Source organism: Diadema setosum, chromosome 17 (assembly GCF_964275005.1).
Source record: "Diadema setosum chromosome 17, eeDiaSeto1, whole genome shotgun sequence".
Taxonomy (NCBI): Eukaryota; Metazoa; Echinodermata; class Echinoidea; order Diadematoida; family Diadematidae; genus Diadema; species Diadema setosum.
In genome coordinates, this window is record NC_092701.1 from 18513948 (window position 1) to 18574895 (window position 60948).

Here is a 60948-nt window from a genome sequence, read left to right on the forward strand (position 1 = left end):
TAACAGAGTTAGCAAACTTCCCTGTCTCGTAAACATTAGTTCATCCATTTCTACGCACTCACAATTTCATGCTATAGACTTATACGCTATGTCTTTTAAAACCTAAAAAATCAAACTCTTGCATCTGCGTAATGTCATAATGTTTATGAAATGACAATAAGCAGCCGCTTACTAGCATGCATGATAAACAACATCCTTTTTTTTTTTATTGTTCTATATTGTTCTGGACATGGTTATAATACACAAGTGCATAATGTAATCGATAATTCTGCTTCAGATTTGTTCGCAATCTACCTTGCATAATGATTCGCTCAGTGTCCGTCTTTCAAAGATCACTTTAAAAATCAAAGTCCTCAAAAACGTTCCTTTTGACATATCTAGAGGGTATATTGACATCTACATTGATATCGCCTTTATCAATCTGGCCACATTGATGTTTGCCCATCGTTATGATAGTGTTTAATGTGAGTGTGAGTCACGCGTTGTTAAGTATATTTTTTATTTGTCATCTCTTTAACACACAAAATGATGTTGTACAAAAAAAAAAAATAATAATAGAGTAGAAACTTTGAACTTTTGTTTGATCTATTGCGCATTAAATCCAGGGTTTTAATAACAAGGTAAGGGCCGAACCGCTGCGCTGGTGTTGGTTCAGTATAACAGCAGCAACAGTGTACAGATTTCTTGGTGTACCGACACGGTGCCCCCTACGACGTGAAGTTGGGAACCGTGTCACAGAAGAACGGCAAAATTTCCGTACTTTAGTGACGACTGTCTTTTTCACTGAAATTTCTTCTTGTGATACTCTATTTTGCTTTTTAGAAGGATATTGCTAGCGCCATTGTGACCGCAATTGGAGTGATTACAGGATTATTATTATTATATAATTATTATAATTACAGGAGTTAACTTGCTGGAATGGTTTGATTTTGTCTGTAATGGTTACGGGTGCATTTTATACTTCTATACAACTAAAAACACATCTCCGTGAGACAATAAAACATACTTCTGTAATGCAATTTCGATCGATATCATTTGTAGAAACCTGCTGCAAATTAAGGCTACATCTTTCATTCCAGTATTTATACGGATTATCGTCACAAGATTTCTCTTGTTCAAGTCAATTTTCAATTCAAATCAATTTTAATTTCCAATATCGCATTTCTGTTGTTGATACAAGTTTAAGGAAAACAAAACGTACAACATATTACAACAATATAAAATTGTTGGCTATCAATAATTCATCCCCCCCCCCCCCCGCATAATCTTGAGTTTATCATCGCTATCAATTTGATCCCACTTTTTCTAATGTTACCTTTCGCTTTGATAAAAGCTGTGCAGGTAATCAATACAGTTTCCGACAGTCAATGCTTGGCCCTACTTGTTAAAGTCCCTCTTGTTTTACAGTCTGCTCTGGCAATTATTCGCCAACGAATTCTATCTCATAAAACATGCAGTGCAGAGTAGCTGTGCGTAAAAATATAAGGCTACAGCTCTTGAGGTCACAGATTCGAATCTGCTGTTAGTATATATGCAGCAGTGCTCTGTACTTCACCCTCATGACCAAGTCTTTCGAAAGGGACTCAAAGCCGCTAATCAAGTGGTTGCATGCTTGCTTGTAAGCCTTTCATCAGTTAGCTTATACTTACTACAGTATATCAGGCTGTGTACGAAACGCCGATAAGCGTTCCTGCTGATTTTTCCCCCTTCACGAAAAAAAAAGAAACTATGTAAAGACCCAATTATGTAGATAGAATATATTTTTACGAAGGAACCGATGTGCTTTCGGCATAATCATGATACTATATCCATACAAAGTATTGTTTTCCATTTCCGAGGTTTGCATGGCACAACGTAATTGAAAGGAGTGTACAAGAGGGGAATAAGGAATCATTACGCTAGGTGTATGGTGACAATTATTCAGTAGGAGAGTGTTGACACAGATTGGATAAAGTCAGATCAATTTGATTCTGTCAAACGAATTTTAAATGCTGTGCCACGTTCTATCCTGAACTTCGCTTGAGATGAACACGGCAAACGCTATAGCAAATCTTTCAACGTTGGCTTTTCACTTCTGTAGCGATGAAGTTGAATATGTAGTGCATGGTTCAGATATTGAGTAGACGTACACGTATTTTCTATATGGTATTATCGCATTCCATTTGGCGAATAGCGAAGAACAGATAGAAGGCGATTATTTGCCCGAAGATGTTGGTCCTTTATCGCAACATGTAACTGCAGACAGGTATAGCATTGAAAGAAAAAAAAAAAACTACGGTCACATTAAGACAAAGAAGTGAACATAGTGTTAGGGGAAGGGAGGAGAAAGAAAAAAAAAATGAACCGACGGAGGAAAAAGAAATAGAGAAAGAGAGGGAGAGAGAGAGATAGATAGATAGAGAGAGAGAGAGAGAGGAAAGATAACACCTGAATAGATCCACAACATCACATCACGCCATATGAATTAGAACCAATCACTTTACATGTATTTGTCTGAGCGAAGGTCGACCAATGGTTTGCGGCGGAGTAGTTATTTCCTTTTAACACCGCCTAACAATTCTGGACTTTTCTCATTCTTAATGAGCAAAGAAGCGGAGACTCCACCCACTGATCCGTCCTATCGGCTTTCTGATTGGATAGCAGTTACATTGTATGCAAATATCTTTGTTGCTACCTCAACATGTTCCACAGTAATCTAACTATTCGCAGTAAACTGACTACTCTAAAAGTTGTGAATAAGACAAAGAAATATGAACACAAAACGATGAATTCATCCTTACATCGTTTGTTTGCCTTCCAATAACGCCAATGCTATTATCTCGTTGAATTACAAAGTGCATAAAATGAAATAAGACTAGAAAATGAGCTTGTATTTTCCCCAAGGTCAAAGATCCTATTTTGCAAGTTATTGTCTCATGCATATGCAATAGTTTCTTGGAATGATCGATCAGCATTCGACCAATGACAAGCGAGCGGCGGCGAACTTTTCGACATGCGCGTGTAGTGTGACGAGCTTTTGCACTTCTCTCCCAAGCAACCCCATATCTCTTCAGTCGGTAGCAAAACGTATAAAAGGACCAGCCCAGAAGGAGGACGGGCTATCCAGCAGACGGGCTACCAGCAGGTCTGACTGAAAAAAAAAGGATCCAGAAAAGCTCTTCTCCATTTATTTTCTCCAGGACTCGTAAGAGTTTGGAACTTCAGCATCATGAGGGTCGCCCTTCTTCTCTGCCTTGTGGCTGCTGCCCATGCAGGTAAGCGTCGATCATACATGTCATAAGACTTAAGATCACCGCACACTATCCGACTTTCGGTCGAACGACTGACAGATTTTGGATCCAAATAAATCACAATTGCCTCAGAATAAACGCACTTGTTTATTTCAGATCCAAACTCGCCTATTCGTGCGATCGAAAGTCGGATAGTGTGCGATGGCTTTTACTCTCTGTGTCTCTTCACGAAGGAGGAAGAGAAAAGGACGTTAGTAGCGAGCGTTTACTGATAGTTTGTTCATCTCCATCGCAACTTCTTGTAGATCGAGTACGAGACTGCTCTTCTTTGGACATGTTGACTATCATCCTATATACTGACTTCGTTCATCCGTTCATTTGCGGATCTAAAATATTGTGTTCAATACAATGCAGAATTTCTCATGATGTAGATTGTGATGCCATTTTCACGAGATGATGTTTCTTTATCAAAATAGGCAGCAATGTCAGAGAAGCAGTTTTGCCATCGAAAAGGACTTCAGACTTTACGCCTATATACATTCTTATGCATTGTATATTTGGATTTCAATTCCAGAGATAATGTGTTTTGCCTTATCATACAAAATAGAATCAAGGTCCGTGAAAGAATACGTATTGGTCTAATCATGGCTGACTCTTACTTTTGAAAGACTTAACCATATTCAGTCGACACTGTGAAATTCCAGTAAACTTTGTACAGCATGAATATAGTTCACATAGTTTGTGTTTTGATAAACTTTACGATTGTATTATCACTATGATGATCACATCAGAGTTGAAGTCAAAAAGTCTTCTTTTTTGTCTGTGAGATTTTGTGCAATGAGGGGTGGCGAATATGATTTTTCTTTGAGGTACGTTCTTGAATACGAGTTTTTCTTTGTGGTACGTCGTTCTCCTCGTCCAGTGCCACCCCTGTACGCCAGGGATGGGCTCTGCCCAACAGAGGCTGAGGTCCAGGACCCCGAGAGGCTCCTCAGGTGTACCGGCTACGACTGGGGATGCCCAGGCGTCAAGAAGTGCTGCCAGGTCGGCGAGCTGAAGGTGTGCGTTGACCCCGTCCCAGTTCAGCACGGTATGAGATCATGACTTTGATTTGACTTGATTTGATTTGATTTGATTTGATTGATTTGATTTGATTTGACCTAGTTGACTTCCTGCTTGCTTGATTTATTTCATTTTAATTTCACCATTATAATAATGCAGACGTGGCCTATCATGTCCTTACAACATGTAGGGTAAAAAAAAAATGTACAGGTGTGGCGGAAAGGAACATGCAAAGTTGACTAGATTAACCCATCGGCTCCGAAATACGATATTTCCAATATATTTGATGCGTGGCACATTCGATCCCGGTAGGCTGTCGGTTAAAGGAGAATGTGCCACAACCTTGCACCCATGTACGGTTTGGGCCTCTGTTAACCGAACCATTCTCAATCTCAAACCGACCCTTCGCATGATAGTCCATCCATTCGTCAGTACTTCGTGTCTGCATTCAGACCATTGTAACTTTTTGTAAACATGAACGAATTGATCATTCACAATTCATACACTTGAAAACGCATGTACCTCCCACCATGTAAATAATTCAACTCTGCGTTTGTGAGTGGGTGCGAATGATTTAAAATGACTAGTTCTTTTCTAGTTTTCTTTTCTAGTTTTTTTTCGCTGTTTATATAGCCATGATGGTATTTTCATATGTTGATAAAACTCGTGCCAATTCTCACTAGAGTGACCTCACGCTGCTTAAATTCCTTATAGTTCTTGAAACAAGTCTATACGAAAATAACCATTTTAATTTTTTTCTTTTTATACACTCTCTCTTATCCCTTAGCTGTCCAACGGCCACTGCACCTGGTCAAGAATCTGACCGAGGAGGAGTTCATCACTATGCGCCTGCGCGAGACCCGTGACTTCCTGCAGAAGCTGGAACGCTACTCCACCCCTCCCCTCGAGAAGATCACCGTGGTCGAGCCCGACACCATCAGGTGGTGCGTCTCCAGCCCTTGCCAGATGAAGAAGTGCCAGCGCATGGTCAACGAGTTCACCTACAAGTCTCAGCTGACCCCCAAGAAGGTCTGGAGCTGCGTCAAGGCCGAGTCTCAGGAGCAGTGCATGTTCTGGTAGGTGTTGGCAGAGGGCGCTCTAACGAAGAGGGGTGGGGGACTAACGGTATCTGAAGTGATGGGAACTAAGCTTATACGGCATCAGCCCTATCAATGGATTTAAGTTTTATATTATGGGCTTTACACCAGTAATAGACATAGAAAGACACTTATGTCTTTTTTCGTCTCAGTTCCTGAATTATCGAGGTGTTCAAGAAGAAATTTGCAATTAATAATCAGACTGAAAGTGTATCGCTGTCAAAAGTTTCTGTGCAATCACCCTTGAACTAATAACGATAAATGCATGGTATTAGCAATGCCCCTTACCACTCTGAGTGGTCAAAAGGCGGGCGAGATTACGTAGAAAATGCTGCAGATGATACGACTCGCAACACAATCGTGATAGATTTTTGCGGGCATTGCGATTGATATGATATTTGTTTTGATATTATCTATGTCACATATTGCCTACAATTTTTGTAACCACCCCTCTCCAGGATCGAGCGTGGCTGGGCTGACATCATGACCACCCGCGGGGAAGAGGTCTACGTGGCCAACACCACCTTCAAGCTTGAGCCTATCGCTTACGAGAAGACCATCAAGCCACAGGAGCAAGAGGTGAGAGGTCACCACTTAACACTATTAGTACTCTCTTCCTTACCTCTAATCAGACCCCGCATCGACACTTTGTCCATTATCTTTGGGGAAATGATGGTAGTCATAAAAGAAATTAAACTTTAATGTCAGGATTTGTGAATGTAATTGACTCTTGAAATACTTTTTGAGCATTCATAAGAAACCTGAAATCACTTATTAGGCACGAGAAATCAAACGCACCACACAGTCTTTTTTTAGAAGATAAGAGTGTTCTTGTACGCTTTTGTCTGTTATTTTGGTTGTCAATACAATGATTATCTCCCGTCCCTCTTAAAGAGGAGACCCACCCCAAAACACAAATGAACTTAAAAAGAAAGAGAAAAATATTTCCTACAGATCGATGCAAAATTGACAAAAATCCGACAAGAAATAAGGAAGATAAGACATTTTGAAATTTCACATTCCCCCCCCCCCAAAAAAAAAAGTTCTTGACCAGCCTAAAGTTAGCCCCAGGCTGATCACCTTCTCCTTTGACCATCTGGCATTCTTCCCCTGCCCTTCATATTATCACAGGTCCTGCCCCTCAAGCACTACCAGAACGTGACCTTCGCCCTGAAGATGAGCCACCAGATCGCCCCCATGACCTGGAGCGAGATCCGCGACAAGACCACCTGCCATGCTGGAGCCGACTTCCCAGCCAGCTTCAAGGCCCCCGTCTGCCGCCTCATCGCCGAGGAGGTCATCAACAAGACCGGTGACTACGCCGAGAGCGTTGCCGACTTCGTCGAGGAGAGCTGCGCTCCAGGTACCTTTGCAGATGCCAATGGGGGGGGGGGGGTAGGGGGAGGGTGTCTAAATTTGACCAATCTGGGGGAGGGTATCTAAATTTAACCAATCTAACTACAGCGTATGTTCGATCAACTATCTAACTAACTTTAAATCTAAATAGTGACTATAACTAGTTGACTAGCTAGTTTGTAGAATGGTTTATCATAAAGTTGTTAAAGATGTCATTTCTCAATGAATGAATGGCGTTAAATTTGACCTAATCTAACTGTCGTTGATTAACTATCGAACTAACTTCGATGGCGCTAAATTTAACCAATCTAACTGTCGTTGATTAACTATCGAACTAACTTCGATGAAGCTAACCAAATCTAACTATTGACCATAACTAGTTGATGACTAGCTAGTTTGCAGAGTGGTTTATCATAAAGTTGTTAAAGATACAATTCCCCAATGAATGAATGACGTTTTCAAGACAAGACATACAACTGACATAAGTGGATTGAAAATGTAAATCTTGCTCTTGTGGGAGTCAACATACTTATATTCTTACCTTCTCTCGCTCCATCTTCCCGAAGGCATTCTCAACAAGACCTACAATAAGAACATGACCTACCCCAAGAACCTGGTTTCCCTCTGCGAGAAGGATCAGCTCAAGTACTCTGGCGTGGAGGGCTCCCTCAAGTGTCTGAGGTCCGGCAAGGGACAGGTCACCTTCGTCGACCACAAGATCGTCAAGAAGCTCATGATGGACGAGAACGGTAAGCGCGCAAGGGACTCCCTATGCAAAACGCGGATGTAAACACCACATGTTATGATTATAATGCTTAGAGAACTATTAAAACCTCAACTACAAATAAATTCTTCTTGTTCACGCAATACAAATTGATTAATTTTGCGTACATTCTAACAATTAACTTTACTTTCGCAGTGTGCACTGTTTAAGACAAAGCGTTATGGTGACAGTGATTGATTTCAAAAGTTCAATCTAGCTGTAGCCAAAAAAGTACAAATTATTAATCATCGACATACAGATTAATCTGGATTTTCTCATGCTGACATTGAATTCCTGATGATGATTGCGTGTGAGTAGGCCTACAAGCTTGTACATCTATGAAACAGATATGGAATAGATATTATAGACGAACATAAAGCTAGAGAGAAACTCCTTTGAACGTTCTTCAAAAACAGAGAGGGACAACTACATGGTCGTCTGCCAGGGCGAGAGCAAGCCACTTGACGAGTCAATCTTCGAGGATACCACTTGCCACGTCGGACACGTTGCCAACCCAACCGTCTTCATTGCCAGGAACAACACGGAAGTGAAGAAGGTTGAAATCAAGGACCTCCTCAGGAAGATCCTCTCTGTAAGTATGCTTTCTTAATCGGTAAAAACAAAAGATACCTCTCAAATAGCTTTGTATTGAAATACTCATAAGAGCTACAGAAGCTGTGAAATATAAGTGCTGTTTAGAAAATTTAATTTTTTTTTATCCGTAAATATCCTTTTATCCGTAAATATCGATATGAGATCATATCAGTGGCACATACACTCAGACTTTTCCTCCTACATCCAGTGATATTTATGAGGAATATCGAACAAATTGAACAGGCCAAATGTTAATGTTTAGGCTCGATAGATTTATTTTGTGATTATCACTGGTTTTCCCCAGTCACCTTAACTTCTGTAACGGCGTTGTGGTTTTTCTTATTTCCTTGCAGCTGTACAGCACCACGAACCCTGAGATCGAGCTCAACATCTTCGACTCCTCCGTCTACGAGTGCGAGCCATGCTCCTGGACCGGCAAGAGGACCAACAAGGACCTGATCTTCCTCGAGGAATCCACCACCCTGAAGATCATCGATCCTTCCAAGGTCTATGCCGAGAAGTTCTTCCAGTCCTTCAACACTTGCGTCCAGCTGCAGCCCAAGCCCCGCGCCAAGATCTGCGTCACCACTGTGGAGAAGTACAACTCTTGCCTGGCTTTCAAGGATATCGCTGAGAAGTTCATGAAGGTAAGCCGCCTCCTCAAGGCCTTTCTCTCACTTCTGTGTGGTTTCAAATTAACAATGTTTCTTCTATGTGTGTGTGTGTGTGTGTGTGTGTGTGTGTTTGTGTGTGTGTGTTTGTGTGTAAACACGTATTGTATACAGCAGACCTCGCCCTCACCGATATTGCTCAACTTTTCCATCCACGTACGGTCTTGGACAGAATAATGCATACATTAATTTGCATACATACATATTCATTAGGCTGTTAGGCGTCAAGAATATCTCAAGTCTTACGTCATGTGATGAGTGAAGAGTACACGTCGTGACCATGGCTTCCTTCTTCCCTTCCATTCTAGGTGAAGGATGTCGCCTGGGGCTGTGTCCTGGCCAACTCCTCCCTGGAGTGCATGCAGGCTGTCCACAACAACACCGCCGACCTCTACCAGGCCGACCCAGTTGAGACCTTCATCGCCGGCAAGGAGATGCTCCTTGAGCCCCTCATGTCAGTCCACAAAAATGTGAGTTTGTCGACCACAAATCACATTCGCGGAAGTTTGTTAACCTTTTCTGTGCTAGGATCTTTTTTTTTTCTTTCACGTGCCTACAACGCTATGGGATTATCTGTGCAAGTCGGTACTCGAAGCACACAAAGGATTAAGGAACCAGCAATTTCTAAGAATGAGAACTTTGGCGAGTTCGTTTTTTTTTTTTCTTTACAAATCAACCCACGCTTCTGCCATCATAAGGTACAAGGGAAATGATACATGCATGAAATGACACATACATACATAGCAGATGAAGAGTATGACACATCGTCAATATACGAAAAAGAATAGAATTTAGCATTAGTCAAAGACAACGTATGGAGGTTTGTGGTATACAAGTTAGCCCATTACCGAGATGTTCGTGTGAAATATAGCTATCAACAAAGCGAAGATTCTACACCAATAACATACAGAGTATATCTATCGACTTCTTACGGTTCATGACCAGTAAGGACTGCCATCCAATCCCGGATTCAATCTGAATTTTGTCGCTCAATCATCATTGAAGCGATGATGAGTTTCTGTTAATTCTTCTATCAACATCGTATAATTCTGCCCAGAGACTGTTTAGCTCGTTAAATAAAGACTACTGGTTGAGATCATCGGTTTCTTTTCTTTTTGCCGCATTACAGTTCAGCATCTCCCCCAACCATACCTTCACCCGCACCCTGGCCGTCATCAAGGCCTCCTCCCTCAGCCAGTTTGAGGAGATCATGAGGACACCCGAGGATCAGCCCAAGTACATCAAGGATCTCTGGAAGCTCAAGACCTGCCATGCTGGACTCAAGAACGTAAGATTCAAGAGTTGTTGTTGTTGTTTTTTATTCATTCGACCGATTCAGTCACACTCTGTGCTCACGCAGTTGTCACAAGCATCATGGTGATCGCGTAGAGGTTACGAGTATAGCAGTGTAATTACCATAAAAATGATAAGTGCCGTGCAGTTACCACAAGATGGCGATAATAAGATCTCAATAAAGACTGTGGTTGTATCACTCTCAAGATGAAAAGATACTTCAAGTCATAGATTAAAGATTCGGAGTGAGTATATAGTAAAATCAATAAGGAGTATTCTACTCCTATCCTATTGATGTGCACATCACACCTAAACAGAAATTAGCTAAAATTGAGTCTTTATGATCAATACGTCACTGCTTTATTTGGATTCGCTATTTTGGTAGCTGCAATTCAATATTTGAAGTCCTGGTTTTGAAGTCATAATTGGTATGAAATAGTCTCTACATGCTAACATTGTTACTTCAGATAAGTACCTGTTAGTAAGCCCCGCCCAACTAACCCATCTCCCTTATCATGCCACGCCCCCTTTGTCTCTAGGTCTCTTCCTTCCACAACCCTATTGGCTGGCTCCTGTCCAATGGCACCATCCCTCGCATTGGATCCGTCTTCGAGTCCATCAACCGCTACTTCAAGTCATCTTGCCTCCCAGGTCAGTGGCGCAAATTCTTTAGTGCTTTTTTAAAAACCCTATTGCGTGTGGTTGCTGATGGGAATTTCAACATGCATATCATAATCTAATTCACGACGAGGTACACCTTGCAAAGCAGTAGACTAGAGAAACATCAGCAATATGTGAATATGCCCAATTAGTACACAGAATATTAATGAACTGCAAACACTATTAAAAGCTTCACTGCGGGCTAGCTTCTAAGTCTCAATGGACTGTACATGGTTTGGTGCAGGGAAAAAACAAAAGCAATTGCCAACTTAATGAGCTAGCAGCTGGACGAGCATCCAACATCGTCCGCAATTGACGGGTAGAACGTGATAATGTAGTAGCTACATGCGAATGATTCAGAAGTATACTAGTAACGGTATCGTTTCTATAAATGCTCTCCCTCTCTTTCCCTTCTGTAGACGTGTCTGACCAGGATATCTGGATGAAGGACCTGCTCCTCGGACACGAGCACAACTGGGGATACCCCACCCTCAACATGTACAACTTCACCGGACAGGACTGGCTCCTGTGGAACACACCCGCCACCTGGAACTACCTCACCTACAACAGGAAGGCCGCTAGGAGGTGAGTGCAGTAGACCTATGCATGGGCAAGAATTAGGGAGGGACAGGGAGAGGAGGGGGATGAGAAGGAGCAGTGGTGAAATACGTTTGAACGACTGTAATGATGATGAGGATGAGGTAAAGTTCAGGAGTAGCAGGTGGAGGGAGAGACTGGAAAAAAAGAAGAAGAATAGCTAGCTAGCTAGACCTAAATAGGGAGGGCTAGTGGAGACTGGAACATGGAGGAATCGTCTAACACATGTGACTGAGAACTTTGCTGTAAGGCAAAGCTATACCATAAGTGAAAAGTAATCCTATTCTCGTTGTGTTATCAAATATGTTCAATACAGAAAAGACGTGCACAATGTACAACGATAAGGTAAACATGTAGCTATTTCATTAACTCGGACGTCCGAGTATTGGACTGATGCTCTGTCATATAGATCTCCAACATACATGGGTCTTACAATGTATTATTCTGATGAAGCTATACGTCTGTAATCTTTCCCCATAGCCTTAACCTTGCCAAGCTTGTTGAGCTGCAGAAGCTGAACCTGACCAACCCACTCCTCGAGACCGTGCCCGAAGACATCAGCAGCCTCCACATGATCGACGACATCATGGGCGTTGAGGGTCTTACCGACGTCCTCCACGAAATGAAGACCGTCTCCGGCAAGAGGGAAACCAAGATGTCCATCTTCCGTGATCGGTGAGGGCTCACTTTGGGGTCTGTTTCTTGGGTGAAATGCAGAGTGCTCATCTCTGGGAACACGAACAACATCTTCTTTACAAATGGGCAGCTGATTGTGCAAATATCAATTAAAGTCTTTCAGAAAGTTCACTTGATTCAGTCACTGTCTCTACAAATAGACAATACAGACTTATTAACGTCCATTCAGAGCAATTGTAATTGACAGGAAATAACTTAACTTTACTCTACTTTACTTTAACATAAAGGCTTCTTTGTTATTGTCCGATACACATCTAGCAAATCGCACGTTATACAGTACCACTGTAAGTTTCCAGAAAGTTTCCAGATTGCTTTTTTGAAAGATCTTATGTGGAAAAAAAAAATCCCTTAGAATAAAAAAAGAAACCGACTGACGAGATTAACATATTTGACAATGAAATAAAAGAATAATAAAAACGACCAGGAATTCTAAGACAAGAAAAAGAATAGAGACAACAGCAGTACTGTGACAATGAAGGCAGAGCCCTACGGTATTCAAAAAGTTGATCTCATCATTTTCTTTGTTTCTTCGGGGGACACAGCATGAGCACCTCTTACCCCAACATCCAGGGCCTGATGGACCAGACTCTGAACAGCAAGGTCGAGCGCCTTGATGCCATCCGCGAGGCCAGCCGATACAGGAGCGAGATGCGCGAGGGAACCGACCTCGAGTTCCTCAACCTGATCAAGGAGTGAGTGACATTAAGTCTCCCATTGCTTCTGACCGAAACATGGCATGGAATTGTCAGATTCGTTTTCATGATGTGGTGCCGCGAAGGTTAAGCACTGGGTGATTAGAGATATCATTATATCTGAGCTCATGAACAAATGGACACAATGCATAACATTCTATGATAAAAGATTGACAGAAACGCCGGAAACAAAAAGATGTATAAATGCAAGCATTATACGGAAAACTAGAGGACGGTCCATCTCTCTAGCTGGCTTTCAGTACTAGTATATTAATATTACTCTTTTAATCAACTCTACGTCATCTGGATTGTACCACTGACTCTTTTGTCCACTGGGCTTTCCTTTTTTGGCTGTAGATTTATCTTTGTGTCTGGTTGTCTTGGAGCCCTTGTTCCTACTTGGGTGCACGTTTCTATATATTGACTGCCTTTGTCCTTTACAATAGTGATTAACAGTCCGTCTGTATGTCTTTCTGGATGACTATGTACGACTGACTGCCTGTATCCCGGTAGTGATTATCTTTCCGTCTCTCTGTCTTGTCTGAATGTTGTAGACAAATGAGGGTTCCCCTCCTCACCACCATGTTCAGCCGCCTCCTGGAGATCCGCAACGAGAAGATCGCCACCCTCGAGGAGCTCGTCGCCCACGTTAAGATGATCCCCAGCATGAGCGATTTCCAGGACAAGGAGATCACCACCATCCTCAGCCACCCCGCCATCATGGTAAGCCAAGCCGAACCATCTTCGTTTGTCGAGGGTTCGAGAGGAGAGGGGGCTACAGAATAATAAAGAATGTGTCTACAGCTCATCTAAGGCGTAATAAGTGATTCAAGATCAAACACGTCACGGCTGGACCAAAAGATTAATAACAAGATATAAAAAAGCATGTAGACAAGCAATCACAACTGTTGTACCCGCCTCTGTTGATATGAGGCGGGGCATCTTTACTTTCGAAACACAGATACAGGTCCTTCTATTCTCTGTCGCTGTTATCATCGAGAAAAGCAAGAAAAAATACATCCAAGTTTTCACCTAATCATTCAAGGCTTTAACAGCGGGTCGGCCAAATCAATGTGTGCTGCTTTTCTAAGGCGAAAGGCGTCTACGTGTACCCCAACAATACCATGCTAGTGTTCTTTTTGTTGATTCTCTTTGGCCTTAAGCTTTCTATTCGTCGCTATTCATCTTTCTCTAACCTACATTCCTTCTCATTTTCTGTCTGTTGTAGAGCTACGTCCAGATCTACTTCCCTCGCCTCTCACGCACCTTCGTTGAGATGTTCGACAACGCCGAGCTCCGCGAGCGTGAGTTCAACCGCTACACCAACCCACTCTGGCTGTCCCCTGACTACAGGAAGTTCATCGAGGTCATCCAGGTAGTGCGAAATGTCTCTTCCTGTCACAACTGTTTAGCTGCGCTGAGCTGTGAGATATTATTCGGATGTATAATGTTTATGATCGACAACAACGCAAAAACTATCTGACTAGTAGGAGGTAATGAGGGTAATTGTTAGGTTCTTTTTCTATTTTACATGTAAAAATGTGAAAAGCGTATACGACAAGAGTTTGAGATGTACTTACATTCGAAGCGTTGCAATATCTGTATTCTTGTATCTATTGCCTACTTGGAATACAAGTATACGACTGTGAATTCTATATGAAGACTGAAACGCCTTGAGATATCAGTCTGTAACGACGTATTTACGCCGAATTTTTTGGCCAACAGAAGCAGCAGAATGACATCAACAAGACCTGCCACTCCAACCTGCCCCTCGAGTTCTCTGGCTACGAGGGAAGCATGCGCTGCCTCAAGAGCGGCGTTGCCGACATCGCCTTCTTCGACGAGCAGGCCCTCCGAAACGAGACCCTCCTCGCCCGCGTTGGCTTCACCCTCAACGACCTCCGCCTGCTCTGCCCTAACGGACAGGTGGTCGAGATCGACCCCGAGATGGAAATCACCAAGGTCTGCAACTTCGGCGAGGTCATGAACCCCGCACTCCTCACCTCCTACAACGTCTCAGGTAAGACGCGCCTCGATCTTGGAGTCCTGGTGGATACTGCCAACCTACTTCTTTCCCCCAAATTGATTTTGCTGACATAGCACATTAATTGAAATAATCCGACAGTCAGTAGCGTTTGTTACCCTTGAGCAGCCTTCATATTATGATTCATCTTCCAGTCTTAAACAAAAATTTTCTGCCCCTCTGCGACATAACTTGCTATTTTAGTGTCGCATTCATCTTGGCCTTACAGTTATCCGATGGCACAGTTCAGGGGCGGATCCAGGAATTCCGTAAAGAGGGGGCGTGTTTACAAAAATAAAGGGGGGCGCACGCACCCCTCCCCCATTTTTTTTCTTTTTATTTCTTTTGTTTCAACAAAAAATAAAGGGGGGGCGTGCGCCGGTTGCTGTCCTCCCTGGATCCGCCCCTGCAGTTTGTGCAGTTTTCCTCTCATATGGAAGAGATACTTCATCAACGAAGTGCTGTGACCACATTTGGATATCTCACTCTCTGACTGTCTAATTTCTTTCCGAAAAGAAGAAAATATTGATTTCCAAAATGCGATCTAAACATTTTGTCCGAACCGACCTCTTGACCTTACAATTTAGGAAGAAATTCTAACGTTACCTTGCACTGTCCTCTTAACATCTTCCTCTCTTCAAGTCTCTTCAATAACATTCCCTAGTTTCACCACGAATGTTGCGAACTTTAATCTGGGATCACAATTATCGACTTGTTTCATATCGTGCTGTGTTCTCCTGATAAAGACGCTGGGTTAGCAGGAGTTTGTGGCCGATAAGCCATTATCCTTTTCAAGCTATAAGAACACAGTGAACAAAACACGAAAGATTTTTTTGGTTCTTTGTTTACACCCAAACAGGAAGCCACCGCTGGAACATCACCAAGGCCCTCATGCACGCCCACCAGAGCCCAGCTGTTTTCAAGATGTTCGGCAAGAAGTCCCTCTTCGGCGTCGAGTTCGACAAGCTTCTCCCCATCGACCTGCTGAACCAGACCCACCAGACCTACCTCGGCCCCATGGTCCTCCGCTCCTTCGAGGCCATCATCAAGCCTTCCTCATGTAAGATTCCTTTCTTTAATCTATCTCGTTTAATAATCTCACAAAAGACTCTTGAAAACCAATCTCGGTTACTCTCCTGTATATTATATTAGTACTCTGTGAACGAACCCTTTGACAGATTTTCAACGCTTACTCAATAATTGTATAGTTCGAGTCTCGAGTCTGAAAATACATGAAGTTAAAAGGAAATTTTCTTTTTCAAAGTCTTTCATAACCACCTGAGAGCAAATTCAAATAGTTTTCATGCAGAGAATCTCGTCAATACAGCGTTTTCCTATGCAATCTGCTAAGTATACATCTCGAAACAGACAGTAACATATTTCAATCATCTTGATGAATTATATCTACGAGGGTATATTACTGAGAGCACAAGGAGGAAAAAAAAGATGAATTTGGCTTATTACTATCTTGAGGTGGGCAAATGATTAGCAATGTCTTTCTCTTTATCTCTACCCAGATGACTGGTTCAAGGACCAGGGTGGTGTCTGCTATGGCGAGACCTTCACCAACGTGATCAAGCAGCGCAACGACTCTTGCCAGGCCATCATCAAGGACGTGACCTGCGTGGGAACACCAAGGCCCAAGAAGATCAGCGTTGGCCGCTTCGGCGAGAAGAAGTACATGATCGTCAAGATGTGCAGGTCAGTTTGAATGATCTCCTTATGTTTTGGTGGGTCTTTTTTTTATCTTAAAGCTTTTTTTTTTTGTCTTTGCGTCTTCAAAAGCTTTTGAAGTAGCAACACAAGTTTCTCTTTGTATAAAAAAGACACAAATGTTATGTACTTGAAACCATTATCACCTAAGAAAAGAATTTAAAACATAACAAAATCGAAACAAAAGAGGCAGTTCTTTCAGAGACTGCATTAACTTTCATGTTCGTCGAAGACTTCCGCTGAACGGTATTGCTTGTATTTTGCTGCAGCAAATTAGCTTTTAAGAAGTAGAGAGTTCAGATTGATTTGGGGGAATATCAGAAACAACTGGCAAGAAAAAAAAAATACAGTTTCAATACTTACCCAAAAAATATATATATAATAATAAAAAGTGCAATAGCCATCTTTGTGATATATCAAGAAGGGACATTTTGATTGATATATCAGAAAACATTGCATATAAATTTTGTGGATCTGCTTAATACTTCGTGATTGCAAACAAACCTTCGAACATGTCACAAGCGAGGAACAGAATAACTTGTGATCACGAATGCTCACTCTAAAGTGCAGTATGATAGAATGGTTACCAGGAGTACCGGGTAGTTGTAGGGCTGGTTAACATGCTAGTACAAGCATTAGGAGTGTTATTCTTATCATTTCGCCCATTCACATCCGCTTCATCCCCTGTCCGTCGCCTGCAGCCGCCCATCCAAGTTCGTGCGCAAGATGGCCGAGTTCACTTGCGACAATGGCTACGGCTACTTGGCCCCCGTCACCACCGCCGTCGGCTGCGAGTGCGTGCCTTGCGAGGAGATGATCGAGTTCAACGCCACCTTCACCGAGGACGAGATGTGGAAGCAGGAGACCACCAAGTTCACCCCTCTGTACCCCACCTTTGACAAGATCTACCACAACATCTCCATCTGGGGTAAGGGCTAGCATATTATAGAATGTTGCGTTTTTGTTGTTTTTTGTGCGTGTGTGTATGTATTGGTTGCATTATGCGAGGCTCAAACGGACGCCACTCACATTGCAAATAAATAAACAGCGTTTGGTGTTAAAGCCACTCAAGACCACTATCTCGACCTTCCGTTGATATAACACGTGGTAATCTTGTCTTTAGCTCTGACAGGGTAAATAATAATTATGACTTGACTGTATATTCACGATTGAATGCCCATTGCCGCCATTATACAGTACAGCCATATGTTATGAAAAAAAAAAAAACCAACGAAGACATGTTTCTATTACTATATTAAGTGCAAACGAGCACCGACAAAAACGTACGCGGAGGAACCAGGAAATTTCACCTTATTTAGTAGAGAGCACGTTTTGGTAAACCATTATCCTTGGATAACATTCGAAATATGGTATGCACGGGTGTGTCATGCTGTATGAATTTACCCCAGTGGATGCCCTATAAATTTACATTCAATGCGAGTGAGTTTTTGATGAATTCGTGTAAAGCTTTGAGAATCATCACCCTTTTTCGCTGACAGGAAACAACACCTTCTGGTACAACCATCAGCTGAACCGCAACTTCGAGCTCGGAAAGGAGGCCATAGTCATTGAGCAGATCAGGGAAGTCGTCCAGGAGAGGCCAGCGTAAGATTGACCATAGTTTTCGTTTTTTTTTTTTCGTTAGAACAATAAGAAAATAATAAGCAAGCAACAACTGATTAGCTATGTTGATATACGACAAATTAAGTTTTACTTATTTAAAGGTTTGCTGAAAATCATATGAGTTTGCAAGTCTGAGAATTTTTGGTCCTAATTTACATAGTTCTTATCTTTATTAATTATTCGTGGAATATCAGCTTGTGAAACGCACTCAAAACACGGTCATTCTTCCATGGTAACGTAAGACTTTCATGGTCGCAAAGTATGCACCCTTAACTTGATTGGAATGAAATTTGAATATTGATTTTGTTCTAAATTGTCGCAGATGCTCATGAATCTTGTTTTCTTAACTTCGAATAACTCTTATTTGTTATAGAATACTTTCTGCTTAGTAGCAGTAGCTATTATTGAATGGATTTACTTCATGATTGTGTCAGTCGAATATTATGTAAGCCATATCATAGATTCTTGAAGTGGATGATAACCAACCATGTCAAGGTTCATTATTGAACAGGTTACTCTTTCATTGGCTCTTGACCTTTCCTCCCACCTTCTCCCTATTTGTCGATTTGATAAAGTCTGTCAGTACCAATTGCAACATGCTTGCGTGTGATGACGATGACGTGATGATAATGACGGTTCTTAGAAGGTTGAAAAGTCTTTGATCTGCCATCTGTTCTTTGCAGAGTTGGAATCCTCCGCCAGATCGACCAGCGCATTGACGAGGAGCAGGCCCGCCTCATGGACGTCTCCACCGTGAAGAAGGTGTGCGAACCTGTCTGGAAGGGTCTCTCCTGGAACAAGGAGTGGTTCCCCACCAAGAACGTAGGCACCTGCGTGGCCCCAGTCACCGGCGAGAGGTTCCAGACCCGCATGGAGCGCGTCCGTGAGAACTTTCTCCGCCGCTCCCGCGAGCAGTAAACCTGCCGAATGCCATTTCCCCCCCCTGACACCACTTTCCACTTAGGCTTTTTCCTCTTTCACTTGATACTATGCCATTACCAATAACAATATGCAGCTTTTTTTAGGCCATTTCTACAAATAACGAACTCCTTTCCGCATATTTTTCAAATTGCGATTGACTATCATTTTGTCGTCTTTAAGCACGCGTTGCCAAGATGTAGAGAAATTGTGCATGGAAAGGAATCCATCAGAATATAAAGTGTCATTTCTTGAAGTACTTACTATGACTTCCCAGATTAGCGGTTGCCATTTGAATACCATTTGAATGCCATTAAATGGGAAATTAAAAGCCGTACAACTTCATCGGCATCTTCTCTCAAATCGTACAGGGTGACAGGAATTTTGCAATCACAACATTGTTTAAGAATCCTATTTTTGTACCATGTATAGTACTAGCCTAATTCAGTCTAAGAATGAAAAGAATGTATATCTGTGATTATGAATCAAACGGTGACGTTCGATTGAAAATTAAACTTTTTTTTGAAGCACTTCAGATCTACTCTGTGAAATGTGTGATGTATTTAGACTGGATCTACACTGCATGTGATTGTACTTTTGACCAGATTGAGTACGTGATTTCTGGAGTGATGTGATGTGTCGTTTTGACTGATGTTGAGTTCACAAAGAAGTATTCGAGATAAAGAGATAGATAGATAGATAGACAAACAGAAACAAGGAGAGAGAGAGAGAGATGGGGAGAGAGAGAAAAACAAGGAGAGATGAGGAAAAAGTAGAGAAGAGTTTGAGAAACTCAACAAACAGACAAAGCAGATGTAAAAACGTTTTGATCATGCAAAACTTGATTTTTGTTCAACGTAATACAGCGACAATTCTAAACATTCCAGGGAAAGCGGAGGAGAGAGAGAGAGAGCTTGATACAAAGTTTGTACAAAGAAGACATTGGTATCAAAGCTCAGAATTTGATTGGTTTGTGCTTAATGCAACATTGTACATATGCATACACACAAACACACACACACACACACACACACACACACACACACAAATGGTTTCAATAACTGCTGGAAGAGTTGTTAGATCGAATTCCACTAAGTGTACAGTGTACATACTCGGACAAGACGGGTTATATCAGCAATATATTAACTTTTCTTACTGCGGGAACCCGCCGTGAATAAGGATAATGTTAACGGAATACATAATAAGAGTTAACACGTAAGAGGTCCCCATTCCAGGGTATCGCCAAATAGTAATTCGTGTATTATTACTATTGCTTTTTATAACAGCTACAATCATTACTATTGTCATCATTAGCATTATCATTCGTATGATCGTTACCAACATTTATTTAATTTCATTTACGTCATGTTTCTAAAACAAAGTCCCATCAAAGAAATAACACTCTGCTGCTGAAAAAAAAACCCCAAACATAATGAAAATAGTCGATGCAAAGAAGCGAACACTTCGAGTAGGAAACAACATGAGTTGAAGGTTACATCAAAATATAATTGTAACTAGAAATGTCGCTATGGCGACTGATGCCTCCGCCATAATGCATTATTCTCCCAATAGGTGTATAGTACAACGTCTTCACAATGTTTAATGACAGTTTCACATAACTGGCAGAAATATCTGGAATGTTCACTTTCCACGAACTGGGTGTGCTATAATTGTCTATTAAAGAGTGCAGGTACGCATATTTGGGGAATTTAAAATTTTTACTTGACTTCTGACCGATCTTATTATAAGTTTATGCATTGAGTATAATTTTCAAGGTATGAAGAAAGAGTGTAATTACAGTACAAAATATATCTTCTTTTTTTTTTGCATTTAAACCTGACCTTTGACCCTTAACATTTTACCTTTGACCTTCTGGCTAGAAATTTCCAAGAGAATCTCCATTAAGTAATACATGTACATTTATATTAAATTTTAAAACTAATAATGCAATCATTGCATATACTAGTATATGAGGAAAATAGTAACATTTTGAGGAGTTGAACTTGACCTTTGACCCCTGACTATTGACCCATGACCCCTAAATTCCCTAGATAATCCCTGCCAGTCAGTACATGCATATGTACCAAGTTCCATGAAGATACATTGAACTATTTGCGAGAAAAGTGATATTGCAACATTTTCACCTAACCTTTGACCTTTTGACCTTTGACATTATGACATGAAACTCTCTCTGGATAATCTTTACATGTACATGTCTACACAAAGTTTCAAGAAAATAACTGCGAGCATTGCACAGATATGGGGGAAATAGCAACATTTTTAGCATTTGACCTTGACCTTTTGACCTTTGACCTCTTGCCAATGTCACTAAAATCTACTTAACTAATTGTCCCATCATACATCATCCTTGGACCAAGTTTGGTGAAAGCTGCTTCATCCAGTTTTGAGTTATCACGTAAACAGATAAATTTTAGGATTTGACCTTGATCTTTGACCTTTGACCTCTGTCCGATTTCACTGAAAAACTAATCAAGTAATTGTCCCATCATACATCATCCTCCAAGAAAGTTTGGGGATATTTGCTCCATCAAGTCTTGAGTTATCGCGTAAACGGATACAATTTCATGATTTGACCTTGACCTTTGACCTTTGACCTTTAGCCGATTTCACCCAAAATCTAATCAAATCATTGCCCCATCATACTTCATACTTGGACCAAGTTTGGTAAAATTCCATTAAATATTACTCAAGTTATCGCGTAAACGAAAGCGGACGGACGTACGTACAGACGTACAGACGTACGGACGTACGGACGTACGGACGTACGTACGGACGGACGGACGGACGGACAACCCGAAAACATAATGCCTCCGGCACCACTTCGTGGCGGAGGCATAAAAATTGTATTTTATATCACTATCCTGATTATCATTGAATACTCTGTAGTAGCTCAACGTTGATTGTCACCTGATATGGTATGCATGAAACCATTATCCATATAGATTGGGAAAGTTACCTCCTTAAAAAACTTTGCTGCGATATACACAGATTGTAAATCTTTGCACTGCATTGTCATCGTAGCCCCGTGTTGTAAGACTTATAATTCTGTCAGCCGAAATACTAACTGATTTATGCATCAAGTGTTAATACAATTGTATACAGCTCGCGAGACCTAACACCCCCCCCCCCCCCCCCCCCTTCGGCGGCGGAGACCTATATCGTTGCACAGCGACTGCTAAGCATGCAGTGGTCAGGCTCAGTGCTTGTAAACGTGATTTCTTTCCAAATGTGATGAAGAATAGGAGATCAAGATTGAAATGACTAGATTTAAAGTGCTATGGTCTAACACCAGGAACAGTGGAATCTAATACGGAGAGTAGAATCAGATCAGAATATTCTTCTTCTTCATACTTCTTCGACTAAACACACTATAACTCACTGTATTGCTATCGCTACCACGACCACTAGCTCTATACAAAACCACAGATCGACAATGAAACATGTATCCAAAATTTATGTCATTATACGCCTACATTCTTGTCTAACTTCACAGAAATTCACAGAAATAAGTTTAAGAGAAACTAAATGGTCATAAAGCAGTTTGTTCTGGAGTCCATTCCGCAGAGCAGACTGTGAGGATAAATCACTGCACATTCGGCCCGTCCAGCTGTGATGGTAACCACTTATCAAAACAAACAAACAAACAGAAATCTTTTCACGACTGTGTCTATATCTCTATACGGTCATATCCATAGCCTACTTAAAAAGATGCTTGAATGAATTAGAATAAATGACATTCTACTGATTGTCTGTATTCCTTCATTGGTAATGTGATTTCTTAACGAAAATGATGTGTGAAAGAGTTCATGGAAGAAATAATGAGCAATGTTGAGTAAGAAAAGGGAAATCAATTTATGTCTTGAAGAGGATATTCACTCATGAACAACATACATTCTTATTAACTTGTGTGGGCTCATCTTATTCACAGTTTTTGTGTGAGGTACGTGATAATGTACGCTGAATCTCACAATTCAAGAGGGGCAGCTTGAGCAGTGCTTCGTATGTGTTTAGTAGATTTGCGGCGCGGACGTTTGAGACGACGAGCGCGCTGGACGTTCTCCTTCTCTCCATGCGTCGTGCTGAAAAGTAGCTTTAAATTACGCTGGGACTTTTTTTTTTGACGCTTTTTATAGCCTTTATTCAGACCAATCAAATGAAATTGTTACATTGTAATGACACAAAATATAACTATAATACACTGTTTAACGGACAACAAAAGGTTGTGTGCAAAATAAAAATTATAGATGAAACATACATAAATTGTACACATTTGACATGATTCAGTCACCAGTCTGAATAAAGATTTTATCTAAAACATATTAAAAAAAAACGTGAGAGGTGATGGACTTACAAAGTCTTTAAAATGTATTCTATTCACCAATTATGAACATCATAATGACTAATATCTCTCTGGGTCTTATACAAGTAGAGATTCATAGCCAGATAATATTTGATTAAGTTTTAATGGTATGAGGATCAGAGAAAATAAACAAGTGGAGCGGGCAAAGCTGAAAACACAGGATATTAAAATCATTCTAAATAGATTGACTGAGGTAAATACAAAAAATATATATATCTTAACAAGATGCAATAGTTAAACCCGGTATTTCATGAAGTATAATTTTCCCATTTTGCGTAGTGTAACGTCAATTTATCCTTTAATGTTGCTTTTTCATATTCAGACTGTTTTGAGGTGGCGATTGCCCTACATAATTATTTCTTCACAGGTTGGAACTCTTCCAATTTTACGATTAGTATAAATCATATGCTTAATGGGACGCAACGTGTAAAAAATAAAATGGCGCCCCATATGATCGGTGCATCAGCTAGCTCCCTACGTCGTGAATTGAGCGGACGTAAAAATAGCACAGAACGCGTCTCGAAAAACTCAGACGACACAAGCTATAAAATAGATCGACTTGATGCGCATGCTCAGAACATGTTTTTTGTTTTGTTTTGTTTTTTCCCTCTGTACGTCCCCGTCGCGAAAATCTAAAGCTCCCTATTGTATGCATGAGGCGTGACTCTTGTATTCTTGCATCTCGCGCATATGCCAGCCTCGTCTTAATAGATACGGGTAGAAATTTAGCCTCGACACTAGTAAAACCGTTGTATTCTTGCGTAACCCGTATAGAAAACCCGGCAACTTGTCCACTTTAGTCCTTCGAGCTTCAATCCTCGACCATGCTGGAAGAATACGAATTGGTGGCAAAGTTCCTTATTAGCGACAGATAAGGTCTACCAATACAGGTGTATTGAAACTGCCATCACTATTCACAACCTGTTGTATACAGAATTGCTGGAACTCGATCCGTGGGATTGTGGTTTGGAGGGGGTTAATTCTCTTTTGTGTATCCACATTGTGGGCACTTGATCTGGACAATGAAGGATTTAGTCGTCACACGCAAGCCATTTTCACATAACCCAACATAGGCCTTACGTGGTTGTGCCGTCCTCTCCAGATTTTATAGAGAAAGCGACTGGCAAGAAAGATTAGCTAGGCTACTCAGAAATCATTCATGCAGAACAACCAGAGTCAATAAATGAGATGCACACCCCGGATTGGTGTGCATTTAATGTATATACGTTAAATTATATGAGAAGATAAATCGGTATATAATTATACGCATATACAGGCGTCTGCGCTGTAAGGTATATGTATGTATTTTAACGATTGTTAAGAATTGTATTATGCAAGAGTGGGATATAGGCGTTTGTTAACTTGATCTCTTAGGTGACAGCTTTGGTGTCTTACAAAACAAACACTGAAATATTTAAAGTTTGAATTTATATAATATGCGTAATGATATGTTATATCATTGTACATTTATATAATATAAACCCACGTATATATACTTATATAATAATAAATGAACCCATACTGGGCCGGGGAGCCTTAGCAGCTTTATATCATTATATATTATTATGAATTCATATAATATGAACCCACATGTATATTATTACAAATATTATACAATGAACCATTTTAAATTGTTACAAATTAATGAACCCAATATATATATCGCTACATCCCTCATTTCACCTAACAAACCACCCATCCTCATTAACAACTCATGAATTTATATAAGAATACGCATATTGTGGGGAAAATTATCACTAGATAGATCTCCATTCAATGCCGACGGACTCCTATATGCCGACAGACTCTGAGGAGGTACCGTCTCACTCCGGCTTCTGCTGCCTCCTGCCCCTCCTTTTATCACCAGTGGTTCCTCCTCCCCTTCTTCCTCCCCGAGACGAGATTCCACACCTTTCGATCGCTTGTCAGTCAACTCTAGACCTTCGGAATATCAATCACCAGGTAACATAATTTAGTGGATGTTTAGTTGATGTTATTCTGGACTGTTTATTCAAATAGCATTAAATTCTCGTCATCAATATTTCTTCTGATAATGCCACAATATCCCCGTGGCTATATCATGTCTCTTGACATGAATGAGTGCCTTCATTATTATCAACAAATCCAATTTAACTACATTTTCGTGGTCCATCGTTTTTCCATTTGTCCATTGTTGTTGCTTTGTGTGTGTGTGTGTGTGTGTGGGCGTGTGTGTGTGTGTGTGTGTGTGTGTGAATTCTTGTGAGTCGCTCGTTGTTAAACAACAGAATCAGCTCTACGACATTTCTGTCTACTTGAAATGAATAGATGTATTTCAGACCAATAAATATCGAATTCAATCGGGATCTATCCACTGACCTATTATACAAAGGACGGGTATAATACAGATCAGTGCATGGTTGCTGCTGAAGCTTATCGTTGGGGGCGTCCTCCTTCAAATCGATTGGGCATCGGCATTGATCCAAGAAGAGCTCTGTCGAGTTGCTCTGTGCTGACGAACCTATCGTTTGAATATACACAGTATCACTAGACCCAAGATACAGCCACTTGTGATACCGGAAACCGGCAGAAAACGTCACCGCCCCGCCCCCAGCAAGCCCAGCAAATATAGACGTTCCAACAGATGCCAAGAGCAAAACACTTTTTCGTGGTCCATTGTTTTTCCATTTGTCCATTGGTTTTCTTTGTGAATTCCTGTGAGTCGCTCGTTGCTAAACAACAGAATCAGCTCCACGACATTTCTGTCTATTTGAAATGAACATATGTATTTCAGACCCATAAATATCAAATTCAATCGGGATCTATTATACAAAGGACGGGTGCAGATCAGTGCATGGTTCTGCTGAGGCTTATCGTTGGGGGCGTCCTCCTTCAAATCGACTGGGCATCGGCATTGATCCAAGAATAGCTCTGTCGAGTTGCTCTGTGCTGACGAACATATCGTTTGAATAATTATATCACTAGACCCTCATAATTATACAGCCACTTGTAATACCGGAAACCGGCAGAAAACGTCAACCCCCCCCCCCCCCAGTATGCCCAGCAAATATAGACGCTCCAAGAGCAAAACGCAGAGGGTGAAAAAAAAGTAAAAAAAAATAATGATATGCAAACCTGTAGTGACATGTAACACTTTATAGTGACTGTTGAATCATGGAAGCCTTTTGTTTTTCCATCATAAGCTAAGTGGTATTCAAAGTGTCGACTTGCTTTTGAAGGTCATCCTTAGTTTGATATTCCATATTCTGCTCTCACTATTGTTGATCACTTAAGTTTACAGCATCAGTGCCAGCGAATCGTTCAGATTATTATCATTCAGATGGATGACGTGGGATACTGAAATAAGAAGGGAGAAAAATGAATCAATGTGCGTATTACCGGTGAAGCTGGCTTCATGCAGTGTGTGAACAGTGACACCACTACGTCCATTATCAACTACAAATGTATATGGAAAAAGAAATGAAGCAGGTATTCTTGAAATAAACAAAACAACAACAAGAACAATAACAGCAGCATACATGATACAATCCAATGTGATATAGTCACTGGTACTACTCAAAAGGAGGAATACCTTGACGTTGACCTTGAGGAAAATTACTGGTTTAATTATCCGCTGCACAGGAATATATGAACGAGCTGTGAAGAGTCAGGCGTAAAAAAAAAAATGCATGCACAATTAGGGAAGCAGTTGAACTACAATTTCCAGTGACTAGACGTCACTCATAGATAATGAAAGCAGTTTTTTTTTTTATAGTCAGAGAGTGGTAAGAAGGAAGTAGGCAGGAAGAAACTACCATTAAAACCCTTTGCTTATCTATTTTGTTCTGTGTACATAATGTATTATGTAGGGTGCCTCAAGTCCTTGCTTCTCTTTTTTGAAGAAAATTAAAGACACACGCACTCTCAGGAACGACACGCACTCACGCCTCTTAACACGATGCATGATTGTAAAATAGACCATAATTATTTACACGTGTACCCTATGTATACTATACACATTATTGCCTGTTTGTTTGTCTGTGTGTGTGTGTGTGTTAGTCTGTCTGTCTATCTGTGTGCTTCTATCTCCTCCCGTGCATACCATAATACCGTACATTTCTTTATATATATATATATATAACTGAGTGGCCCACATCTCTACAAGCTGTCTGATACGAGGTTCTTTCTTTTCCAATGATACAGTGATTTTGTTCTAACAGTTTAAAACTGGCTTTATCCATACAGTTTTTATAACATTGAATTCTTGTAATGATTGTCTTTGAAAGAATTCCTGTTATATTGAAAATAAAATCTGAATTAAATCAAATTTGAATGAATTGATTACACCTAAATGTTGTTTGTCATTTGTGCTATGTCTGGTGTGTCCCTGGAAAACTCACGTTACTCGTCCATTACTAAGTAACTACATTCTCTTTTGTTTGTGAGCTGGGAGTAAATCTCCGTATTAATATCAACTAATGCGATACCTTGAGAGATATATCCTTGCATATCCTTGAATAGCGCGGAAACTAATTCGTCCAAAAATACATAACAAGGAAACACTTTTTCTTCTTTTGCTTTCACTTTCTCCTAGTTTTGGTTTGGTTGTTTACGTCTATTGTCTGGGAATAAATTAGTGGACAGCCATACATGTAACATACATGCAAACGCGGAAAGTTGATATGCGAAGTTGGCGTGTTCACCGTGTTTTATCAATTGAATGCTGTACCTTTAAAATTAACCGCAATGCCTGGTACTGAGGAATTCTCTATATTTCTAGATCTGATGTTTTCACTAGGAGCGTGAAATTCCGGTTTGAACGGTCAGAGAATGGATATCTGACCAAGGGAATTTCCCCCACGCGCAGAGAAACAAGATTATCAAAATCTGAAAATATTGTAAGCAAGCTATATTACCTATTTTCCTGGTCGATTCCAGAACCTTTTACACTCCATTTTACGAACGTGCCGGGCTTTCAAATTGAGAGTCCAATCGATCAAAATCATTTAGCTTTTGTTTCCTTTCATTAAAGCCAGAATAACGCGTGTGTCCGTTCAGTCTCCAAATTCGAGCACTGTATTTCTTACTATAGCGTGCATTCAAATTCACTTTCTGGGTCGTTCAAGGAGGTATGAGAGAATATACCTCCTTGGATCGTTCGTTTTCAGTAATTTTCAGGTGATCAATTTCGTCCTTCGTGGGCTCACTTTGGTTGAGAAGATAATTTTGAAGAAGGGGGGGGGGAGGGACGAGCGTTGGGTGTTTCCGATAAAACGAGCACATTTTACTAGCATACGCCATAACCTCGCACCCCCTCCATGCACACACACGCACGCATGCATATGCAGAATATACACACATACGCACACACGCATGCATAATTATGCACCATGTACACACACACACAAACACACACACACACACACACACCCTTATTTTAATAGGCTACTTTATAGTATGTTTATTTCGGTTTCACATTTTCTGAAGTTAGGGGATCTCATTACAATATCATTGTAATGAGAAACCTTTACTTCAGAATAATGTCAGAATGTGACATTTTAAGAATATTGGATCATATACCATGGTCCATAATGTTCCTGTATTCTTCAAATTATCAATTTCCTGTGTACGTTCATTATATTTTTCAATATATCATGTCTTCGTGTATTTTCATGTGTTCAATGATACTATTTTAATTCATGAATTTATACGTGATAAGACCCAATCAGTAGTACACTCAAACATCACAATGACATCATTTATTCTAACTTACACTCCTTGATGACACAACACTTGTTTCAAGAGACAGCACACCAATACCGTGAACACCAAACACGGTAACCACACAATGCGTCAATTCAAAGACAAACTGACAAACAGCATGATCTAACAATGTCACTGGTGGCAGCCAAGATTACCAATAATCAAGAAAAAAAATGTATGTAATTTTACGTGATCAGTACATTTCAACTATAGCATTTATGCCATAATCCTGTCAATTATTATTCTACCAAACGTGAAATCAGAACATTAAGTACACACTGCTCAACATGCTCTGAAACACTTCATAAGCTCTTCGACCTCCGGAGATACACTTCAATCAATATATTCAAGCAGACACTTAAAAAAAAACCACACCTCCTTGTATCATATAGTGACATGAAAGCATGTCTCAAATGAAACTCTGTTATAGTTCTGGTTTACCCAGTATACACTGTATACTTGTATGTGCTAAGCAAGCCCATTTCACATCAATAGCCTAAGAGCTATAGGCCTCAGTTTCCCGTTTGACAGGAGGTGTAATATACTACTATCCCCCTAGTTCCCCAGAGGAGGAAGCAGCTGTCGCTAGGGTCAACTACCTGTGATATCAGATGACTCGGATAGTCAGTGCCACATTTTCATTATAATTAGCAATAGCTTTTAATATGAAGCCCACATGGGATGTTGATCGGTCAAAAGTATTTCCTTATACGATAGTTTATTGAAAGTCAACCAGACAGAGTAGAATACAAGTTATGTAATTGTGGCTACCCGCTATGATTGGGTTTAAGTGCAGTACGAACCCTCTTTTTTTTGTCACCCTTTGCCTTTGACGACAGACAATGCATAGATTAACTTCTGTAACTCAGGAGTGCAGCCCGACTGGCTTGAAGTAAGTTCTCTTTTATAGACCTTTATGTTATCCATGTTATTGGAGGAGAAGAGAATGTATATATTATAATGATGTGCTAAGCCCAAGTCCTCTCTCCTTAACTTTTACTTTATGAGAATGACGTGTAACTTAGAAGTCACTGGCGGCTTATTTTTACTGTAACTTTGTATCGGCAATCCACTTTGGGAAATGTCCCAAACCATATAAAATTAGTTTCGTGTTTGTTTCACGTGTGTGTCTGTATAGAACTGTTATGCTTTCACAACGCATTATTCAAAACTGAGTGACATTTGACCTCGAAAATGATCGAAGAAATTGATCACCGACTTCTTACTGTAAGATTGGAGAAAAGAACAGATACTATACGCATTATCTTAGCCAAAAAGCTGAGAAGCGGATGACATTCAGTTCTGAAACTTTTTCAAGGTCCCAAATACATATCGATTTATTTCTATTCACGTTTAATGATGCGTTTTTCACTGAATTTATACCTTACATGTGCTATCATGAACGATTCAAAGACGAAAACTTGCACCAGCACTCACCTCACTCTCCTTACTCTCTCCCTACATTGTATCTATTCAATTCTTGTTGCTGCAGTGTGATGCCAGAATGACACTCTGTTTGTTGTTTGTTTTTTTTCTCTCCCTCTCTCTTCTATTCTTTTGTTTTCGATAAGTACTAGTATACATGGTGTATGTTTTCCCCGTTTTTTCTCTCTCTTTTAAGGCTGTTGTATCTTCAAGCTATTTTGACAACAGTCTCTTGCACTCACACTCCCAATATATGCGCCGTAATTAGATCATTTGTTTCACCATAATTATCATCCCGAGTAGTTTCCAATCGACGATTTTCTTATTCTTTTCTTTATACGTAAATTTCAATCATGTTCGGATGTACACACTGTATTCTTTATGTGTGTCGAAAAAAATAACTGTATTTCACTTGCAAAACATTAAATGCAGAAATTTCTAATAAATTCATTTGAATTCAAAACGCATTCAGAAAAGGGGTTATGGACAAAGAAATATATGGCAAAAAATATAATGGTCAATCGTTAATGCATGTATACATCTGGTTAGCTCTTCTAAGAATATAAATGCAAGAACTTACTGTATCATACAATTGTACTTATATTTATGTTTATATTTATGCATACATGTAGATCAAATCAAGGAGATATATAGCTCCTTGATCAAATCAGTTATTGTGAGTCTTTTGAATATCCTTAACTACTTTTTAATTTGACCACTTTCATTGACAGATCTCATCCATTTAGTCAGATATTCACTGTCCCTTCACGATGACACTCATACTTGGAAAAGTGCAGTTTGCCACTGTTATATTTACAGTTATTGTGCTCATTCATGCATGACAGTTGTCAAAATAATTAGATATCAGTGGAAAGAAGAGTTTCCCTTTCCCCAGGACTGATACTGCGCTCTCCATAGATGGCAATTGTGAAATAGTTGCCTTCCAAAGTTGGATACCCCCCCCCCCCTTTTATTCATTTATTTTTTTGTTTGATGATAAGTACTGTTGGGGTATATCACTGTCTTACCATGTAGCTCCATGGTCTTACCACAGAGTTCGAGCTCCATACTGAGTTGACCAAGGAGGTACTGTTAGCTAGGACCATGAGGACTGTACCTCCTTGAGTTGACGTGAGGACTGCGGAGAGAAAGTGATCAGCTTCTAAATAAGGCAACGTGACGTCATACCATCTCAGTCGTTTCCCCGCATGTCGTTGCTTGCACCATGCTTGCACATTCTCGCGTCGCATGCAAAGTCGACTGACGTCACGTTATATTGGGCTTCATCCGAATCGTTTCCGCTGTTTTCTAGAGCACGGCACAACTGTAGAAAATTCTTGCGCAGAATTCGATGCGGGTATTTCGTGCGGATAACGCAAGCGCCACAAGCCCGTTCGCGCGAGTGAGCTATGAGAGGAAAAATAATCCATTGATCTTTAAAATTTGTATTGTTTGCACACGCCATTGTCGTTTGGGTGATTGTGTTGAAAGGCTTCCTCGCGTTCGGTGCTTTCCATCTGATTGTTCCTACCACCCACACTACAGTATACCCGGGTTCAACCTTCAGCTCGTTCACCACGTCATTGCAAGTCCTGTGACTGTGTGAGGAGACACACAGTCAACCGGCAGGCCTCCGAAAAGACGCTTATTTTATTTTGAGCTCGGTCGCTGTGACCTTCACATCACCGCTCGCACAGTGAAAGGAACAGTTGCTCCTACCACAGATCTCTCTGCCTCTTAGTACGCTTGTACGTCTGAAACACTTCTTGCAAGACTCCTACACTTCTACTGACGTACACTATCCAAAATGACAGGTAAGTTTGAAGATTATTGCTGCTGCATGCATGCGTTTTCCCATGTTTGCAGTGTGTCGGTATCTGTAGACCTAGCTTAGGCAATCATGGATCATCAGCAGACTTGCCAGACAAAAATACCGAAAAAGTGAAACGCGCGAAGTTGCTCTTCTCTGTTGTGGGTAGCACCGTACATGTACAGTATATACCAATCAATTAAGGAGGTGCATTGCATGTGTAAATGGAAGGAACATCTATGACTCCCTGCGCAGCGCGTAGCGGAACAATAGAAACGGATACCGACATACCAGGGAGGTGGGAAAATTCCCACCTTCCTGGACATACCAATAACGATTGTACACCTCGTGTATTCTGACACTTCTAACAAGACGCATATTTCTGCGATAGATAAGGAGTCCCCCATTTTTTTTTTCCTCTGGACCGTGCGTGGAATTGGGAGATATATCACAAACACACAGCAGAGACTTGGTTTTACCTCTAATTTATACAAAATGGCTATCTGTATTAACAAAGAAAAATGGGGTGCGGCGCTTGATTCTTGAATCGGAGAGGGTTATTGTTGTACATGTATTTCTTTTATACATGTATTTCTTGTATACACTAGATATATATGTTCCTCCTAAAAATACCACATTATAAACTCGATCCCCATTAAAAGTGTCGCTATCTTTTAAAACGTTTGATAAAGAGTCAATAAGCGCAGGGATAGAAAGGAACTCTTTCCTGTGAGCAGGAAGGAACTCTTTCCTGTGAGAAGTCATCCAATGTATTCAATGACCCTTTGTTATTTATTTGACCAAAAGAAGAAGAAGAAGAAGAAGAAGAAGAAGAAGAAGGATCTTATTTTGTTACACATTCCCTCTTGTTTAGATCACTTTCATACGGAACTTTCGTATTATATAGTTTCCAGAGAAGATTTATTTAAAAAAAATTTGCTTTGGTTGCGAACATTTTCAGTCACCCTTTCCAAGGTGTAGACATTGGGTGATTTCAAGTTCGGTGCTGATGATAGTGCTATCTCCCCAAAGAACTTTTGAGAGTAGAAAAATATCTTTGTATCTCCCAAACAACTGAGCTCCAGCTCCGACGGTCAGATTAAACGCAACAATACCGATCACGATTACCAATACCGAGGTGTTGGCATCAAACCACGAAGAAAAACGGGATGGTGAATAAGATAAAAAATTATTAAAATGATGTATTCATGACTGCTTGGTTTTAGACTCGTGATAAGGAAGACGGATTAAAATGCCACAAATTTAATCTCTTCTCCAAAATACAACGATCTTTATTTTGCACCTAGGCTCAGATATAATTATGTAAGTAGCCATATCTAGAGTGTCGATGGTAGACGACAATATAATTACATCAGCTGCAAGCGTAGACTTTGCACGTACAACATGCATCTACTTGTATTAAAGCAGTGAGTGAATGTGGGTATCGCACAGCAACGCTAACACCAGCACTGAACTTGAAATGACAAAGATGATCGGTCCAGCAGACGGCATTCAACACCAGGCCCAACACCACCTACCGGAAATACGCCATGATTTTGATGTCAACTTCCGTACACCGACTGATTTCAAGTTCGGTTTTATTGCCGATGCTAGGGCTGAGATAACACTGACACTAGCACCTAGCTAGCACCATCAACTTGAAATCACCCATTGTCACCCGTGACTTTCAACCAGACATCTGTATCGTCTTAATTTGCCAGTTCGGAGTTTAATGACCAAATAGCTCATCATGCGTCAACGTACAATAATTACCTTCCTTTTTCTGTTGGTTTGGCCATAGTTAGGCACTTTGAAACTTTTCAAAGTGGCATAATGGAACAGCTTGCCAGACATAGCAATTTGTCGAATTGTTTAAACAAAGGATGAATCTGCTTTGACCGTGCGCGTTGACCAGGGAACCAGACTGGTCTGTTTGTCAACACTTGGGAAGGCATCCATTTCATTGTCTTGTATTGAACGCATTAGCAAACATTTTCTATTGATGCTGCCAAATACCAGGCTTGCTGTCAGGCGAATGTGCTAACAAGCACCATTTACACGGTAAAACGCGAGTAATCACCGCATCACAGATGTTAATCTTCAAAACCATGTTTGTCAGTACAAATTACCTTCTCTATTTTTATGGGCAAACTGGAACCCTGAATTGGCTTTTTCTATAGTGCAGTTTCGCTCTGAATCCTGGTTGTCCTAGAAATAGGACAATCATAAAATTGTCATGCAAATGACTTCAGCTGCACACATGTCGCTATGCCCGTTCAATGACCCTTTGACACCCCGGGGAAACTTGTATCGGTCAAAAGGTGTCCAAGGATTCTAATATGTTTGTTTGTTCATTTTCATATGAGAAGATGTTTGGATAGCCCATATTGAGCTGCAATAGCTGGTCTTCCATGGGGTCCAGTGGAATCTTAGGCGTCACAGCTTCACCGGCTGATGAATAAATGAAGCGGGATCTTTTGCGTGCATAAGTTGTGGCTCTCTCACACACGAGACCTCCATGTAATGTCCTATCCGAGGGACAGGGTGTTTTGCCTCTTACTAGAGGCATGGTAGGATTACACAATTGGGAATCGGGAATCGGGAATCGAACCCTGGCCCTTTGGATCGTAAGGTAGAACCCGGGTCCTTTGGATCGTACGGCATAATAAGCCAGTTCGGGGTTAGCTCATGGGCACATCGGTACAAATGACATTTCTTCTTTCTCAGTTGATTAGGCACTCCACAAGTTTTCAAGCGAGAGAAGGTATTTCAGCTTACCCGACGTAACAATTTATGGAATTCATCAGTCATGTTCAAAGAAAGAATGAACTTGCGTAGACCAGGTGACCAGAATGATCCATCAATTAGCACTTTGGAAAGCATCCATTTCATTATTTCGCATTGAATGTATTAACAATCTTTTTCTATTGATATTGTCAAATACCGCATTTGCTGTCAGGTGGATGTGCTAGCAAGCACCACTCATAATGATCACTTGAATAATCATTACATCACAGATGCTTATCTCAGTGAATAAAAAACCAACATGCTCTGCCGGTACTGATGACCTTTTTCTGCTCATGCTCAAAGTGGAACCCCGAACTGGCTTATTAACGCACTACCGACTGAGCTAACCCACCGCCCTTGTTTGTTTCCGCCTTGCATTTTTTTAGTCTTCAACTTTATCCTGACGAGCTCAGTGATGGAGGGAGAATGTACAAGTAGACTGGTGCAAAGAATACTTCAAGACAGAAAGGTTTTCGGAGTAATGAACAACTTTTTACGGGGACCGTTTTAACAAGCACGGTATAATTAGATTGCCTTGACTTTGTCAGCAATAACTCCGGTTTCGAAAGGGTCGAAAGGCTCTGTTAACCGGTGCCATACTGCATTCTGAAACGGTCATAGACTTAATACGCAGACCACCAAGTTCCCCTACTGAACGGGTTAAAACGGGGCTCCACTGAAGTCGGCTAAGTAGCACAGCATATCAATATGTATGGGCTTACCTATAGACCAATTCGATTTGGGTACTGGTTTTATGGTAATTTCTATCTGGGGGCTTCAGGTATGCCTAACAAAAAATAATTTATACACTGTCATGGCGACGCACCTAGCTCATTGCATAACCCATTGAAATTGTTTTTGATCTTCTTTGGAAGTCCCCCAGTTATGACCCCCATTTAAAGTTACAGTACGATGAAGTCGGATTCGTCTATTGGCACCGATCCACTACCAGGTGTACTGACTCACACTCTTATAGCTGCAATTAACTATTATAATTGAAATGTTCTAAGGCTGTATTCTGTGAGACTCGTAAATTGATATTGTGAGTTTGAGCAGGCATTAGTCAAGGTAAGGTGCCTGGCATTAGGCCTTGTGATGCTCGCTTCAGCTGACTTTAACTGTTTAGTACTGCTGTTGGTTATCACGAACGGCGAGGATGTGCAATGTAAATTTCTGCAGCGGAGCCCACAGGGTGCAGACAAATATGAACAAAATAAAGGGAGAAAATTCACAATTCATGCATATTCAGAGCAAACTGTTTCAGAATTAGTTATTTGTAGGCCTTTGCATAATATGATGACAGACAAACAATAGAAGTCGGAAAACCTTCGTCATCGTCCACTTTTTTGTCATTAGATTTCGTGTCCAGAACGTGGACTTCGACGTGATGACGTGATGACGCCTGAATGGTCAGGCCCCTAGTTATATCAGTGAATTATTGAACTTTAAATCTCAGACTCATAGCCATAATCTCCGCAGTACAAATGATAGATTGATATTGCAGATACCCCAAATCAAAACAAAAGTTACCTTGGGTGACCGATCATTTTCTTGTGCAGCCCCTAGGTTGTGGAATAGATTACCATTAGACATTCGGAAATGTCAGACTTTAGACAGTTTTAAATCAAAAGTGAAAACTTTTTTGCTTTAGCATGGGCCTATTTTTTTTTTGTACTTCCTATGCAGCATTGTGCAACATAGGAATTTAAGAGCTCTTGAAGCGCAGTAGAATATATAGACATAGTTTCTGCGCTTAATAAATGATTTATTATTATTATCATTATTATTATTATTATTATTATTATTATTATTATTATTATTATTATTATTATTATTATCATTACTATTATTTCATGATACGGCGCAGGCTCCAGGTTCTCTGGCACGTCCACCGCCAGAATCGAGAACGAGTCTTCGAAGTTCTTCACGTCCTCCCAGATTGAGGACAGGCAGCGTGCGCAGCTTCGTATCCGGGCAATTACCCCCAGAGGGCAATAATACCCCCAGCTAAATACTGGTTAGTGGTAAGGTTAGAGTAAAGAATAGGATTAGGGTTAGGGTTAGGTTTAGGGTTAGGAGTTTGGGTTAGGGTTAGGATTAGGTTCAGGATTAGGATTAGGGATTAGGACCAGGGGAACGGTCGGGGGTAATTGCCCAGGGGGTAATTGCCCTAGACCCGTGTATATATGTACAATGTATAACTTGGAACAAATTCGAATTCCTTGTAATCAATCCCCCATCACAGGACTGAAAACTAAAATATGTATTACATCAATGTAAACACCCAACAGCCATGGGTATCTGTGTATGTACTTGGTTTTAAGCCTGAAATGTTAAATTTTTCTAATTAAGTTATATTGGCTAATGCGTCTTTTCACGTGTAGTATAGTATTTTACAGGTTTAAGTACTTTAGTTTTCAGTGATTTTTCTTCGCATGGCCTGTTCTTTACGCACTCATATTTGCTGCAATGAGCATGGAGAGGAAAGGCGAACTGCTGCATAGTTGTTGTTGTTGGGATTTTTTTTTAATTTAAAAAAGAAAGCGCGCTCGGTTTTGTATTGTATTTAAAGCCTGCGATAGAGCGCATAAATGCTCCGAGACACGGAGAATCATAGGTATGTACATACAAAGGAGAGATATTGGTTTCTTCTCCCTCTTTGCTGAAAACGAATGAAGATTATAGTCCTCACCATGTCTTGATTCAGATTTTGTTGCTGTTTATATATTGTTGTTTTAGGTTGCTTGTCTGTTCATGGACCTGCTTGGGTCCATGGTCTGTTGGATGAAGGGCCCGGGGATGTTCCTTTTCACCCAACACAAATGTATCACTTGTCATGAAGAAGAGAGCTGAGTATAGGGCTTATACAGTCATAATAGGGATTACCTTGCCTAGTACAGATCACTAGACGCGCATTTCCGTATTTTCAATATGGAAAAAAAAGGATCTTTTTTTTTTTTGACGAACTCTGACCTGTACGCACTGTGAGACAAGAAAGAAAGGGTTTTATTGCCATGCTATAATTCCGTGCAACGTCACGTTTATAGGCATACTGTTGAACCTGACGTACAAACCTGTAAACATTTTCGATACAGAGTGTACTATTAAAGTACACTCTGTATCGTAAATGTCTACAGGTATGTACCTTCGTATGTATCAGGCAACAAAAGGGCGTACTCTTGTACTTCAACCATGGGCGTAAATCCCGGGGGGGGGGGATGGGGGGGATATATCCCCCCCCCCTGAAATGGAGGAGGGGGGATGGCCTGTACAATCATCCCCCCCTGAATTTTGAGGAAAAAAATGGAGGAAGCAGAAATGTGATTGTATCAATTTTGGCATATTGCATGACGTTTGTATGCCGGCCTTCAGACAGGTAACAGAGCTGAACAGTATTCTATCTTGTAGGAAAATGTATAATTTTCTCAAGCGCTCGCTCGCTTCGCTCGCTCGCGAAGAAAGTAAAATCGACATGCACTGTAAGGTGTGGCTCAGACGTTGACAACGTCAAATAGTACATATAGGCCTACATGTAGACATGCTATGACGCGAGTAACTGGGGACCATCTGCAAAATATGTACGAAAAGAAACCAAAAAAAAAACAATAACAAAAACTATATAGCCATAATTGAACCCCCTCCATTTCCTGAATCATTCCTGAGAAACGACAGTGACTGATGACTCAGTCAGGATACATCTATGGGCATACCCAGGGAAGATCATTGGCGTCGAGTCTAGGGGGGGGGGGGGCAAAGGGGCATTTGCCCCACCCCTACGGAAGTGTTTAAGCGGACAAATCATTTATCCCCCAAGCAATTCCCGAGATGAGGACAAATCTCGAACTTTCTAAATGGAAAATTGTCCAAATATCGCCAGAACTATGCACCAGATCGTTGCATTGCAATCATAAACATGCAAAAGTTGCGCTATACAGGATCCCTTTCGATAAACTTTGTACACTTTTGACATTGACGTATATTTCCTTAATTTATCAAAGGCTGTGTAGCAGATCTTTCACTTAACAAAAGCACCCTCATTATGCAGAGGCGTCGATGGGGGGGGGGGGTGGTTCCCCCATAAAAGTGGGACAAACAAAAGCGAAAAATATAGCTACAAACGGCAGTTTTTTTAGTGTAAAATGTAAAAATTTTAAAGCTCGCTCGCTCCGCTCGCTCGCATTTAACCGCTATGCCGTTCTCCTAATGTTGCTGCCACTGACTGACAGCAGTTGCGCCAGGTGCGCCCCCTTAATTTCCAAAGCGGAAAAAAAAAAAAAAACAGCCACAAACGACAGTTTTGGGGACTGTAAAATGTCAAAATTTTTAAGTTCACTCGCTTCGCTCGCTCGCATTTAATCATTATGCCAATCTCCTGATGTTGCTGCCAGTAATTGCCAGCAGTTTTCGCCCGGTGTGCCCCCCCCCTTAATTTCCAAAGCGAAAAAAAAAAATACAGCGACAGACGGCAGTCTTTGGACTGTAAAATGTCAAAATTTTGAAGCTCGCTCGCTTCGCTCGCTCGCATTTGATCATTATTCCATTCTATTGATTTTTGCTGCCAGTAATTGCCAACAGTTTTCGCCCGGTGCGCCCCCCTTAATTTCCAAAGCAAAAGATAAAAAAAAAAAAAAATATATATATATATATATATATATACAGCCATAAAGGACAGTTTTGGGGACTGTAAAATATCAAAATTTTCAAGCTCACTCGCTTCGCTCGCTCGCATTAAATCATTATTCCATTCTCCTGATGTTGCTGCCAGTAATTGCCGGCAGTTGCGCCCGGTGTGCCCCCCTTAATTTCCAAAGCGAAAAAAAAAAAAATACAGCGACAAACGGCAGTCTTTGGACTGTAAAATGTCAAAATTTTGAAGCTCGCTCGCATTTGATCATTATTCTATTCTATTGATTTTGTTGCCAATAATTGCCAGCAGTTTTCGCCCGGTGCGCCCCCCCTCCCCCTTAATTTCCAAAGCGAAAAATATAGCTACAAACGGCAGTTTTTGGACTGTAAAATGTCAAAATTTTGAAGCTCGCTCGCTCCGCTCGCTCGCATTTATTATTATGCCATTCTCCTGATGCTGCTGCCAGTAATTGCCAGCAGTTTTCGCCCGGTGCGCCCCCCCCCCTTAATTTCCAAAGCGAAAAATATAGCTACAAACGGCAGTTTTTGGACTGTAAAATGTCAAAATTTTGAAGCTCGCTCGCTCCGCTCGCTCGCATTTATTATTATGCCATTCTCCTGATGCTGCTGCCAGTAATTGCCAGTAGTTTTCGCCCTGTGCGCCCCCTTAATTTCCAAAGCGAAAAAAAAAAATACAGCGACAGACGGCAGTCTTTGGTGTGCCCCCCTTAATTTCCAAAGCGAAAAAAAAAAAAAAAAATACAGCTACAAACGGCCCAGTCTTTGGACTGTAAAATGTCAAAATTTTGAAGCTCGCTCGCTCGCCTCGCTCGCTCGCATTTGATCATTATTCTATTCTATTGATTTTGCTGCCAATAATTGCCAGCAGTTTTCGCCCGGTGCGCCCCCCTTAATTTCCAAAGCGAAAAATATAGCTACAAACGGCAGTTTTTGGACTGTAAAATGTCAAAATTTTGAAGCTCGCTCGCTTCGCTCGCTCGCATTCATTATTATGCCATTCTCCTGATGCTGCTGCCAGTAATTGTCAGTAGTTTTCGCCCTGTGCGCCCCCTTAATTTCCAAAGCGAAAAAAAAAAGCCACAAACGACAGTTTTTGGGACTGTAAAATGTCAAAAATTTGAAGCTCACTCGCTTCGCTCGCTCGCATTTAATCATTATGCCATTCTCCTGATGTTGCTGCCAGTAATTGCCAGCAATTTTCGCCCGGTGCGCCCCCCGTAATTTCCAAAGCGAAAAATTACAGCCACAAAGGACAGTTTTGGGGACTGTAAAATATCAAAATTTTCAAGCTCACTCGCTCCGCTCGCTCGTATTTAATCGTTATGCCATTCTCCCGATGTTGCTGCCAGTAATTGCCGGCAGTTGCGCCCGGTGTGCCCCCCTTAATTTCCAAAGCGAAAAAAAATACAGCCACAAACGGCAGTCTTTGGACTGTAAAATGTCAAAATTTTGAAGCTCGCTCGCTCCGCTCGCTCGCATTTAACCGCTATGCAATTCTCCTGATGTTGCTGCCAGTGATTGACAGCAGTTGCGCCCGGTGCGGTCCCCCTTAATTTCCAAAGCGAAAAAGTATAGCTACAAACGGCAGTTTTTAGACTGTAAAATGTCAAAATTTTCAAGCTCGCTCGCATTTAATCGCTGTGCCATTCTCCTGATGTTGCTGCCAGTGATTGACAGCAGTTGCGCCCGGTGTGCCCCTCCCTTAATTTCCAAAGCGAAGAATATAGCTACAAATGGCAGTTTTTGGACTGTAAAATGTCAAAATTTTCCCCCCTATACCCTCCCCCCCCCCCTCGCTTGCTTCGCTCCCTCACATAACCGCTCCTCCTTAGATCAAATCCTGTCTACGCCGGTGATAGGCCCCACTATTTAGCATAGTGATGTCGCACATGCGGAGCAAGAGCTGAAATACCACGGTTTAGTCATTCAATAATATATATATAAATATATAATATATAAAATAGTGGGACGTCCGATCCCTGTATAAAGTGTGTGTGTGTGTGTGGGGTAAAAGACGTGCATCTATAATCAGAAGAGGTCAGGTTGAACTTAAGACAGTTTTTGATCAATGCATGAATATTAAACTATCTGTGTTGGAAAATTAACATTTTAATAAATATATCCGTGATCACCGAGACTCATTAATCCCATATATTGTATAAATGACTACCCAATGCAACCCAATCCCGAGATTAACGTCAGTATTCCTACCTACGTTCATGAAGGTATTGATCAACGTAAATGCGCTGTGCTTCAGTTCAGGTGAATAAAGAAACATGACAATTTCCAGAATTGCCAGCGGAGGCTGATACACTTACTGTGTATCGTGGTAAAGAATGTCTTATGTATGAAATACAGAGAATGATTTCCCTTCTCAAGATTCAATAGCAGTTTTGGTCGATGGGATGGGACACATATTTTGAACAAAAATGGCATACACTGGGTACTGAAGTTGCCACACAAATGATATTTTGTAGAGCAGAAGCTGTTGTGTCCTAAGTTCATCGTAAATTGCTACACAGCCATCCGCAGGAAAATTATATTCGCTGACATATTTATGCTGTATAAGCCAATACGTAGGCGTACATGTAATACAAATAACGTTTTATATTGCACCTGTCGATCCCTGAACCTTGGGCCTTTTAAAGGGGTCGTCTAGTTTTGGTTGAGGCCTAAGTTCAGGTTTCTATCATTTTTTTTTGGGGGGGGGGGGTGAGATGATGAGAAACCGCTAATACAATGTGAAAGAACATGTAATTCCAAGAAGAATTCCACTTTCTATTTGATGAAAATTGCTTTGGAAATAGCTCAGATATCCAAAAGAGAGGAATGCTAATAAAAGATGGGACCTACCTTTCATTACGATCTCTTCGTTTCATTTTAGTGTTGGATGACTCTGCAATTGCGAAACCGATTTTCTTCAAATAAGCATTGAATTCCCCTAACAAAATAAGCTTTGAATTCTTCTTAGAATAATAATTATGCTCAGTCCCTATTTCATAAGTGGTGTCTTGGTATCTCGCAAAAAAGATCTCTTTTTTTAAAGGGTGTGTACAGTTCTGGTCGAGTTGAGGATTTAGCTTTTAACGTTTTGCGAGATATTCAGAAACCACTCTATGAGATGTGAAAGAGCATGCAATTCTAAGGGGTATCAAAAGTTTATTTGGTGAAAATCGGTTTTGAAATGGGTGAGATATCCAAAAGTAAGGTGAAACAAAGAGATCCTAATAAAAGGCGTGGCCTGTCGCCTTTTATTATTATCACTTTTTTGGATATCTCAGCCATTTGAAAACCAATTTTCATCAAATAAACGTTTAATCCTTCTTAAAATTACATGCTCTTTCATATTTCATAAGAGGTTTCTCATTATCTCACTTAGGAATGTTCAAAACATGAATCCCCACCTCAACCAGTACTGTACAATCCCTTTAAGCCCAATTTTCATCTCCACCAATACTATGCCATCCATGTAGTAGCCAGAGTGTAGGTGAATCGACTACCAACCTAATATATGCAGCCGATGTTGAATACTGTGTGCAGTGTATGATTATACTTCCATCTCTACACTATTTTTACTCTTCCATCCTGTTCCACTGCATGAGAACGACAGTGTCTGTTCCCTTTGGTCGAAATTGCTGACGTCACATCACAAACCTAGTGGGAAAAATGTAAACACAGATATACGATTGTTTCCAGTGTTGACTTTCATGAGAACGAGCGAGAGAGAGAGAGGGTGGGGGCATAGAAGTGTATGCATGTACATGTACAAAAGCAAGGATGGAAGAAGAAATGAAGAGTTTGTTTGCAAAAACCGATAAGTCCATTTTTAAAGATTTTGAAGTACGATCTCTGTCATAAAGTACAAAATAATACCTTTTAAATGATATATTGGTCACTACATATTAAGGTATATTTTTGAAGTTATGGTCAAAAGAAGCAACAATTTTCTTATTATTCTCTTTATCTTTCTTGACCTTTAATCGCAAATATCTCCATTTGACAAATATGGACTTATCGGTTTTTGCAAACAAACGCTTCAAATATAGACCAATGGAAAGTAATGCGATATTACGCATAAGTATGAGCAAATTGACAAAAAGGTTGTACAGGTCAAGAGCAATGCACGTTGAATCATATTTATGTATGATAATGAACGCCTGTTGTCGTGAAAAGTTGTACGTATATTGGTGGAGGGAAGTCCAAGTTTCTGAATAATCCTCATAACCCAATCGCTCATGGTGAGTGTTCTGTTGATATTTAAAGGCAGTTTATATAATAGTTCCACATTGTGTACAGATAAAGGGTATTTGCCACAATGGGCATGTTGCTCTTAAAGTAATGAGATGACTTTCCCCGTTATCCTGTTGAATACTGCTGCCAGCACATTCACCAGACAGAAACAAAGTGCTCGTAAATCCTATAGATGACAGTGGTAATTGGAAGAAAAAAAAATGTTATTTCCTTCAACGCAAAACAAGGGATGGATGTTTCCCCCAGATGTTGATAAGCCCTTTCGTTTGTCACCTTGTCTACGCAATTCGTTTTTATTTTCAACATGAATTACATAAATCGTTACGCCGGGCAAACTTATGCATTAAATCGCTCGGAAAAGTGTAAAGTGCTTCACAAATTAAGAAAAAAAAAAAGAAGCTAATTTCCGAAATAATTTATTTGCATGCTGGCTTAGTAGGACCTCTTTCCTTTCAGAATTGTTCTCAATAATAATTATGTACGTATGATCCAGAACACAGAATGTCATGGTAAAAGGTGTTCTCTATCGTGTCTTTCCCGTTTCCGCACGTCTGCAGACTACACACGCTTTCAAGACCCCCTGCCGGAAGTGAAGGTGCCTGGCGAAGCTCCACCCTCAGCGGTCCCACCACCCACTTACGAGAGTCAGCAGGCCCCAGCTGGCTACGAACAGCCAGCTCCAGCAGCTGGCTACGCACCACAGCCTGTCCCAGCTGGTTACGCACCACAGCCCCAAGGTGGCTACGGACAGCAGCAGGCATTTGGCATGCAGCCTCAGCCCCAGCCTCACGTTTATGTGCAGGTAATGAATTAGAACGAGGCCCGAGTCTATTCTTTGTTCTGATTGATCAGCTGGAATAAGAGAAGTTGAAGTGTATTGCTCATAACTTAGTCTCCAACAGGGAGAAGGATACCAGAAATGATAATGTTTTGAATGCACTCTGAAGTTTTGCATTGTATTCAATGATTTCGCATTGTAATTACATGGAGCAGAAGACAATTTCATCCATGTAGTCTAATCAGTAAACAGTTTATGTGGTTTATTCTATGAGGAACAGATCTATTTTTGACAAATAACATATAATGCTAAACTAATAAATTCGAGTTTGGACTATTTTGCAGAAACTCCCATAAATGCATTCAAGCACTAGAAAAGAAAAGTGGCTTCAAAACGCAAAACTTATAAACCAGGTGAGTCAACAGTTTGAAAGCAAGCAGAAGAGATTCCGTGTCTAAAGTGCCATTGGCTGTTCTTACTCTCGAAGGCTCCAGGCCAACAGATGATAACCCACGTGACCACGGCAGTCATCCCTCCCAGCGACTACTTCGGACTGGCCCTATTCGTGACGATCTGCTGCTGCCTTCCGCTCGGCATTGTGGGATTGGTGAAGTCCAGTGAGGTAATTAGACTTGACGGCCAAGATCCATCAACTCTCAGACAATATTGGCTAGCCATTCAGTATTTTGCTTTGTGAGCTTAAAACTGCAGTATAAACGCCTGTTGTACGAGTCTCCTCTCTTCCCGTGTCTTAAAGCACGGGATACACTTTAGAATGTAAAAACAATGCAACGAACCATGCTCATGAGATATGAACAGGTGACTTGAAGGAACCTATACCCATTCACTAGATGAGATTGACTTCACAATCAATTTGAACTTTTAATCAATCAGTGCTGAATGTAAATATCATAATAAACCAACGGATGATTAAAACTCCACGGTGCATTGTGTGTACGTTTTCATTGTAAGAAAAAAAAAATACATAGAGGTCATAGATCGAAAGCGAGGTTAACAAGAAAGCCTTGCACTTAAAAAAAAAAACACACACAAATGCATCAACTGTAAATAGGAATCAAATGGCAGTATTTGTCAAAATCAATTTGAAAGGTTCCCCTGCCTTTAAAATAACGAGATGAGCATTTCATACCAGGTAAAACCCGCTACAGTGTACAACGAAACAGCCGGGATCGGATATAAAGAATCCTCTCGTTTTAACGAAATCTCTGATCGTTCAAACGGACAAAGTAAATAAAAGGAAAGAATGACAGTTTTCCTGGATATATAAATCGTCTCGAAATCTCGTTGTATCCGTATTCTTTTTAACTCTTGAACTAACACAATGCCATTTTGTTTCTCTGTTATTTTTTTTTTTCTGTTTCAGTTCTGTTGATGCTCACTGCAATAAATCGATTTACTACCATAATCAATTTTTATGCATACCTGCTGTTTGACGATCAGGTTGTTTGTGAAAATAAGAAGATTATTGCCCACCCGAGCAGATCTGCGCCTACCCAATTTGATAACAACTAATTTCTGCAAGTCGAATTCCAGGTATTAAAATGTGTTGAGTATGAACAAGTGGATTTCCTTCGATAGAACATACCTAACATTTAATGTATTTGGATATTTTCGCTGCCTTCTGCAGGTGAAAAACCGCGCTGCCATGGGCGATGCTGCGGGCGCCCAGCGTGCCTCCCACGAAGCCCATCGATACTCCATGATCGGTCTGGGGATCGGTATCGGTAGCTGGGTGATTGGTTTTATCCTCATCATCGTCTACGTGGTGGTCATCGCCAGCGCCGTGGCTAGCGCGGGGAGTGAAATCTCCGACCAGGTTGATACCTGGAGCGACTTCGACAGCATCTTGAATAACTAGGCTCAGTCGATGATTACTTTCTTTCGACTTGTCGTACGAGTTGCGTCCTTTCGATGATGCATTTATTCATCAGCGTGGCTAGGACCAAGATCATGCATTAATGATATGAAATATTATAATTATTAACTTTATATAACATTAATGGGTTTTTTTTTTTCTATTTAGTTCGTCTTTGAGGAGCAACTGGGAGTTGACATTTCTTTTTGTTTGTTTGTTTAACGGAGGAGGACCGCAGAAATACTATTTGGTCGTTTTCTGTGTATTCTCGTGACTCTTACTGATCTATGTGGGTCAGTGAACAAGGTCAACAAAAACAATACTGAGATTGTAGGTTGTTTTTTTTTTTTTTTTGGTCAGATTTGGTCTTTTTCCCTAATAATGATCAAGTGACACGCCTCTCCCAGCCTCTCAAAAAGACCGTAGAATTCAAAGATTAAAGGGATCGTATAGTTTTGGTTGAGACCTAATTTCAGGTTTCTATACATTTTTTGGTGAGTAGTGAGATACCTCTTATGAAATGTAAAAGAGCATGTAATTCTATGAGGAATTCAACGTTCATATCCAAAAAAGAGTGATTCTAATAAAGTGTGGGACCCACACTTTATTACGATCGCTTTGTTTTACTTTGTTTTTGGATGTTTCAGTCATTCCAAACCCGACTTTCATCAATTAAACTTTGAATTCCTCTTAAAATGGTATGTTCCGTACTGTATCATAAGTGTTTTCTTTGCATCTCGCAAAAAGTTAAAAGCCCAATTCTCATCTCTACCAATACTGTATCATCCCTTTATTCTTCCACTTGCGTTCCCTGTCCATCGCTAAAACATCCAGTCAAATCCTCTCAGTGACTCAACCCGTCTCAGTCTTTTTTTTTTTTTTTTGGTCATTCAAGCCTTCTTTTTGACCAATTTGAATAATTATCTCACAAAGGTTAAAAATCTGAAGCGCCCTCTCAACCAAAAGTATGCCATACCTGTACAGTTATTCTTCTAGTGCTGCAGTTTAATAGGAAACGTGGCATAAAATAGTTTGACTTTTATTTTGTTGTTGTTGTTATACTCTTCAGTTTTGCTTGTGTTAATGTTTGTGCTGTAGTTTCTATGAATTATTCCAAGTTTGTGACCATTGTGTAAGTATCCATCTGCATTCTTTTCTCGAGTGCGAAAAAAAACTGTAAAAGATAATGTAATCTGCGATCGTGGTACTTATTTCTTTTTGCGTAGTCATGCATACATTGTGTGTTGTAAGAAATAACGTATATTCTATCAGTACTCGCCTTATTTGCTGGTAATCACAGCCTTTGATTGTCGTAGTCGCTATTTGCACAGCAGTGTGCTTTTGTGATATAAATGATTGTTTTGGGTTCAATGTTATAGTTTCCGAAATGTTTCGAGGCTTATTTTTGTTTTGATTTATGTGTGTGTGTGTGTGTGTCGAATGTTTTCTAACCTTTAAATTGAAGATATATTGTAAGTAGTGCTATTCCTGACAATAACCAGAGTGTATAGTCACATACTAGTGGCGACTTCGTTATACTAGTACAGTGTATTCGTTTATGTTCAAGTTTCTTTAATAAATACACACACGAAGTCGGGTTGTTTCCCCGTCACGTTCTCGTGCACCTTTGTAAATGATGTTGGTCCTTGTACCGAGAATTATTTTGTGGTGAGAGTTGTCAGCGGTTAATCCTACAACATGACATTTTTCAGACTTCACAGTTATGTTTACATGCGTTTTGCAAAGTTCTGCACAGATACAATGTATCTGGTATAGCAGCAGTTAAGTTTTTACATGTAGGCCTACTGCGAAATCACGGAAACACATACTAGTACTCCCATAGTAGACACATCATCTGTTCATGAGCCATTTTCAGTACATGATCATAGATCATCATAGCAGTGCGTGTGTGTGTGTGTGTGTGTGTGTGTGTGTGTGTGTGTGTGTGTGTGTGTGTGTATGTGTGTATGTGTGTGTGTGTGTGTGTGTGTGTGTTACAGTACCTTACTCACGGACTTGAGTTCAACAGCAAATAGTCTGTTACTAAGCTCTTCCCCCTCCCCCCTCTCTCTCTCTGTACACACAGTACAATGTGTTTGTGTTTTGAACGGGGATGGAATGTATTGCACCTTTAGGTGTCACACCTGTAAATAAAATGGACTTGTCCTAGCCCCTTCACAAATTCGTACTGTAGTGTAGATACTCAAGAAAACAAGGAGAAATGATGAAAATCGGTTGCTTGAGTGAGGTTTGTCGTTGTTGCAGTTGAAAGGAATACATGTACATGTATTTGCTATAACAAGATGCACTAAATATTGATGTCTGACGTCTTCATCCTGATGATTGAGATGGACCATATTATTTTGGTTATGTCGGGCCCTACAGGTTAACTTAATGCGTGTATAATGTAGCTGAAAACTTCTGAGTGAAAAAACACATACAGTAGTTTAGTTTTAAGGAACCCCATACGGAGTTTGAGCCAGAAAAGAAAAAAAAAACAATAACAAAGAAATCCCCTTTGCAGATATGATGACCAATTTGAAACAAGTTGATTTACTTGGAGACGGACCAGAAAAGACCTTAAATGTTTTGTGCATTTTCTGCTTTGCTTTTGTTTGTTTGTTTGTTTTTTGTTTTTCGATTTTTTTTAACACGCGCCTCTGTGGATGTAGGTCCTGTACATATATAGGTGCGAGACCTTCAGAGCGGACTTGTACAACGGACGATCTATAGAGGGCGGGAGTGACAGGCGGAGAAAACTCAGTGTTCAGCGTCAGGTACACCAGTCCGCAGAAAAACAAAAACACACAAAAAGGCAAACAAACAAACAAACAAATTAATGAATAAACCAAAACAACCCCAGTTATACAAAAAAAAAAAAGATCACGATATTTTTTCTTTCATTGTGATTATTACATGTATTCTCTGCCATTGACCTCATCGCATTTTCATGATTATGTACATATTATGAAGGTTACAATATTATGAGTGCAGAAGAACATCGATCTGATTCATCACATCATGTTGTTAACCCTTTAATGCTCAGGTATTAATTCTAACTGGCCAAGCTGTTTCATCTGCATTCAATACTCCATTAAAACTTTCAAGGCCCGGATTCACGAAGGTGGTACAATAAGCCAGTTCAGTGTTAGCTCATGGGCACATTGGTACGAATGACCTTTCTCTTTTTCTCAGTCGGTGAGGGGCACTGCACTCTATTTTCAGCGCATAAGCTTTACTAAATTACGCAACAATTTATAGGATTCATCAATCCTGTTCAAACAAAGAATGAACTTGTGCAGACCAGATGGCCAGAATGATCCGTCAAATAACATTTGGAACGAATGTATTAACAATCTCTTTCTATTGATATCACCAAACACCAACTTTTCTGTTAGGTGGATGTGCTGGCAGGCACCATTTATAAGAATTGCATGAGTAATCATTCCATCACAGATGCTTATTTCAGTGAATTTAAAAACCAACCCGCCTGTTGGTACGAATGACATTTTTTCCTGCTCATGGGCAAAGTGGAACTGTGAACCGTCTTATTGAAGCCATGGTTTAAACCATGGACAATTTGTATGGAGCGCCAAGTGTCACATGGCCTATTTTGTTACGAAATCAGTCATTTCGTTGACGAAATGACCATTTCGTTGACGAAATGACCATTTCGTTGACCATGTTGACGTAATGACCATTTCGTTAACGAAATGATTGATTCTAATGGTCTATGCAACACTTGGCGCTCTACACAAATTGTCCATGGTTTAAACCATGGTTTCAATTGTACCACCTTCGTGAATTCGGGCCTTTGTTTCGTTGCAAAATTAATATTTGATTGCAAAATGAGCTAAGCGCCATTTTCAAACATTTCAAAGTAAGTCCATCGTCAGATAGATAAGATACAATGAAATCTTTCCAGTAATACCTCACTTAATTGTGACATAACAAGGAATATTCTAAAAATTATGATTAAAAACATTTTGTATTTTATTATTTACTTTGCTTTTAACAGCTTTAATGACAAATATCTCAACTTAACAGGAATGGAGTCTGCTCGTTTTGCGATAAAACTCATTACTTGCAGTTTTAATAACCAGCCCACTCGGACTTGGCATTGGGCCTCAATCCACCATAACCATGATGGTTCACAATGTAGATTAGGGAAATTAGGTAACCTCTGTTCATAAACAAAAATGCCTTCCTTATATCAGTGCCAATTGTCGTAGAAAACACTCCCGTGTATACTTGCCATTAAAGCGAACAAAGCACAGTATGGGAAAAAAAGTCACAGATACATGTATTCTCATTTATGACGCCATTTTAACAAACAGTAGCAAGAGCATCGTAATATTTGATGATGAAGAGGTAACGTGGGGATTTTGAGTGAATCGGGATACATGAAATGAAAAGCACACTGAAGATGTTAAGTTCAAACATACTGACCCTAGTTCATTTAGGTAAGTTAAATGAAATCCACTAATTAGATAAGTCTGAGAAATAAAATAAGAAATATCATACACATACCCGTGTCAGTGTGCGTTTGGTATCGAATGTCTGTTTAGTACATCATAAATCATGCCATATGTTTTCATAAATTATGCCATATGTTTTCACGCAGTCAAAATTGTAAACATTCCGAATCGCATGGCTACCGTTTAAACTGCTTTCGGGAAGTCAAACCGTTGTGCCCATCATTTAAAAAGAGACGAAATCTTTCCCTTCTGTCAATGCTTAGTCACTTACACATGGACTTAGCTCGAGCAAACAATCTTATATCAAAGTCATAAAATGACTTGCAATTGTTCGACCAGGGCATTAGCATCAAGGGGCGTGGTGAAATCGACATAAAATATTAGTATACAGGTTGCAGGTTGTCTAAACAATAATAAAAAGAATGAAAGAATGACTCGGATGTAACTTGCATTAATCATAATCCCCCTTTGCCACATGTGAAAAATGACGGTAATCATTGATTTAACAAACAATATTATCCATTATATCTGCTCAAAATATTGGATTATGGTAATATTCTCTTGTTGTGTTCAAGGGACTTTACGTTATGACGCCTTCAGGATAATACTCGGCCTGTTTCAGAAATAGTTAAAGGATAAAGCGGTCACATGTTCTTTGGTAAAAGCTTATTGCAACCTGTTCTCTTTTCGATGCTACATTTTTGTTTGTTTTTTTTTGTGTTTTTTTTTTTTGGGGGGGGGACGGGGGCAATTACGGTATTTCTAATCACTTTAGTTTCTTTGACAACATCACAGAGAGATTAACGGCGATTCTTTTGTTTGTTCATTTCCATCAGAGAAGATGGCTGGATAACCTATATTCAGCTACACTAAGCTGGTCTTCCATGGGGTCCAGTTGGACGTAAGGTGGGACCACTTCACCGGGTTTAACACACTCTGCTCTTTGCGATGATTGAATGAAGCGGGATCTTTTATCTGCATGAGTTGTGACACTCTCATACACTGGACCTCCATTTTATGTCCTATCCGAGGACATAATAATTACTGATTTATATATTACTTTCGAGGAAAGTTTAATAAAGATCCATGTTATTTGTATTCTGTCAGTATCGTACAATATCATGGCTTTTCTTTCTTTCTTTCTTTCTTTCTTTTTTTCTTCTTCTTCTTCTACTGCTTTTTGTAAGATTTAATAAACACTATTGAACATATCGTTGGTTTACTAACAAATCTCTGGGATTGAGGTAACCAGCCAATAACAATATGCTGGGCCACCAAGCTCCAAATTCTACGGTCATTGCAGCTTCTTCTGGTATCTTTACATTATGCCACTAGAAGAACAGTCCTTGTACATAAATGCGTGAAGCGCAGCTTCAGATCCAGTTTTCTAACACCTAAGAATTTTAAGGTTACACTTCGATCGGATGAAAAATAATCTACATCAGTCAACATACTGGACTTAAGTAAGACAGAAACGCACCGTTATATGTCACGGGATGCAGTAAGAACAACGACCATCTATTTATTGTAGGATGTCTATCACTATGCCTATCAAAACTTGACTTGTACAGTGCAGTTCAGATCAATTTTGGACATCAGCCGTGTTACAAAGGAGGATCACAGCCTCTATAGGTATCTCGAACATATTTCAGAAAACACACACACACACATTCCTGGCATTACAAACATCTTCTAACATCATATAACGATGTCACAATATATCCACAGTAAGTGAATTGCATTTTACTTGCATCTGCAGCAGCATGTGTGATGACATCCAAACAGTTAAATAACAAAGTTCAGTCAGTGTGGCTTCTTTGTTCTTGTGATATTTCTTCTTTGGGATCTTGTTCACCGAGGTCAGATCTGCTCTCACTTCCCTCATCTCTTTCTTTTGTTTCCAGCCACCACTTCCGCAATGTAATCCCAACCAAGCTGCCCACAATCAGAAAGGCCCCCATGACGGTAATGTAGTTAGGAACGATTCCGAAAATGGCATACTCCAGGATGAACGTGAAAAAGACGTCGTTTGTTCTAATCAATGCTACAGTGGTCGGCCTTTCATTGTTGATAGCGAGCGTGATCGTAACCTGTGTCAAGAACCGAATCGCACCGTTAGCGATCAGTATGATGCGGTCCCTCCCGCAACGTGGTATCACCCACTCCTGAAGAGCTGTGGCGATGCAAGCGGCAGCTATTGTCGAAATGAAAGAGTAGATCGTAAGCAGTGTGAGAGGGTGTACTCTGTAGTTGCCGATCTTTTTCAACATGATGAATATCATCCCAGAGAGACATGCGCAAATTAAACTCGCAATCGGCCCGAAGATTGAGGAGGAAGCCTCCTCCCCGCCGAAGATGAACGTCGGTTGGATGACGAGAAGGACGCCCGATATTGTCACACATGAGAACAAGACATCGAGGACCGTGCACGCTTCGTGAAGGATGATACAGCTGAAGAATCCAGTGAAGACGGGGGAACTGTACATGATGGCTTTGGCGTTCCCCACCGGCATCACTTGGTAGGCATAGTACGATAGCATCACTGCAGCCGACCCGGCGATGGATCGCAATATAATCACCAGGAGTGCCTTCCTCGTCATCCGGAACGAAACGTTCTGGAAGGTGCCCGCTGACAGGGAGCACAACAATATGATGAATGAAGACAAACAGGCAACCTCATTGGATCCAACGGATCCCGAAAGAAGTGCTACACACATGCTACCAATAGACATCATGAGAGTCGAAATCATTGCATAAATGATGCCTTTAAAGTTACCATTTGAACACGAAGGTCTTGGATCATTTTCCTTTGATGCAGTACTCGATGGGATGTCTTTTTTCGCTGAAGCCGTGGTGTCATCTCTTCTCTTATGTAATCCCTCGACCGAACTAGCAGGCGAGACTGATGAATTCACCTTGTCATTGACGTCTGTTTCTCTGTCCTCATCAAAAAGGTCCTCGCAGCCCAAATTGTCCATTCCAAGGCTTTCAACAGAAGGAGGTTTAACCAGCTTTTGTCTATCAGACGTTGGGGAAGGTTGCAGCGACGACACACAACGGTTTCTCTGAAGCGAGCTCCGGTCATTGTCTGCGTGCTCTAGGGCAGATTCCATGTTCTCTGGGGTGGTTTCTTGCTCGACCGGCAACATGTCACTTTCGATGGTTGGCACTATTCTCGTCCCTGAGGATTACAGGAAGATTGTGATTTTGTCAGTGATTGACAATCAATCAACAGAAAATAGAAACATAGAAAAAGAGAAGAAACAGAATACATAGTTCTATTTATCTAGCAATGAACTCATCAACAAACTTTTCGTTTTCCAACACCAAATTGTGAACCTGGTAACTCGGAAACCATGTCTTTGCTGTAATGTTACTTTATTTGATAGTTGTAACTTGCACAGCATGTACAGCATGTGCTACAGGTATCACATGCAAGTTTATACCGTACAATAAAATGTCAAAGAGTGACGTTTGTATACACTGTTCGATATTACACAGATTATAGCATCGTCTGCATCGTAAACATGAAGTGATAGCGTTTGGATCATTTTCTGTATGTTAATTTCGGTTCTTCATGCATTGATAGAGAAAATGATTTTGCTACATTTAGAATTTAAATGGAATTTGTCTGATTTACATCAAATACATAGATATTCTATGCCTGATTCCAATAAGAAAATACCCGTACAAGAAGTGCTAAAACCAATACACCATGAAAACAGGAAAGAATCAAATACATGTATGTATATCCGACTCAGGGACATAAAATTCCTATTCACGAGGTAGCATGAATTTGAAAGCCAGTATAGCCCCCATTCAGGAAACACTGGGTTGGTAGTATGCGGAAAGCTAAATGTAACTTGCAAATTCATTTTTTCAGTTTTGTTTAAAAGCAACAAGGTTGGTACACATGAAGATTAAACTATTCTAAACAAATCTGGCTATTGAACCCTCTTGAAATTTGTAATGGAAAGTCATGGTGGCCATTTTCATAGTATTATTGCAGCAATAGTGATCAGTGTATATTGTAAACTTAAATCATTAGCAACATGAATGTCTAAACAAGGCAAGTAAAATACGTAATAATACAAAGCATTGCATTTTTTCGAGAAAAAAAATTACGCAGTATCTGATTTTCAACGTTACAGCAATATGCGAGACGACTTTGTACTTGTCATACTGGATCTATAATCGCGCGTTTTCCTTTGTTTACACTGCCCATCGAGTTTAAAGTTTTGATCATTAAGTTCAACCAAATCGGGTATCTGCCTCTTATCTGTGCCGCCAACTTCATTCTAACTTGATCAGATGACAGTTTTCTATCTGTAATCAGTGGGGCTGGCATTAAAATTATGGACTTATGATAAGTATGCAAACATGAAGCAGTATTACTTGACATGCTTCACTACTATAAAATAGTGACCATTTTGAAAAAAAAAATCAAACTGTCATTCCTCTTGTGGTTAGAATTACGAAAGGCTCAACGTCTAGATTTACTTAGTATATATCAGTCTACGTATTATATGCCATATTTAGTGATTTTAGACAAACTGAAGAATAAGTGTGAACTATTTGACTCGGCCACAGTCTGGTGGACTATACTAGCTAGCATTAACATTGATTAAGAAAGTAAAGCCAATTACAGCAAAGGAAGGTAAAAACACTTTCGCCGTTTCACTTCTGAACGAGATGGGTAGATCTACAAAGGATTGGAAGGGATGATGTTCTGAATCATATTTTTTAATTTTTTTCAATCCAAATGTCATCCACAGATGGTTTTACGTATAATCTCTCTCTCTCTCTCTCTCTCTCTCTCTCTCTATATATATATATATATATATAGAGAGAGAGAGAGAGAGTGTGTGTGTGTGTGTGTGTGTATGTGTGTGTGAATGGTGTGTTTTCAGTTGTTAAACCCCTGGAGAGAGAGAGAGAGAGAGAGAGAGAGAGAAAGAGAGAAAGAGATAGATCTAGATATATTTCCAAATATTGCATATTCTCAGGCGTCGTGATAATGACATGGTAAGACGATAGATTTAGAGTGCCATAAAGCGCAATGATGTATTGAAATGGCATGAATGGCACGGAAATTAATCATATTCAGCATTTTGCAAAACGGTTCCTTCCTTAAGCTCCAGGGAAACTCAGCCTCGTTTGTTCAACCAAAGAATTGGAATAATAATTATGACAAGCACCTCACTACTGTCACCAGCCACCCTTCAAGCAAGATTCGCTCATAATGTGCACGGTCACATATTGTGTGAGCGTGCATTCTTTTCCTCGCTGTTGCGTCATAGATTTCACAAGTTTTGACATACTATTCATATGGTCTTATGATAATTATGTATATCCGTAGCTGTATAGCCATTATACTCTATACGACATAGCTTACATAATGATTTTATACTTTCTATGGATAGGCAGAGCATTATAAGAAAAAAGAAACCAAGAATAAACTAGTAAGCTCGATGGCTAAGTATCTTTAGAGTAGATAGATACTTCTTGGCACCGGGACGATGATGCCGTTGTTTAGAAAATTTTGTAAACGAAGTTGGATCCCTGACACATCAAAATGTGCGCTTCTCGCATACAAGGTACGTGTATTACCATGACAGCCGACATCTAGGTTTACACGCTCATTCACTTCAAAATGAAATCATTGTTCCCGTAGGCATGCAGAACTGTCCAATATAGCTACAAAATGTACTTGCATTCATGAGAAATGTGTGAAATAACGCTGTAACAGCGATTCACTTAAGTAAAGAAAAATGTGGAATAATAGCCAAAATGGTTCAGAATATACCATGATCTCAGAGCTTACCCGATCGTGGTGGCTAAGTAATTTTTCATAATCGAATATCGATAATTGGCAAATCGGTCTACAACAGTATCCACGCTCTTCAGCGCTAAAGTGAATCACATGCAGCTTGTGGGAAAATACGATTACTATGACCAGACACGATCGATTCTCATGTACATAACGTTGTACCTATTATTACCCACGATGCTAAATAAACGTCGTATGCATACGATCAAAATAATTATACACGTTTGATCTCAGAACACTCCAAAACAACTCATCATCCTGACAAATCGCGTCAGCCAAGTAAATTTCTTGGTAGACACTTTTGATGTAATGCAAGCAAATTTCAAACGGTGGAAAATGAATTTTGAGCCTTTCTGAGAGCTATGTTTTAGCTCCAAACATGGTGATACAAGGGTGATGACAGTATCCTCATGGAAATAATCTCAGGGAAAAAATGCCCTTTTCGTACTAATATCGTACGAATATCGATAATTGGTAAATCGGGCCACAACAGTATCCACGCTCTTCAGCGCTAGAGTGAATCACATGCAGCTTGTGGGAAAATACGATTACTAGGACACGGTCGATTCTCATGTACGCAACATTGTACCTATTACCCACAATGCTAAATAAAAGTCGTATATGCATACGATCAAAACGTTTGATCTCAGAACACTCCAAAACAACTCATCATCCTGACAAATCGCTTCAGCCAAGTAAGTTTCTTGGTAGACACTTTTGATGTATTGCAAGCGAATTTCAAACGATGGAAAATGAATTTTGAGCCTTTCTGAGAGCTATGTTTTAGCTCCAAACATGGTGATACAAGGGTGATGACTGTATCCTCAAGGAAATAATCTCAGAAAAAAAGCCCTTTTCGTACCCCACTGCATCGCTCCTGGAAGAGCGTTCATTCAGCTGCGTCTGAATGGTTTTCTCTATTCTTCAATGATTTTCTCTCCAACCACCACTTTCTCAACGTGATTCCAACCAAGCTGCCCACTATAAGCACGGCGCCGATGACGGTGATGTAGTTGGGGACGATTCCGAAGATAGCGAACTCCAGGATGAACGTGAAGAGGACATCATTGGTTCTGATTAGCGCCACGGTGGTAGGCTTCTCGTAATGCACTGCAACGGTGACTGCGAACTGAGAGACAAACGTGACCACGCCGTTGGCGACAAGTATGATTCGGTCCATCCCGCAACGAGGTATTACCCACTCATGCAGGGCCGTCGCGGTACAAGCTGAGGCCAGCATAAATATGAAGGTGTAGATTGTGAGAAGCGTTAGTGGTTGTACTCTGTAATTGCCAATTTTTTTCAACAGAATGAATATTATTCCTGCAAGGCATGCCCATAAGAGGCAGGCAATCGGCCCGAAGATGGAGGAGGAAGTCGTCTCCTCCCCACCGAAGATGAAGGACGGTTGGATGACGAGAAGGACGCCTGCCAGCGTCACACATGAGACCACGACATCGAGAGCCGTGCAAGCTTCGTGAAGGATGATACAGCTGAAGAATGCAGTGAAGACGGGGGAACTGTACATGATGGCTTTGGCGTTTCCCACCGGCATCACTTGGTAGGCATAGTACGATAGCATCACTGCAGCCGACCCGGCGATGGATCGCATCATGACTGCGCCGAATGCCTTCCTCGTCATCCTGTAAGAAACATTCTGGAAGGTTCCCATTGAGAGAGAACACAGGAACTGGATGAATGCAGAGACAAATGCGACCTGATTTGATCCCACAGCACCCGAGAGAAGTGCCACGCATATACTACCAACCGACAGCATGACGGTGGATAACAAGGCGTAGAGGATGCCCCTCTGGTTACCTATGGAGCACGAGCTTTTCTTATCGTGGTCTACTTCAGAGAATGATGGCGAGGACGAAACGACATCTTCAGCACCATTGATTTCCCTGTCACCCGATTTGTGTGTCTTGATCGCGGAAGCTTCAGAGGTACGAGAGTTTTCTCTTTCCTCTGCATCCGATGAGTTTTCATAGCCCCAATTTTCCACTCCCGTCAACATGGCGCAATCGGTCTTTGTAGCTTCATCATCAACCGGTGGCGGAATGAGACACGTTTTGCCAGATGTTGAAGGGTACGACCTCTGGGACGAACGCATTCGCAAGGTCAGACTCTCACCATGGTGCTTGTCCTCGGGGGAAGCAGTAGTAGCCATATCTGGAAATGCCTCTCGGTCCTCCGGAACCATGTCCCGAGCGCGTCTTACCGGTCCTGCGGATGACATCGAAAATAGCAGTTTGGCCACTTGTGGGCTTTCTATAGTCATGTCTTCTTCATTAAACCACCATACCCCCGATCCTCTCCTTATTCCCTTTTATCAACGCGTCGTTTTAACAAAATTTGGACTCCCTGTGTCTTGTCGGCAGCATCGATTCAAATGAAGTCAACAGGGCTTCAACCTCACTGGTCTGTCAAGAGGTTACAAACGATGCTAGTTAAACCTGTTTAACAAGATCACGTGGCCCAGGTTTGCACGACGTCCGCAACTATTGTCATAATTACCACATCACAATCATTAGTTAATGGAGCAGAAAGTTCTCGATGCTATCTCTTTAACCGCCTGTTTATCAAAATTGCAACATTCCAAGAAAGTCCATCAAAATTCTTTGCACGAAAGATTAATCTCACCCATGAGAATACCCTGCCAGAATATGAAATAAGACTGCTGTTGAACAGAAAAGGTTGTAAAGATAATGTAAGGACTGTGCAACTCACAACGAAAGCCACCTTATCTACGGAGCATGACTTGCGAAACGCAGGTCACTCCGCGTTGTATCATTTAATGCTGAATCACATCATTATATATTACGACGTGAATCAGCATTATTAAATCAGGATTCTATGGGATCCTTATGAAAACAAGACCAAAGCATCCAGAGTACCTACCGAAAATCATGTGGCTACCTGAAATACTTAACTGCTTAAAATTTAGTCCTAACTACATTTTGGATCATGGGGACTACTGTTACAAGCCTTAACTCAGTGCTCAAGAATCAGTTCCGTTTGCTGCTGCGGACCCCCCCCCCCCAAAAAAAAAAAAAAAAAAAAAAATCTGTCAACCCAACATGCCAAGGGCGAAAAAAGATGTACACAAACCGAAAATTCGGCGCTAAAGGTGACCTACGACTGATGTCCACAAAACTTCGGTGCAAACAACAATCAATGGCTCTTTCTGTTTCTTGTGCTTATCGGCAATGGATAATCGTCGACTCTAGTCAGGGTCAATCAACACGAACAATTAGAAACAAAGGGTCAGCTTGAGAACACTTTGAATGTGGGAGATAAAAAAAAAAACATGACTTACATCACTATTCTACAAGGGCCAAGGAGTGTTTTAAAATGTGTGTGCGTGTGTGTGTGTGTGTGTGTGTGTGTGTGTACTGGGAAGGGGGATCAAGAGCCGTCTTAATGGTCCTCTCCGGGTCCAGGGGCAACGTTTGGCATTGTGTGCACGTGATATTTTTCGTAACGATTTCGAACTCCTCGAGCTTTGTAAATGTTTGAGGAATAAAGCTGCATGTAACATGCAATATCTACCGATAGAAATAGAACAGATTTAGACATAAGGCATTCCGAGGCGTTTTTCAAGATTTCAAAAGCTGGAAATGTTAAAAATAACTAAGGACACGGCATGACAACCAAGGTGAATTCACGTTCACTTGTGTATGTCTGCATGAACAGATGAACAGTTCAGGACAAGTTTGGTAATTTATTAGAGGTGAATTGAACGACTTTGAAGATATCGAACTGCCTGACTACACCATTGGATTGAAGTGTCCGCACAATTCTAGATTTATGATGTTATCTTCAGAATCTTTATTGATTAGATCAATAGACACACGGGGTGTTCTCCCATCTTTACATGAGTGGTCATGTGTCTCGGTAATGTTGATTCCTATTTGACCTTCACGTAAAACAATAAAACGCTAATGTGTTCTAC

The 60948-nt window shown here is 40.6% G+C and overlaps 4 protein-coding genes across 5 annotated transcripts in view; 2 read left to right on the top strand and 2 right to left on the bottom strand.

The window, feature by feature from the left end:
* Positions 1–19523, top strand: part of LOC140240937 (major yolk protein-like) — a 102346-nt gene extending 82823 nt beyond the window's left edge. Inside the window, exons 2-23 of one of the 2 annotated variants that reach the window (XM_072320708.1) lie at positions 3143–3254; positions 4153–4320; positions 5080–5368; positions 5848–5968; positions 6521–6752; positions 7312–7494; positions 7925–8100; positions 8456–8749; positions 9082–9243; positions 9903–10061; positions 10606–10717; positions 11146–11311; positions 11804–11998; positions 12562–12711; positions 13266–13434; positions 13940–14086; positions 14437–14731; positions 15594–15794; positions 16252–16435; positions 17149–17375; positions 17947–18052; positions 18754–19523. In XM_072320708.1, the coding sequence (XP_072176809.1) occupies positions 3209–3254; positions 4153–4320; positions 5080–5368; positions 5848–5968; positions 6521–6752; positions 7312–7494; positions 7925–8100; positions 8456–8749; positions 9082–9243; positions 9903–10061; positions 10606–10717; positions 11146–11311; positions 11804–11998; positions 12562–12711; positions 13266–13434; positions 13940–14086; positions 14437–14731; positions 15594–15794; positions 16252–16435; positions 17149–17375; positions 17947–18052; positions 18754–18988 (4017 nt within the window). In that variant the 5' untranslated portion in view covers positions 3143–3208 and the 3' untranslated portion in view covers positions 18989–19523. Of the gene's footprint in view, positions 1–3091; positions 3255–4152; positions 4321–5079; positions 5369–5847; positions 5969–6520; positions 6753–7311; positions 7495–7924; positions 8101–8455; positions 8750–9081; positions 9244–9902; positions 10062–10605; positions 10718–11145; positions 11312–11803; positions 11999–12561; positions 12712–13265; positions 13435–13939; positions 14087–14436; positions 14732–15593; positions 15795–16251; positions 16436–17148; positions 17376–17946; positions 18053–18753 lie in introns of those variants that run through there. The other variant, XM_072320707.1, reaches the window with a different exon arrangement.
* Positions 19524–32228: 12705 nt separating this feature from the next.
* LOC140240700 (uncharacterized) lies at positions 32229–48300 on the top strand. The gene is made up of 4 exons (XM_072320458.1): positions 32229–32350; positions 44589–44833; positions 45297–45431; positions 46458–48300. The coding sequence occupies exons 1-4, from the start codon at positions 32344–32346 to the stop codon at positions 46686–46688; spliced, it is 618 nt and encodes a 205-aa protein (XP_072176559.1). The 5' UTR covers positions 32229–32343; the 3' UTR covers positions 46689–48300.
* Positions 48301–52962: 4662 nt separating this feature from the next.
* Positions 52963–54141, bottom strand: LOC140240355 (solute carrier family 35 member G1-like). The gene has a single exon (XM_072320119.1). The coding sequence runs from the start codon at positions 54139–54141 to the stop codon at positions 52963–52965; it is 1179 nt and encodes a 392-aa protein (XP_072176220.1).
* Positions 54142–57882: 3741 nt separating this feature from the next.
* Positions 57883–59196, bottom strand: LOC140240491 (solute carrier family 35 member G1-like). Its single transcript, XM_072320264.1, has one exon. The coding sequence runs from the start codon at positions 59194–59196 to the stop codon at positions 57883–57885; it is 1314 nt and encodes a 437-aa protein (XP_072176365.1).
* Positions 59197–60948: the final 1752 nt, after the last annotated feature.

Coding starts and splice junctions, on each gene's coding strand:
- LOC140240700 (XM_072320458.1), top strand. Junction 44,834..45,296: donor AGCCTCACGTTTATGTGCAG/GTAATGAATTAG, acceptor TTACTCTCGAAG/GCTCCAGGCCAACAGATGAT. Junction 45,432..46,457: donor GATTGGTGAAGTCCAGTGAG/GTAATTAGACTT, acceptor TGCCTTCTGCAG/GTGAAAAACCGCGCTGCCAT.
- LOC140240355 (XM_072320119.1), bottom strand. CDS start 54,141: ATGGACAATTTGGGCTGCGAGGACCTTTTTGATGAGGACAGAGAAACA.
- LOC140240491 (XM_072320264.1), bottom strand. CDS start 59,196: ATGGTTCCGGAGGACCGAGAGGCATTTCCAGATATGGCTACTACTGCT.